This window comes from Miscanthus floridulus, chromosome 1 (assembly GCF_019320115.1).
Source record: "Miscanthus floridulus cultivar M001 chromosome 1, ASM1932011v1, whole genome shotgun sequence".
Classification (NCBI taxonomy): Eukaryota; Viridiplantae; Streptophyta; class Magnoliopsida; order Poales; family Poaceae; genus Miscanthus; species Miscanthus floridulus.
In genome coordinates this window covers 21,204,861-21,264,767 of record NC_089580.1, presented here as the reverse complement: position 1 = coordinate 21,264,767, position 59,907 = coordinate 21,204,861, and the positions used below count along the sequence as shown (strand labels likewise).

The window sequence follows — 59,907 nt, the reverse complement described above, 5'->3', positions numbered from 1 at the left end:
GATCGAGACTCAGGGCCTTTTTTGTTTAACGGTAAAGTTTAGCTACTAAACTTTAGTCACTTTAGCTAGAAATTCATTTATTTAGAGACAGGGAGTATAAGTTTATTAGTGCCTTTAGATGGTGATTGATGGGGCCAGAATACAAGGTAAATGACGTGGTGATTAATGAATAGTGTAGGAACACAAGTGGATGGTCCGTGAACCTGCATATGTACGTATAAGTCAACCTCTATTTTAACAAGTTTTTTTTAGAAAAAAATGTTTATAAAAATTTGTGTTCTAGCTAATAGGGTTTCTAGATTTTTTTTTTGCGTAGTATATGTTGTGTTTTAATGAGCTTCCCCTAGAACTCGGCCTAACCTAAGGGAACTCCACGAAACTTTATCCCCAAAAAAGATTTCTCCATGCTGCCCGGCCCCACTAGTTTATCGTGAAAAGAGACCATTCAAACTTTTGTTCCCACCAAGAACATGGAGAAGTTTCACATAGGTAATTCCCTTCCAGCGTGGTATAATTTATGTCACAACAATTTTAATTTGGAATATGTTTCAAGCATGATCTTTAATTAGCTCTAGCGTTAAAGAAACAAAATTGAATTCATGGAATGCCTAACAAGATTTTGCCAGGGAACCTAGGATAGTACACTTCCAAAAGTCGCCATTCCTCTTGGCAGAGGTAAGCTTAACTAGGATGCGAACGTGGGAGATAGAGGCGTTTTGCGTGGAACGAGTACTTGTTTATAGAACTCTATATCCCCTAAGACCGTGCAAAAAATTGAACGTGTCAATAAGTATTTGTGACTGCAGAGAGTACATAAATAAGGAAACCAAAAATAGAAAGTTGTGGAGAAGAAATGTCAAAAGTCCAGCGGCGCACACTGGCTAGTGGCTGGCTAGTCGCGCCAATCGACTGCCGATCGACTGGTGTGTCGCGCGTGATGCAATGGATGCGAAACGAAGTTGAAGTTGTGCACACATAACAGCTACCGTACGTTGTTGTTGAAATTCTAAGGCTTTGTTACACATTATATACACATATCCATCTACACATTACGGCTAATTATTTCGGTGCATATAATAATAAGCAAAATTAACTAAACATATATGAAGTGAAATAACTGTATAGTAGTGCAGCATCGTCGAGACGTCTTCAACCGAAGGATCGCGCGCTTGCGATTCGCAGACCGCAGCCAGCAGCCGGCTTGGTTGCTAGGGCTTTCCCGCCGGTGGGCAGTTTATGTGCGGGCTGTTGGAGTGGCACGACGCCCCATCCACCACGCCTACCCCTGCCAGAAACCGCCGCGCTAGCTTGGAGCGCAGCAGCATCCCTGCTGGCACCAGCTCTCGGTCGCTCGTCTGCCGCGGCCGCGAAGAAGCGACGACGGCAGGCACGGCCCGCCCTGGCGTCGTCGTCGCCGGCGCGGACGAGAGTGCCGCGGCGGCGGCGGCGGCGGCGGCGCCGGTCCTCCCGTCTCCCGCCACCTCCGTGCTGCAGGTGGGCGGCCCGGCGGTGCGGGCCACCTCGGCATCGAGCAGCAGCAGCTGGTGGTGCAGCGCGTCGTCGAGGTGATCGTCCGCCGGCGATGGCGATGGTGGTTTAGAGCACTCGGAGACCTGAAGTAGGAGGAGGCAGCAGACGGCGAGGAGCAGTGGGCGAAGCAGTCCGTGTACGGGGCGTGCCATCTTGCGTGCGCTGCTCTGCTCTGCTCTGTTCTGTGCGTGATAAAGCTAATTCACCTGGCAGCTCGAGCTGTTGAAGAGATCGAGATAGGTGAAGTGTAATAACATGCGTTTTTTATAGGGACACTGGGAGGCACGCGATTGCATGTGCATGCGAACTCGCGAAGTTCGTACTGCAATTTGCAACGCGAGGAGGCATTGCAAGGCAAGTGCGTCGTAACTTTGGCGCGCCGAAATGTGCTCGAATGGAAACTACGAACACATCACATGCACGTGGACGCTGCCTTCGCCGTCCGTATCGCTATCGCTAGCGCCGCCCACCAACAGGCAACAGGTCTCGCAGTCGCCATTATATTATAGAATCAGAAAGAAATGGTAGACTATAAGCCGACTGATGCTGTTTTATCGTGATAGAAATCACTGTATCATGGCTAAGCGAACAGGGCGCTTGCCGGCAATTTCACGTGCGCTTCTTTGTCGGCGGTTTATGTAAGTACCGCACGCGCGCGGGCGCACGGCGAATGCGACATCCTGCATGTCGTGGAGAGCGGAGAATTTCGTCCACAAGGCGTTAAATTCTTGCAGTGAGACTGAAACGTAAGTACGCCAAATTTGACAGATCAAGATGCGCGTTTCAAGTGTCTTTCTCGGCCGGTTGGGTGAAATCTTCGGTGCTTACCAACTCCACTGCAGAAAGATGCAGATTCGCTTGTGAATTTCAACGAAGCAAGGCATGCGCTGCATTGTTTGACTGCCGCCCTGAGACTATACTCCTACGCTGCATGCATGGGCAGCCGCACGTACGTGTCACTGGGCGGTGCCTTGGCAGAGAAGAAGACGAGGGAGGTGGTGGTGACCGAGACCGGAACACCAAGGCCTGGCCTTCCAGTTGCTAGCGCCTAGCCGCCTAGCACCGACCACTGAGTGAGCAGGGAAGTTGTAAAAAAACTGGTGAGTGTGGGGATGGCCGACCGTGCAGTTTCCTGTACAGACTTTCAGGCATCGTTTGTCCCCTGCTCGTGGCGACGTCGCCCGACAAAACGGCTCCGGGTCGTCCTTACAAAATCAGAAATGCCGTCCGTTTAGACAGCTTGTACTACTTGCAGGTAATTTCACGCTTGCTTCTCGCCGGCGGTGGTAATGTACGGACGCGCGAGCGCACCATACACCGCGTGGCAACGTTTTTCGTAATGCGAGCGCCGAGTGGTGGTGCTGGTGCATGGACGCGTGAACTGGAGCCTGAATTTCGTATGTGCGGATGGATTCCTTTCCTCTGCGGTGAGAGTGTTGAAACGCCAAAGTTTGACAAATGGAGGGATATAGGCCCCGTTTGGCAGGGCTTCTTCATCGGTTTCGGGAGCTGTTTGAAGCCGTTTTTCTACCAAACGGGGTAAAGTAAAATAGCTTTGCTTGTGAAGCCCCTAAAAATATGCTCTCACAGTGATTTGGGGTGGGATGGAGCCAAAAAAGTGGCTTCTCCCGGCTCCTCCTCCGAGCCCCTAAAAACATGCTCTCACAGGGAAGCCATTTTGCCAAACGGCTTACCAAAACCGCTTCAGCTCCACCGGTGAAACTGTTCGTGGAGCTGAAGAAAAAAAAATGGCTTCACTGATGAAGTGAAGCCCTGCCAAACGGGGCCATAGTACGCGTCCCAATATCTCGGTCTAGGGCGACCTGCATCTGCGCGTGGGCTGGCTGGCTATTATTCGAAGGCGCGCGCACAATGCCAGCGATCGGCACACGAGCGACTTGCTTCATTCGCTGGTCCGCACGTGTGGGACGCTTTCTTCAGGGTGCGCTTCGGTTTGTTTGACTTGTGCTTCTGTCAACACGGTTGACGACACGTGGTGCTAGCTCCACGTGAGTACAGACGGTATGAGTTGACTTTGCCGTCGTGGCATGCATGTGCATGCCAGCCTATGCCGCTCACGCAGTCAAGCCGCATATATGGACGGTGTGTTTAGTTTCTGCCTAAAGTGCGGCGAGCCACAAGAGTCTCAGTTCATCTGCAATGTGATTTTTCGCCACATCTGTGGCGGTCATTTTCTCCACCTCAACTGTGGCGCCACAGCACAGAGTGGCATCCTATGGCGTAGAAACAAGCAAGCTCTATTGTTGGAGGATGTAGTGTTGCATGTAAAACTTTTCACTGAATAATCAATATTAGTAACTATATATTTATCTCTTTTGCACATGCTCCCTCAGTTTTAAATTATAAGACTTGAGACTTGTGTGGCACAGCTTCTTCATCCAGCTTTATGAGCTGTATAGAGTTGTGTTTTATGTCAAACAGAGATCTTTTGCAAACAGCTTCACATATGACAGGTGAAGCTTCTGGAAATCTACTCTCATATAGGATTGAAGTGGGATGAAGCTAAAAATAACGCCCAAGCAAATAAGCAAGAAGAAGAAGAAATAGGAGAGGAGGGGAAAAGAGGGCATTATGGTTATTTTATTCGTTTTATCTACCATAAGAAGCTATTTTGCCAAACATATCACCAGAATAGCTTTAGCTTCACCAGTAGAGTTGTCGTAGAGTTTTTAAAAAATTAAGTTGTGTCAAACGAAACTTTGTTTTTCTAGATTTATAGTTCTTATTTTATATACAGACTTACAATTTGGAATGTAGTCGTTTATAGGGGTGAGTATAAGTGTGTTGTGAGTGTTGTACTGTTTAATAGTAAAAAAAGATATACAACTTTGAAAGTCAAATGGAGGGAGGGAGAGACGGAAACACGTATCTTCTATGTATAGATATACATAGACGAAGTATGAGTAATAATAAATAGATCTATATCTATATCTATATCTATACATAATAATAAAGAGGTAAAATTTCTCTCCACATATTTTTTGATCCGGACATCTCTTAACTAACTTTGTGGAAAACCGTCTATAGACCTTTTCTTTATATAACTAGGAATCCTTATCCAATTAGATCTCTCCGATTTCGAGTGAATAGAAATCTTAATCCAAATAGGAAAAATATGTCCCATGCCTATACGTTGCTGATGTGCTTCACTTAGTCCAAACAAATCCGAACATGCGCAGGCATCGCAGAGCAAGGACCTGAGAGATACAAGGACTCGATTGCACGCGGCAAAAAGATGGATTCCGTAACCATCCCCTCAATCATAGGAGCATGCGGATATGATGGAAGGAGTCAGATAGGAAAATGGGAAAAGAATTCCCTACCGCCTCCCAGTCATGAGGATGTGGATGTGGATTTATATTCATATCTATAATATATCTTTATCTTTTATACCCAAAAAATTCAATCTTATTTTTTCGTTCACCCCTCCCTACCTATCCGAAAATAGATTTTTTTTGTTTCCAAAATGTACTTATGTCCTTTTAGTCTGATATGTGACCTAGACTCATAACTCTCGACCATACGAGTTAGAATAATTTATGTCTAGCGATGATCGATTCTGATTTCATAACGTATTGGGTGACGTCCTTCATATCTCATATTACACCCTTTGTTCTCGTTTGTGATTTAGACTCATGATCCGTGTTCGTATGAGTTAGAACAACCGCGTCTAGCGGTGATACACAATCCAGACGACGATTCTAAAGAACGCAAGAGAGAAAGAGATAGAGCCTGATGGCATGCAATGATAAATTAGAATTACGTATTTTTATGGGTCTTTATTAAAAACTTACGGAACTTGATATTTAACTATAGCATACATAGATAGCATATAAAAATTAAAGTTTATGATATATTAACGTCTAAATATTTCTATGCTTTGCAAGAGGATAAAAACATCAATATATATGCATCATTTTCGTCATTGTTTCTCATCGATAGTTTTTTTCTCCCGTTGCAACCTACGAGCATATTTGCTAGTAAATAAAATTTGGCAAAGCAAACTGCGCACATCAGTAAAGTGTGGTAGAAATTGTCCACGACTCCATGCCGAACGATCACGAACAAACGCGTGAAATTGGCCAGGGGAGACAGAGTATATATAGTTGATCTTGACTCTTGAGACATGCAGGTGCCTGGGCTTGGCCAGTGGCCACCGATGTCCCCGCCCCGGCCATGCAATATGCTTCCACGTCCAGCCCGGCGAATCAGTTGCGCGACGGCGGGCAGCTGATGTGGACATCGCTTGAGTGGCACGACGACTTGGCCGCCGAGTCCGCCGCGCCCTCCACCACCGGCGGTGCGCCTGCCAGAACCCGCCGTGGCAGCTCGGAACGCAGCCGCACCGGCGGCGGCCTCATCTTCATCGTCATCAGTGCGCCACCCCAGTTGTTGGACCCAGAGCCAACCCGGTGGTCGACCACGTCGCGAGAGGGTGCCGTAGTTGCTGATGACGGCGCCGCGCTGCCGCCGTCTTCGGCGCGGGCGGCTCCCTTCCCCACGGCGCCCGCCTCCATCTCTAGACCGGCAGGTCGGGTGGTACCGGTCCCGTCCGCATTGTCGCGGTGGTACCTCTGGAAGTGCGTCTCGTCGTCGTCGCGCAGGAGGACTGGAACTGGACGCGGAATGGTCCGCGGCTCCAACGCATAAGGCGGCCTTGAACAGTCGGAGACCTGAAAGAGGAAGGAGACACAGACAGCGAGAGCGACGAGCAGCGGGAGCTTGGCGGCAGGGCGCGTCATCATCTTGTGCACGCGTGACGTGTTTAGTGCGGCGTGCGTGCTTGCCAACAACTCGCGAGTTTGTTCGAGCTTGAAATGCGTGGGGATTGCGATGGTGCGACGGCTATATGTATGCCTCTTTCAAGTTAAGAGCTGTAAAAAAAAACTCACGGTTCGTGAATGGAGTCTTCATCAGGAAGGAGCCGCCGTACGTGTCTGTTACCGTGAATCGAAACAGGTGCGGTGATGCTCGCGACGATGCCGTTGCCGGCGGCATGTGGGCTGGGCGTACGTGCGCTACCTGAGTGGCCGTTGACAGCAGTACACACACCGCCACCGAGACGGTCAAGTTCACGGCGGTGTGTATGTAGTTGTCGAGCCTTTTCCTGCACGGAAACTCCACGAAAATCAACGGCGCGTCGAGATCGATATGGTAAGAAATCTCTCTCGCATGGCCGTCATGACTAGCCTGAATTAACCACGAAATGTTTGCCTTTGTCTTTCCCGGAAACTAGCTTACCTGAATTAACTAGAGGTCTCCCAGCAGGGGCATCAGGCATTTGTTTGTGTTTGGCTGCTCTTGCTCGGCACACAAATAAGCAGTTCTGTCGCTAGTTGAGATCTTTACACGTGGGGTGGACCTTCAAACTGCTCCTTGTCAACCATGAATCATGGCCGCCAATGTCCAGAATCGTTTACTTAAGCGTGTGAACGTTGCTCATGCTGCATGTTTGACCTGGGAATCGTTGCTGTGGTTGCTTTTGGCCATTTTGCTGCATGTGTGAGCTGTGACGTCTTGACCCTCGACACAGCTTCAGCCCTACACAAGACGCGCAACGTCATATAGGCCAGTGTGCGAAGTCGGTTCGGATGGCAATCAACGTGGCTCGTGTCTTCTGAAAGGGTTTGCGTCAACTCTGGAAGGGGAAACAAACCACAAAGGCTCCGACTCGCTCATGGCGGTGGTTTCTTGATCTACCAATCAGCCGCTTGAAATGTTTTTGCAGCGGAATGATAACTAATGCAACACTTAAATACGATTTTTTTTTTGACTTGGTGAGCATATTTTGGGTAGTTAAGATGACTAAATAGTTTCCTGCCCGGCAAAACAGAAAGATGCTCAGTCAACATACAGATACATGTAGGCTGCAGAACTACGACCCTACACAAAAAGAATGGCCGTCAAGCCCGTCACCTGAATGATAACTGAGGCAACACTTAAATACTACATGAAGATAACTTGGGGAGCATAGATTGTTCTGGGAATAAGATGACTAATTAATGGCCCTGCGGAGAAATTAGACAACTCCAATCAATCTAATCTCCTCTTTTTTCCATTGAGAGCCGACTTTGCCTTCTTCTCCTGAGTTTTCGGCCTAAGCTTGCATGACTTGACAGTATGCCCTTCCTCCTGGCAGCGTTCACAGACTGACAATGATTCAGATTGGGACCCTTTTTCCTTTGTGCCCTTCCTTATCTTATCAAGCGCAGATGACATCTTTTGCATATTGGCCGTCCTTGGGGCAGACGGACTGCTGGTGCTCGCATGTTTTCTATCTCCGCGTCGCTCATACGAGCGCTTATACCAGCAGCACCATATGAGTTGCCATTCACTGCTTCAGCATCTCATGCAGAATCAGATCCATTGTCTGTAGGCGAGCAGTACCCTGGTTGGTTACTTCACCAGTCAACTAGTAGCTCAATCTTTGTCATTGCACTTTTCAAGTGGCGAGCTACAATGTCATGGATTTGCCTGTCATTCTTGGCTCTGCCAACAACCTCCAGAGCATTAACATGCAGCTGATTGTGTCGGAGTTCATCTGTGACAGAGGCATCGTTAGTGTCTGCACAAATATCTTGGTAAGCAAAATCCCTCGCTTCCCGAGTCCAGCGCTTCAATATGTGCGCCACAGGGATTCTTGAAACTCCGCTATGGATCAACACCTGTATGATACCGCTATGGATCAACACCTGTATGATAGCCAAAGTTCAAGAAGACGCTAGGCATTTTCTAGGCACTCACCCATAGCCTAGTGCATAGGCCAGAAAATACTGAATAAATTAGTTAAATATAAGCATAGAGTAGCTGAATACATTATATAAAAGATAGGACAATAGACATACCTTAGTGGCTTACTGGCTTAGGCTCAATAATCAATAGACAACTTGTTCCTAGTTCCTACAACAATGATTGACAGCTTGTAAATACTCAATAGACAGCAAGCAGTTCATCAAAAAATAGAAAATAGCAAGTTGATACTTGTCTGAATGATTTCAACCATCTCCCATCCATGAACAGACCATATCAACAGCTATTAATTACAAATTTTAAAGCATAAATAAGTGGACAGGATAGCAATACAAGTGCACAACACAATTCATAAATAAAAGTCTTGTTCAGAGACCACATAGTTCTCATAAAAGAAGAAAAACACAGTCACACAACAGCAGTTCATAAGTTTCAGACATACATGAATGCATCATAAAAGATAAACCATGACATGATAAAAGACCCCACTACCATATCATCTTTCTTCTTCAATAGGGTTTCACATAATCATCCTCATCTTCGTCAAATTGTTCTTCTTCGGAGTTAAATTCTTCTCCTTCATAAAGCTGTCTCACTCTTGCACTTCTACGCAGCTTAAGTTGTTCTTTTGCTCCTACTGCATCTCCAATAACAGACCAGGTATTCCTGTACCTTCCATCTCATCTTCCTCATCTCTATACACAACTAATGCACAATCATCTCCATTCTCATGCTTCAGTTGTATCATTAGACAAGAGAACATCACTGATCTTCTTTGACTTTATCTTTTCTTTCTTATTAATTAGTTTGGAGTTGAATTGAACATAGACCAATTTGTTCAGGCGGACTGTAGTAACTCTATTCTCTTCTTAGTGTGTACCTATAAATTTAATTGTAATGCTGCTGTAATTTTCAGGTAGACAAGTACTAACCCCTTCAAACCCGCTCCAATTTCTTTCACAACCAGAAGAGTTTGATGTCAAAGATAGGATCCTTGTTGCCATCTTCTGTAAAGCTGGTGTTACAGTTCCATACAGCCGCCACCATGATGCTGAAATAAATGAAAAACACCTCTATTAGTTAGTGGCCATTTATTGTTAGATGAAAACAGCAAACAACCATGTTGTAATTAAATTTATTTTAATAACAAGTACCTCTACCTGGGTTGTAATCAAAGTTTTCAAAAGTCCTTGCAATCTTCTTGTTAAACGGTCCTCTATTCTGAAACTTTTTCAGTTCAATGTTGGCAGCCTGATCTTGCTTATCCTCATCATGATAATAAAAAGGCAAATTTGGCCACAGGACATTCGAAAAACATGAAATTGGCTGCTGCACACCGCCAACTTCGATATTGGCCGAGTACCATTATGAAATTGGATTCATTTGCTAGAACACACCGCCCCCATTAAAATATAATTTCTGCTGGTTCCGAGAGAGAGAAGCTATGGAAAATGACGTGTTTGCCCTCATCTTCTTCCTCTCGCTCATATGGTGCCGATATGGCGCAGCGGAGCTCGCCCCTGGGTTGCCCGTGCTGGCGGGGAGCTCCGCCCCTGGGCTGGCCGCGCCTCCGGGGAGGGTGTGCCCCTACGATGGCTGCGCCGCCGGGGAGGGCCGCCCCTGGGCTGGCCGCGCCTCTGGGGAGCGTGCCCATAGGATGGCCGCGCAGCCGGGAGCTCCGCCCCTGGACTGGCCGCGCCTCCGGGGAGGGCGTGCCCCCTGGGATGGCTGCGCTGCCGGGGAGTGCCGCCCTTCGGGTGGCCACGCCGCCGGGGAGCACTGCCCCTGGGATGGCCGCGCCGCCGGGGAGCACTGCCCTTGGGCTGGCCGCACCGCCGGGAGCTCCGCCCCTGGGCTGGCCACTCCTCTAGGGAACGCGCTAAGTATGCCCTTCTGGCACCAGTGCACCGGCGGCGGCCGACCAGTCCCACTCCCACCACCAGTGAACCGGCGGCAGCCGCCTCTTCTCCGGCTCCGAAGCAGCTCCGCGAGATCTTTCGGCGCTTCGACATGGACGACGACGATAGCCTGACACAATTAGAGATGGTGGTGCTGGTGCAGTAGCTGGACCTGCGCCCCACGGGGGAGGAGGCCCTCGCGCCGCTGGCCGGCATGGATGCAGACGACAATGGCGGATTGGCGTAGGTCATCGGTGAAGCCGTACGTAGGTGCAGAAGAGCACGCAGACGACGTCGGCCTTAGCGGTGGAGACTGCGGGGTGGCGCGAAGGATGGGGAGACGCAGGGGTGTGGGTGAGGGCAGGCATGGCAAGGCTCGTCGGCCGGCCATTCACCATACTTCTTGAAATGGTGTCGCCAGACTTGAGGAAGGGGGCAGAAATAGAAGAAAACCTGCAGTTAGATGAGCCATGGGCAAAATTGTCTATTCTCCCTCCTTTCTCTCTCCCAAATTTGAGAAATGATTATTTTAATAAGTGCGGTGTGTTTTAGCAAACAACCACGATTTCATAATGGTACCTGACAAATATTGAAGTTGGCGGTGTGAAATAGCCAAATCCAATGAAGTTGGATATCTTGTAGCAAAATTTCCCTAATAAAAAGTCTCCACACAACTGATAAATTCTTCTGTTATTGTGGGCTCGTCAAAGATTAATGGGTTACTATAACTATAGTGTGGATTCAACAAATAAACTGTCAAATACAATGGAGAATCAAGTCTTCCTTTCATCTTCTTGTCAATAACAGCAATTACCTCCTTGAACCGGGACTCATTATTGCCGAAGGCCTCTTTGATCTCTCTCTTTGCTTTTAGTAGTTCTCCATAAACGAAACCCATGGATGGATTCACATCCCCATCAACCAAACGGAGAACCCATTCTTTAGCATAATTAGTGCACAGGTTCATTATGCTTCTCCTCTTCCTATCTGACCCAGCATCAGTCATAATAGAGCACTCATTCTTCCGCTTCTCGGCTTCACGTTCTTGCAGCAAACTCTTGGTTCTTGCATATTCTTCTTTCAGCAATCTTTCTCGCAGATCATACTGAGTTGGAAGTTCAAGTCCAGCCCCAAATTCTAGCATGCCACAGATCTAAAAATAGAATAGGCATGAAATACCCTGACATGGTAGATTAGCAGTTTCTGGAATTAACTTATGGAAATACTTTGCCTGGCTCCATTTAAGCTATAGAAATTTTCCCACTTAAAAAACAATGAGAGCCTCGATGGGTTTTATAGTCCCTGGCATTCCAAACCAGCCGTGTGTTTGCTTTAGGTCCATGTACTGTAAGCGATGGTTGTTCGTAAAAGAAAGGGATTATACCAACCAACTATCCAAATTCCAAATGCATAAAAGAGAAGGCAAAAATCATACGACACCACACGGCACGGGCAGGAAAACAAAAGGAGCATTTAGAGACTCTTTGGCAGGCCTCCGGGCTTGAGCTCCAGCTCCTGTAGAAGTTGTGTCAAACGTCTATTTTGAAAAGGGCTTCGTATGGAGAGCCGGTCAAAAGCCGGAGCTATTTTTTTATCTGCGCAGGAGAAGTCTTAAAAACGAGTTTCGCGTGGCTCCTTGCTGTGGGTTCACGTCTCTAGTGTGAAGGAGCCGTTTTGCCAAACATTTTACAGAACGACTTCAGCTCCTTAGGAGATGTTCCTTCAGAAAAAACAGAGCCGAAGCAATTTTCAGATCAGCCACGGCCCCGCCAAACAGGCCGAGACGCCAGGGTAGCTAATAGACAGTGGAGTCACAGATCTGGAGCTTCATCATCCGCGGCTCAACACAGGACGGCGCGTGAAGTGGTGGCCTGCCGTGCGGTGTGGCAGAGCGAGGGAGTTTGAGTGGGCGGGCGCGGCGAATGCGACGAGAGAGGGGGTGGTAGGCACGAGATAGATGGGAGGAATAGATAGGGCACCCGCTGCATGCTCGTCGTTGTCCGATGGGAGCGGCGGCGGCGGCGGCAGCGGCAACGGCGCAGTGGGAGGGGATCGGAAGGACCGAAGGAGAGAGGCGACGCAGTGGGGGTAGAGATGAACGAGCCGAGCTCCACTCCACTTCCAAGGACCGAGCATGTTGAGTTGAGCACTTGAGCCGGAGCCAGAGCTACACATGAAAAATTGAAAAGTGCGTGCGGTCCACTGACATGCACGCGGGCCCACACCAAAAAGCGCTCTGCTTGCGTGGAGCAACGCCCGATGGAACCATTGCTTCCTCTGCAGTCGGGAGGGGTACGCGTTTGGGCATTGCTGCGTAGTGCCTAGGCTAGTTGCTGAGCCTTTTCCTGCATGAATATTCGAGAGCGGGTGTGTGCAGTGTCAAACTGTCAAGTGTGCTTGAGCTGTGGTCACTCAAGTTGTAATTTGCTTCAGCAAGGTTGTAAAATTTCTGGCCCCGTTCGTGTGTCCTTAAATCCGGCTTGATCCGTTTTTTTTTTCTTCATCCGGAATAATATTTTTCTCTCACAAATTCCTGCAGATTCATCTAGATTCCTTCAGATTTCTCAGAATTCCTCCAAGCGAACGAGCCTCTATCTTAATTATCCAATAAAATGTAGCTCGATTTCTTGTGTAAAGAAAAGGTGGCGGTGCCGGTGCCGGTGTGTTCACGTCACTTTGTTTAACTATAAAACAATTGCCAACACTGCATTATTCAGGTTGCACGCAAACATATAAATCTTTTCATTATCAGATCAGGTCATCAGGAGTAGTATGTGATTTCTTCATCTTTTCTCATGCAATGTACCACCTCTATATGATTATTTGTAATGGATGGCCATTGGCTACACCGTACGTCCTAAAAGGCTCAACCAGAATAGAAACTTTGAACATTCATGGTTCCTCTCGGCTCTTCCAATTTGCTGGTATAGCATAGCAGTAACTGGAACCAAATAATCTAAGGACCATGCGCGAAAAAAAAAACGAATGAAATTCGTGCAACAAACCGACTGCCCGTGTTTGACAATTGACATGCATCCAAGTCCAGCTCGATCAGTGATTTTTTTTTATCATATCAGTGCTCCGGCTTCGGGGTACAGCCGTTGTGCACGTCGCTGGAGCCGCACGACGGCCCGGCAGCCGAGTCCGCGCCCTCCACCACCCTTGCTGCCAGAAACCGCCGCGCCAACCTGGAACGCAGCAGCACCTGCACCGCCGCCGCCGGCCTCCCGGCGTTCCTCGACCCGACGCCATCACCCTGCAGTTGCTTGCCGCGCGCGGATGTCGTCGTCGTTGCTTGCAATGCCGCGGCGGCGCCACCTTCCTCGGCATGGGTAGTAGTCTTGCTTCCGTCGTCCTCCACCGTCGTCTCCACTGCCACGCGTCCATTTACGGTTTCGGCGGCGTCGCGGTGGTGGTGCGGCTCGGCACGGTGGACGACAGCAGCAGGGGCCGTGGGATCAGCCCTCGGTCGCTGTCGTTCCTCCGTGGACAACGGCCTTGAGGAGTCGGCGGCCTGGAAGAGGAGGAGCACGACGAGGATCGACGGCACTATCGCGCGCACGGGGCGTGCCATCTTCGCGGGCAATTACAGCTGCTAGTTGGGTGGTTCTTTACGTCTGTGCGATTGTGAGTTTGGGTTGCGCTATCCGCTCTTGACAATGATCACAAATGCTGTGCGTGGGCCAGCATTTTATACTAGCACGAAGACCCGGGCTTTCATGCATGCGAAGTAGCGACGCAAGGAGCGCCGAGTAGAAGTGAAGCCCACGTTGTAATTCTACTGGAAGTTACGGAGTAAGACCCATTTAGTTTCCGTTCATACCTCCGCAAATCACCAAAACCCCATACTTGCTCATCGACCGACAGCTCACGTACGTCCTTCAGGATCGGAGTTCAGGGTCAGGGTCAGGATCAGACCAGCACGTAACGAGACACAGACACACTGGACAAGTGGACAGTCTCCAACTCCTGCTTGTCGGTACGGCGGTTAACGCATGGAGGCACCGCGTGCCGAATTGCCAATGCAATTGCCAAAACCGCGTCGCACAGAATGTGAGTTCATCAGGCACAGACAAAAAAACAAACAAACTGGAGATCCTTGAAAAAAGGGGCAGATGTACATCAGGTTCGGATCAGGATCGTCGTCTACAGCGGGCGCTTTCAGTTTGGCCGAGGAATGCACAGCACGCGCCGGGGTACTAATACTATACTATTGTCATAGTGGTCGGTTGGTAAAGCTGTCCAATCCCCGCATGAAAACTCCATGAAAAATGCGCTTGCGAGTAGGGATATGGTGGTAGTTTATCTAGCACGAGGAGCGAGCTAGCAAACGATGAAATCTTTGTCTTCAGATGAGAAGCCGTCCGTCCTGAACCACCAGCCGTGTTTGCCTGCTAAAGAACCGACATTAATTTCAGTCTTTTTTCAGACCAAAAGCGATAGTTCGGCCTGTCGTCTCTGATCCGTCACACGTGGGGGATCCTGCTTCAAACTGGCCAGCAATGGCTGCAAAAGTTCATGTGCCGCCCGCCCTAAATTAACCATCAAAGTTAGCCCCTCTGGAATCCGATTTTTTTTTCCGTTCCTACATTTTTCATGTGAAAAATGGATAGATTCTGGTGAAATTCCTATATAATTCATGTGATCCAAATGAGCCTTAAAAGGACCAGAACACATGGAGCTACTAGCACGGTAGCACCGGCATACGATTTACGTTTTACATATCGAGACACCGAGTGGATCAAAGAGTTCAAAGCATCACAATAATCCTTCGTGTATGAATGGAAGAGCTCATTTCATGAATCTAAGGTTTGGTTGGACTTTTCAACCTGCTTTTGTTTTTGTAAAAGTTAAAAGCCAACCAAAGACCCAAAAGCCACGGCTGATTTAGTCAAAAGCAGCTTTTGTCTTAAGGCCTGTTTGTTTCCGCGATGTCGTATCGCGCGTTCGCGTTTGAGCGAACGTGGCTCCGAGGCCGTGTTTTGGGAATCGCCGAGCCACATTCATTTTCTGCTGCGAAACGCGCGAGCGCCGTAGACCGTTCGGCGGGATTATCTCACGTTTTCCGCACATCTCGGTCGCCAACGCGCTTATGAGCGGAAACAAACAGGCCCTTAGTATAAAACTGAAAGCAGCTTTCTCCCCGCTTGCGGTTGCTTTTGGGTTTTGAAATTGAGGCTTTTACATGTGTGCCATTAAAAAAATTTGTAATTACACACAGGCCATTAAAAAAGTTGACCGCACACATATGCCACCGTTCTGAACTTCTTTGCTCTCCGAGCCATTCCATCTGCATTCCGTTCGTTTTTCATCGTTTGAGAGTACTGACAAGTGGGTCAGGTCAGTCAAAACGTCCATAATACCCCTCTCATCCCTATCATCTCTCTCTCAAACTCGACATCATCTATCTTCTCCGCGCGCGCCACCGGCGGAGCTCGCCCGCGCCCGCGCCCGCGGCGGCTGGCCGGGGCGGAACTCGCCCGCGGCGGCCGGGGCCGAGCTCGCCCGCGCGCACCCGCGGCGGCCGGAGCTCACCTCCTCGCGTCACCTCCACGCGCGCTGCGGCAGATCCACAGCGAGGACCGACTGCGACAGCTCCACGCGCGCCGCCTCCTGGCTCTCGCCACCGCCGTTGGGGACGAGGCCACCTCCCTGCACACTGGGGCCCTCGCCGTCTGAAAGGTCCTTGTTTGGTTTTGGTAATTGAGTGACAACTTAGGTGGACTAATTGTGTTTATGTGAGATACACAGGTGATTAGTCCACAGGTACATGTGTGTGAGCAACATATGCCATGGAGGTGAAAATGGCTTGGAGATGTTGCAAAGCTCACACATGTGATGACGAAGGAGCTTATTGTACATGAGACATGACATTGAGTCATTTGATCAGGGTGGAGAAGATCAAGACAAGACTTGACTTGATGGACCGGTTGCAAGCGTGAAGGGCAAGTCGAAGGCTTTGGAGTGATGGACCGCGTGGCGGTGAAGCTTGAGCAAGACTTGGCGCCGATGGACGATGGCAACGGTGAAGAGCAAGTAAAGTCAAGATCGATGAACCAATATGATCACGTGATGATATGAAGTGGATCATATCATTGTTGATCGTGTTGGTGCATGTGTTGCATCGACATTGGAGGAGATAGAATGGAATGCACAAGGCAAAGGTATAACCTAGGGCATTTCATTTCATCGGTCATAGGTGTGTAGAGAAGTTTATGACCGGGTTTAGGATAGATGAACGTACTATCAAGAGGGGCAAACTTGTTTGCATATCGGTCATCTAGTGTCACTCGAGTGATCTAACTTTGCATCGTCGCTAGGATCGAGTGGCGTGGCAAGTTGAGTGGCTAACATCCTTTGAGAAATGATTGTGAAAAGCTAACACACATACACATTATGGTGTAGACTTGGTGGTGTTGGCACATTTACAAAGGAGGTGGTGTTTGCAGGGTTGAGCTCGACGGGATTCGGCGCTTTCGGAAAAATGGAATGCCTATTTTCTATTGCGCCGGATGCAAATTATTGTGGTTGGCACATTAGAGCAAGGGTGAAGAAGTTAGAAGTGAAAACGAGTTGATCGCGTAGACGCTGGCGTCGGTCAACTGACCGGACGCTGGGTCTAGAAGCACCGGACGCTGGCAGGGTGCGTCCGGTCAAACTGACGGGTCTGCACAGTACCGAGGGTATTGCACCGAACGCTGGCCTGTGTCCGGTCAAGGTGGACCGGACGCGTCCGGTCGAAGAAATACGCCTCGGGGAGCTTACTGGAAACGACCGGACGCTGAGGATTCTACGTCCGGTCAGTTGAAGCTGCTGCGTCCGGTCAGGTCAAGTGACCGTTGGAATCGGGACACGTGGCCGTCTGTGGGCGACCGGACGCTGAGGTCCAGCGTCCGGTCAACACGACCAGAGCGTCCGGTCGGCCCGATTTTTACCCAGTGAAGGGGTAACGGCTAGTTTAGCCCTTGGGGCTATAAATAGAAGTGGCCTTCGGCCATGGCTGGGCAGGAGCACCTAAGGGGACTTAGTGTCCATGCTTGTGAGTGCTTGGGAGCCCTCCATCGCACATATACTTGATAGTGATCATTCGATTGTGTGAGTGAGCGATTCTAGTGCGATTACATCGTGAGGTTGCATCGAGTGGCACTAGGTGATCGAGTTGTAAGCCGGTGGTGCTTGTTACTTTTGGAGGTTGCCACCTCCTAGACGGCTTGGTGGTGGTCTCCGTCGAAGCCCGTAAGAAGCTTATGCGGTGCTCTGGAGAAGTGCTTGTGAGGGGCATTGTGCTCGCCCCGCGGGAGCCGCGAAGAGCAATTCTAGTAAAGCGTGTCATTGAGCTACCCTCACTCAAGGGGTAGGTTCTTGCGGCGTCCGACGTGCGGGCTTAGCGGGTGATGCTAATTAGCCGTCGAACCACCAAGTGAGCGGTCGACACAACGGGGACTAGCGTGTTGGCAAACACGTGAACCTCGGGAGAAAAATCATCGTGTCAACCTTGTTCTTCCCGTTGGTTTGCATCCCCATTACACAAGCTTGCAATTACTTTTATACATATTAAGCTTGTGTAGTTGCTCTTGTAATTTGATAGCTTGTGTAGCTTGCTAATTACCTTCTTGCTTGTGTAGCATAGAAGTAGCTCCCTTGCGTGGCTAATTTGGTTTTAGTAACCTTGTTAGTCACATTGCTTAGTTTATGTAGCTAAGTATTTGCGCTCTCTAATTAGGCATTGGTTGCCTTGTTATTGAGCATTGCTAGTGAGCTTTGTTAGCTTTGTGCTTTTGCTTACTAGCATGTGTAGGAGCTCTCTTGTTGCTTAAAATACTAGTGGCATAGGTTTGTGTAACCTTGCTCCTAGAATTGTTTAGGAGAGCTCTAACTAACCTGGCACCTTTGTTGCATAATTGTTATCTTTGCAAGGTGCTAGTGAACATATATAGTGAGGTATAGTCTTGGCTAGACCGATAGTTTTAATTCCGCATTTGTATCGATTAGCCGACGCGATTAAGTTTTAGAAAAGATTATTCACCCCCTCTAGTCGCCATCTCGACCCTTCACCGTCGCCGTCGGGGCTCGTGTCGGTATGTGCGGGGGAGCTCCGCCCTCGGCTGCTGCAGCTCCCCTTTGCTCACCCTGTCCATCCCTGCCATCTCCTTCTTCTTGGCCACGGCGGCGCGGGAGGCACGCCTGCACCTCGCCCGGGCGCGGAACGGAGGCGCAAGAGAAAGAGATAGAAAAGAAGATTTTGGGTAGCTAACAAACGGACCCCATCATAGGATAAAATGGTTATTTCACCTACACCGTTAAGTAGAAAAGCGTATGGAATGGCTTGAAGAGCAAAGAAGTTCAGAACGGTGACATATGTGTACGGTAAACTTTTTTTGATAACCTACTCGTAATTTTAAACTTTTTTAATGACACACGTGTAAAAGTCTCTTTGAAATTACCTATACGTAAGTACCGCTTCGTTTTGTTTCGATTGTTTCCCGTCCGCCACCTTTTCTTCCCCACGCCGGCCACGCGAGCTCTTCTCCCCCAAGCAACCCTCGCCCATCCCCGACGCCCGGCGACCCCCTGCCCTATCCCCGACGGCCGACGAGGACCCATGGCGACTGCGCGAGGTACCCCAAGCTCCAGGCCGTGGCCGCGCTCCAGGCGGCGGCGCGTCTGCTCCAGGCGGCGGCGGCACATCTGCTCTGCTCGGGATGGCCGTCGCGGGCCTCTGCTCCTGCTCTGGCTCGGCTAAACGCGGGAGCACTGCCGCGGGCGCGCAGCCGGAGGACGCGGGGGCGCGCAGGAGCTCGACCGCGGCGGCGCAGCCGGAAGCTGAGCGTTCTCCTTTGTCTCTCCCTCTCGTTCTCTGCCATGGACGCGTAGGTACAGCTGCTGGTGGTTCTCGCCCCTCTACAGGTGCGCGCAAGCTGGGGCAAGCCTCGGCGCCGCCGGCTACCCACCACGGCCGCCGAATCGAGCCGGCCTATCCCGTTCGTAGATTGAAGAAGGTCGAAAAAGGATCGGAAACTTTTGCAGGGTTCCAGATGCGAAATCCATGGCCCAAATGAACAGTATCGCACAGTACCTCTAGGCTATGGGTTGATTTGTGAAATCTCTAGGGTTCCGAGTGCAACTATGTTTTTCTTTTTCTAGTATCTTTTTCTTTTGTATGTATATGCATAAATAGGCTTAAAACTTCTAAAATGGGTAGAAAATCGTAGAAAAATCCTAAAACTTAGAAAATTTATTTTTTTCTAAGATAGTCATTTACATGCGAATTCGTGAACAAATAATTTTGTTACGAGCAATTTGGAAATAAACAGACCCCTGGTTTTCTGGGGCTTTACAGGGATTTCTTACACACCTTACAATTTCACAGCTACTCTAACCAAACGTTTTTCTGCTTTTCTCATAGCTGCTTTTCCATAACCCACAGTTCACACCAGTTTTTCCAAAAGCCACAGGCCAACCGAACAGGGCCTAAGGGCATGATCGACGCCGCTTCCTAATCCCAAAATTAAGGACTGCTGATAGATTTTACTCTCAGGTGTAGTTAGTGATTTGATGATGACTGCCCCCTTAAGATTTTTGAGTGCGTTAGGTTTGTGGCCAAATATGCTAAAGTAAAGCTAAAATTTATGCATACGTGATAATGTGAATGCATAACGTAAATAAATACTCCCTCCATTTTAAATTATAAGAGATATACATTATCGTCCTATTTTTCAGCAGTACTTTTCAGTGAAGAAAAAACGTTTTCTTCACACAATAAATCATCATCATCAACAGCAGCCAAATTTCAGTGAAACGAACAAGGCCTACGTCTAGATGTATCTAGAAAAAGCTAAAATATCTTATAATTTGGAATATGTGGAGTATTAAATTTGAACAACAAATAAAAAAACTGATCCAAAATTTAGCTTTAAACTTTCAAACACATGTAGATCCCTAAACTTACTAGTTATGTCATGTGAGGTCTAAATCACTAAAACTTGAGTTAATCCGCGTGCAAGGCACCCTAATTGGACGATGATATGATACCGAAATATGGGGCCGCTATGCCTAAGATGAGATCAGCATATGGACCCCATGTTTTGGTGTCATGTCACCATGCAGTTAGCGCGCCATATAGAGGGATTAACTCAAGTTTTAGTGATTTAAGCCTCAACTGACATGATTAGCAAATTTAAGAGAAATGAATGTGCATTTCGGGACTTTGTTGATCATAGATGGTACCATGAACCAAGTTCAAAGACCAGTAGTGCATTTTTGGGCAATATAATTTTGGTTTAAATTTTTTAGGCCAGTCTTAGTGGAAGATTTCATCCTACTGTTTTCAAGATGGGACAACATTGGTAAATGCCAATGAAATAGACTCTCTCGGTGCACAGTTTTATTTCACTGTTTCACAGGCTACTTGCAACATTCAATTGTTGTAAAATATTGTGATCAATTGTGTCATATGTGAACTATGTAGCTATTTTATATTTGTATCTCTTTTTTAAATAATATTTTATATTTGTATCTCTTAAATTTCACTATATGATGTTAGTATTTTTCTCTTTGGACAAAAAATATTAGTATATACGTCTACCTTCCGTCCTTATCCATCCATAGGGATATTTATATATTTGCCACCCTTACCATTGGCTCCTATGAACTTGCCAGCTTTAGAACGACAATTATAGATTTGCCACCCAAATCACGATAGTGCTACAGATTTGCCCGTTTTAACGTCGTGGCAGTACACCTCAGGTGCCACGGTGGATTGGCTTAGGAAAAAGACCTCCCTATCCTCCACTCTAGATGTTTCTCCCCGGGGTTAGCTACTAAAGCAAATTTGACCTGAGATTTTGTCGAGATCAGGCTGTTTCTGGAGAAGGTTTGCTTGTGCTTTCGATGCTGATTGTTCATTTTCCAGCCTTGATGTAGCTGCTTAACTAAGTGATGGCTTTCTGTTGAATTTGGTGCGGTAGATTCGTCCGATTGACAAGAAGGCCGAGTACCAAATCCAGAAACTCACCAATGCTGCTGACAATGCAACTGCTCGAGAGAAGACAGGAAATGCAGAGGCGAAGGGGAAGGACGAGCATTCCGATGAGGAAGACCTCCTGAAACTTAGGCCAAACCCAGATATGATGGACACAAAGCCTGGTCCTGATGGGCAGGTGATGCTTTTCACTTCCTTACTGATTCTATGCACTTGTTACATTGCTAAAAGGGATGCCAGATGCTTCCTTTTGTGCATGCTTGAACCTCCTACACAAACATTACTTTGTGAAAGGACTATATTAATTAATAACTTGTCTGCACCTACAATATTGGAACATAGCAGTTGGTTTAGCCCAAATTTCAATAAGTGCAATGCCATTCACATGAACAGATTTTCCCACCTTTCCGGCTACTACAGCATGTCCTTTGTAATATAATTGTCATTGGCAATAATAAATCAACATCCCTTCTCATCTCAAGAATTTTAGTTGGCATCCCTATAGTGCTGAATCTGATACTGACATTAATTCTTCCTGTCCCTTTAGGAATCCACTTTTAGCATCGTGTTTGAAATGTGCATTTCTCCCATTTAAAATAGTTTTTTGTTCTTTTTATATTTTGCATATTCTGTGTAAGTGCTAAATGCAAAAATTGTCATTAATACCTATCATTCAAACTCACCATTTGCTCTAGCAGTGAGGTTTGTTTCTCAGTTCACGTGGCATATCAGTCTATACCTTCTGCTGTTCTGATGTATAAGTATAACCACTTTGTTTCAGGATACTGATGGTGTTTACCGTCCGCCGAAATTTATGCCCACTAGTGTGGATGATGAAGAGAAGCGTCGTAAAAAAGATTCAAGGAGAGATAAAGCAATAGCCCGAGTGGCAATAGAAAATCCTTATATTAAAGAAATGATCGATGATGCTGCGGACAGACCTGAAGAGGTTTGCTTAACTTTTGCTCTGAATTTATTAGCAGGCTGTCTTGGATACAGAGTAACCTATGTGCTGTTTATTATCATGCTAAATAATATTTCTGGAATTTACAGTGGAAGGAAACAGTGGGCGATGAAAGCAGGGAATTTGGGAGGTATATGCGACAGAGAGAGGAGCAAGAGAAGCAGGAAGCGGAGTTGTTCACTCGAGCTCCTGTAACCAAACGTGATAAGCAGATCGAGAAGCGCATAAGGAGACAACTTCATGGGTATGTTCAGATGGTTGATCTTTTGCTGCTGCTTATTTCCTGTGTAAATACACAATTGACTTTGGTCAGCTACACGTATTATTCAGCGCTCGGTTTGCCCTGGGATTTTCAGCTTGTCTTAGCATCCAAATTACACCCCCAACTGATATCTGATTCTGGCAACAGGCTAGGAGGCTTAACAGATGGTTTCGACCTTGGGATGAACATGCTAATCGGCGGTGACAAGGAAGATGATGGCGGTTCAAGCAAGTCGCATGGCAAGAGCGGAAACCGAAAGAAGCACTTGAAGAGCAGCAAGAAGAGGAAGAGGCATTAGCCTTGACCCACACTGATGTAGCACTTCAACATACCGATCAAGCCTAGAAGATGGTTCTCCTTGACCTATACAAACGCGAGGACAGCGAACCATAATTCATTCTCCCATCGTATACCCAATTCCCAGTTAAAGAAATTGGGAGAGGGGACGAAAGCTTGGAAGGGGAAGACATGAGTAGATTACCTTCCGGGTGATGGCCTCGACCCTGCCCCTGACGAGATCCAATCCGTCCTTCATCTCCTTGAGAGCAGCGAGCAGCCCGGCGCGTCGTCGCTGCAAGCAACAAAATCTCAGGTCAAATTTGCTTTAGTAGCTAACCCCGGGGAGAAACGTCTAGAGTGGAGGACAGGGAGGTCTTTTTCCTAAGTCAATCCACCGTGGCACCTGAGGTGTACTGCCACGACGTTAAAACAGATAAATCTATAGCACCATCGTGATTTGGGTGGCAAATCTATAATTGCCGTTTTAAAGCTGGTAAGTCCATAGAAGCCAATCGTAAGGGTGGCAAATATATAAATATCCCCCATCCATACGCTCCCTTTCTCTCGCGTACGAGCGGTGAGCGGTTCCGTCCTCATCCATCAATCTGCTCCCTTTCTCTTGCGTACGAGCGGCGAGCGGCGGGCGGCGGAAAGCGGAAATCAGCATGAGGGACGGCGCTGCTGCTGGCGGGATTGCAGGACGGCGTGAGGGAGGCCGAAGCACTGCTAGGCGCGTGCGACTGGACGCCGAGCTGAGCAGCTCTGGCTGCCGGTGAGGTGTCCTCCGCCGCAGGACAAAGCGTGCCTACGGGGCGACGAGCGCGCGAGGAGTTCGTGCCTCCGGAGATGGATCGATTTTTCGCCGAGTCTACGGGACGGCAAGCGCGCGAGGAGTTCGTTGCCGCAACTAGCCACAACTGATCGGATGAAACGAGAGGAACCGTCTCAGTGCAGGTTTCGTCCGTTTTCCGAGACTTAGGAAACAATGCTGAATCGTTTTGTGCCCATAAACTCTAGGGGTGTTCGATCCAGGAACTAAAAGTTGGAAGAGGTATCGTATCGCATCAGATCTTTGATGCTAATTATAAAACTAATTACAGAAGTCGTGATTGATTCACAAGACGAATCTACTAAGTCTAATTAATTCATCATTAACATATGTTTACTGTAGCACAACATTATAAAATCATGAACTAATTAGACTTAATAGATTCGTCTCACAAATTAGTATTAATCTGTACAATTAGTTTTGTAATTAGTCTATGTTTAATACTCTAAATTAGTGTCAAACATTCGATATGACATAGACTAAACTTTAGGAGGGAAAGTCTCTGTATCCAGGACTAAAGTTTAGAATGTGTCACATCGGGTATCACATTGGGTGTTACATCGGGTGTTTGATCATAAAACTAATTACGGAAGTCATAACTAATTTGCGAGACGAATCTATTAAACCTAAGCAATCTATAATTATCATGTGTTTACTGTAGCACCACATTATCAAATCATAGATTAATTAGGCTTAATAGATTCGTCTCGTAAATTAGTTTCAATTTGTAAAATTAGTTTTGTAATTAATCTATATTTAATATTGTAAATTAATGTCTAAACGTCCTATACGATAGCGACTAAACTTTATGAATAAAAACCAAACACCCCTATACATGCAAAATAATAGTTTTTTTTTACATGTCACTCCATTTAATGTCCTTATAACCCCTCCAGCATCCCATTGAGACTGGAATTACACAGAATACAAAGATTTGCATATATGTCTACGACTTTGGCAGCAGGCAGCGGTACGCCACTCTGCCGGCATCTTGCAAGCTTCGACGGTCCGCCAGCTCGGGCAGGGGACGGAGTTTGAGAAACAAGCCTCTGTCTCAGCCACGCCCAGCGACCCGCGGCGCACAGTTGCTAACACCGTCACACGCGCCCGCGACTCGAACGCCAGCGGCCGACAGCCATCCTGCCTCCGCCGCGAGCTAGCAATACCACCAGCATCGCTTGGTGGAATCTCCCCACCGCACCTGCTGGGAAGCACGCGCGCACGCCCCGGCCCAGAAACGGGAGCTCCTGGCCGGGCTGCTTGCCTTCTCCTCCGTCTCCCGCGTCCGGGGGAGGAAGCGCCAGTTGTCCCGGGGACCCTGCCGAGCTTCCCGCGGAGCATCCGATCGGCCAGTGCAGAAGGCGTGACGAGGAGACGACGAGGGCCGTGAGCACCAGCGCCTTGCAGACAGAGAGCTCCATTTGTCCGCGCACTCTAGCCGAGCTAGAACTTCTGAACTCTTCCCCTGCCCGGGTCACACACTCACACTCTCAGGGAGTGTTCCGCTGGTTGAAAAGTCGTTGGTGCTGATTTATATGGCTAATTTTTTTAAAAGAAAAAAAATATTGTACCATGGCTTATAAGTCAGTAAATAAGCTGACTTATTAGGCCAGCCAAACACTCCCTGTCTCAGATGATTCTGAAGGAGCGAGCACTATGCTGCTATTTGTGAGACCCCACTAATGGGCCTTGGGCCGGTCTGATGGTGGGTTGGGCCGTGAACACTGTAGTGCTGGGCTGGCACTGTAGCATGGAGGGTTCTCGGTTACTGTAGCACGTGAAAGATTGTAGCTACGCGAGTTTACTCCCACATCGGAACCTGGAGGGGGCCAAACCAACTTAAAAACCCAGCTCCTGGAAGCTAATGAACTCCGGTTTGAATCTTTTGCGCGAAGCGAGGACAAAAGCGCAAGAGAGTTAATTAGCAGGCGTGGTCCATTCAACGTGTAGAGTGGATCTTAGCCATCTTCCCGGCTGGGACTAAAATCCACTCTACACGTTGAATGGACCACGCCTGCTAATTAACTCTCTTGCGCTTTCGTCCTCGCTTCGTGCAAAAGTTCGAACCGGAGTTCTTAGCTTCCCAAGACTGAGACCTTTAAGCTGGTTCGATTGCCTCATGTGGACTAATTTTCTCGAGCTACAGTGATCCGTGATGCCGTAGTGACTCACACCACCTTATCACTACGGTATCGGCCATTCGGCCCAGCCCACGACTGGCCCATTAGTGGGGTCTCACATACACCCACCCTTAAGGATTCGACGTCCTCGTCGAGGGTCGAACCAACCTACTCAAACGGGACAAATATCCAGGATCGACTCTCTTGACCCACGTACATATTCCCAGCTCCCCGACCCAAGTGCCATGCTCTTATAGAGCCATGCGCAACCTGTCCGAGCTCCCGAGCCATATGTCCGTGAAACTACAAGAGTTGGCTCTAAATACCATTTGTAACGCCCCAGTCCGGAAAATGGCTAAGATCTACTCTACACATTGAATGGACCATACCTGCTAATTAACTCTCTTGCGCTTTCGTCCTCGCTTCGTGCAAAAGGTTCAAACCGGAGTTCTTAGCTTCCCAAGACTGAGACCTTTAAGCTGGTTCGGTTGCCTCCCAGTGATCTGTGATGCTACAGTGACTCACACCACCTTATCACTACAGTATCGGCCATTCGGCCTAGCCCACGACCGGCCCATTAGTGGGGTCTCACACTATTTATGTTTATCGTCTCGCCGCCCAGGCCACACACACGCGTGCGACCGCAGCAGGAAGTGTGCAGGAAATGCGGAGTGCAATTTCCATTGGATTTGGAGTCGAAGTTCCTAGGGACTCTTTAGCACGGCTTATGCCGGCTTCGGCTTCATTTATTTTGTGTAAATCGAGGCACTATAGCGTAAAGCCGTTTTGTAAGCCGGGGTTAAAATGAACTAGAAGCCGAAAAAGCCAGTTTTTCTGGCTTCACCGGCTTTGGCTTCACCAGTGAAGTCGTAAGAGCGCTTTAGTCTCCAATAGAGCGAGCACACTCCTGTGCTGAGATACTCTGTCATGGCTTACGTTTACGTACGACAACAAATCAGCCGTAGGGAACTTCCAAGAAATCCTAACAACTCAAGTCAACAACACGTCTGGCTGTACTTCCACTCCATTTGGAAAAAGTCTACTCCACCCCCTCAACTATGGAAGATGGTCTACATAACCCCCTCAACTATGAAACTGTCTGTTTTACCCCCTGAACTTTCCAAAACCGTCTAATTTACCCCCTGGGCGGTTTTTCAGGGCGGGTTGCTACAGTAACAGCGTGTCTGCTGCAGTGACAGCAGGTTTGCTACAGTACCGGTGTTTTGAATTTTCTTTTTTTTTTGTTTATTTTCGTTGAATTTTTGAAAAATCATAGTAAATCATAGAAAAATCGTAAAATAAAAAATCTAATTTTATTGGACTCCACATGAGTAGATCTACACAGTGAATATATAATACGGTATGTTTTAGTACAAATTTTTTTTTGTAGCTTTAGATTAATTGGAAAATCCAATTTTGTCTGTAATTAATTAGAATTTATCCATAACTAAGTTATACATAGTCCAATGAGTACGAAATTTTTACTATAGTTCAAGCATACAATAATTAGCGTACCATAAAAATTTCACCACAATTGGACCATAGAAGCTGCAGCTATGAATTATTCCAATTAATTACAGACAAAATTAGATTTTCCAATTAATCTAAAGCTACAAAAAAAAATTTGTACTAAAACATAATGTATTATATATTCACTGTGTAGATCTACTCATGTGGAGTCCAATAAAATTAGATTTTTCATTTTATGATTTTTCTATGATTTACTATGATTTTTTCAAAAATTCAACGAAAATAAACAAAAAAAAGAAAATTCAAAACTGCTGACACTGTAGCAAACCCGATGTCACTGTAGCAGACCGCTGTTACTGTAGCAAAACCGCCCTGAAAAACCGTCCAGGGGGTAAATTAGACGGTTTTGGAAAGTTCAGGGGGTAAAACAGACGGTTTCATAGTTGAGGGGTTATGTAGACCACCTTCCATAGTTGAGGGGGGTGGAGTAGACTTTTTCCACTCCATTTCCAACTTCAGCTTATGAGCCAAAACCAGCTCAGCCTCAGAACGTGCTGTCCTTGTCAATTTTTGCTGCAATGTAAATTCATGCCTGTTCTTATTCAAACAGGATGACAGAAAATACCTGGAAGTAGCTAGCAATGGAACAATGGTACCTGTCAGTGTGTCACAGAATTATGCATTTGCAATCAACAAGTTGCAGAAGAGTAACATCTCGTGCTTTCAGATAGAGCAAACAGCGCAGATGTCAGAGGCATGTCTTTCAGCACACCTACAAGTACGGTCTCTTCGCAACTAAATTTTGAAAGAAACCTTAAGGAACCAACTAATACTACAGAATATAGTGATACTCAAGAGTCAAGTTATCACGGGCACTATAATCGTAGGTCCTTCCAAAATAAAATGTAATAATTTAGTCCTCTGATGATGGAAACTTAAGTATTAGCTGGATTCACATCTGATTCCACTGCAACATCATCTGATTCTCGAGGCCTCTACAAAATTGTAGCAGAATGTGTTAAGGCAATAAGCAAGTAAGACAGTTAATAGAGAAATGGACTGTTTCCTATTTCAACAAGGAAAACAAAAGGTGGACGAACTCAACTCGAAATAGTTCTCAACTTTGGAAGGGTTACACTCGATCAAGAGTTACTGATCCAGGGAGAGAGGGGGGTGGGGGGGGGGGGGGGGATGTATATTGTAGGCAGTGTTGAATTTTCTTTTATCAGGGTACTTGTACCTTTTCAGGGTACCATTCTATAAGCTCGTCAACCTTTGAATTGAATCAGCAGATATAGCTAATGGTAAACTTTAGAGGGGGTTAGATTTAATCTTTTAGAAGATATCCTTATCCCCATTAACTTCAAGAATGGAAGGAACTTGTAAATTTGCGGGCTTTGGCTCAGTTGGATGAAGATACTGTAGGATGGGCTTTGGAGGAATAAGGAATTTTTGCTACACCTTCCTTGGATAAACATGTAACTTTCCCAGCGGTTGGAGGTGAGAAAATGATAAGAGTATTCTAAACCACCTCTGAAAATTTAGATTTTCCTGTGGCAATTACATAAGGACTGGATCCAATCTGCTGACCAATTCTGAAGAAAACTGGCCCAGAACTGACAATTGCAAATACTGTAAAATATGATGGAAACTGCTTACCATATAATGTTTCTCTGCCAATTAGCCAAATTTTATTGGGGCTTGCTTAGAAATACTCTAAAGTGGGATTATTTTCCTTCCAATCTAAAGCAATTGCTCATTTAGCTTTTTATAATAAGGATCACAATACAAAGATATTGCTGTATTTTTTTATTGGGTGCATGTGCTAGGTGTTTTGTCTAACTCATTGCAATCTGTCTTCCCAGTAAGCAGTGGTATTCGGATTCTAGTGTTCATGTATGACATGAAGAATTGCAGAACAGGTGAAGGCAAGTTATCCACGTTGACAAATTGAGTCCTTGCCTTGCTGGGATTGGATGATTTTGTAATAGGAGGATATGTCTTAGTCAAAAACTGTTCTGGTGCAATAAGGATGTTGTTTGCTTTTGCTTCTGTTAAGCTTGAACTATATTGTACACTGTTTTAAGTTCTGGAACAAAGAGTTGTTTATCTGGACTAGTCTTGCTGGTGGATTAGAGTTAGTTTGGCTAGAGGTCGTGTCAGATGTTACGATCTAATGTTGTGGTACAAACTGGAAAACCCAGCCAGTTCTGCCAAAGCACAAACAAGCACAAGCAGATAGGAACTTATATTATGGAGGCAGAGTTATACATTCTATACAAAAAACAAGGGCAATGCCTTCGGTCTGAATAAGGGATCTACGAACATATAGTTCTGCTGCAAAATTTGGACCAGGCAATGCTTAGGGAACTATTCTAAGTCAAGCGCATTTTATGCTTCCCTTTTCTTGTAGCTCTACTCTCAGTACTATGGTCAAATACTCAAGAGGCCTCACTACCCATATGTTACCAAACGAGTATTCAATCTGAAATTCTTACAAGGTGTTTTGGTAGTAGACTTGGTGGTGGAGGTGGCAATTCGTCACTCTTGGTGTCAGATGCCAAATGGTTTCCCGGAGCTGGATGGCTATCAATCAAGAAAATAAGTTAGCCAGCATAATTGTACAAGCATAAGTACTATCTCAGATTAATGAAAATGCATGATATCAAAGAACAACAGAAAGAATGAACTATTTCATCGAAAATATGTGGATCATCAATGCCAATTTTGAGCAGGTGGTCAAATTGGTAGTTAATTATATCCCTTCCAATCCCTTTTTAACCAGCATCAAATCAGAGGAAGTGAAATCCAGCATGTCTTAATCTGACCTTGATCTTCACTGTGATGCTAAATGGGCAGCTGTATGAGCCTATCAACAACAACATAGCCTTTCAGTCCCAAACAAGTTGGGGTAGGCTAGAGTTGAAACCCACCAAGAGCCCCAAGTCACGGTTCAGGCACTTCAATAGCTGATTTCCAAGCACTCCTATTCAAACATAAATCTCTAGGTATATCCCAAGCTTTCAAATCTCTTTTTATTGCCTCCCCCATATCAATTTCGGTCTTCCTCTACCTCTCCTCATATTATTAGCTTGGCTTAGGACTCCACAATGCACTGGTGCCTCTGGAGGTCTCCTTTGGACATGGTCAAACCACCTCAACCGATGTTGGACGAGTTTTTCTTCAATTGGTGCTACCTCTGGCGATCACGTATATCATCGTTCCGAACTCGGTCCATTCTTATGTGACCGCAAATCCATCGCAACATACGCATTTCTGCAACACTCAGTTGTTGAACATGTCGAATCTTTGTAGGCCAACATTCTGCTCCATACAACATCGCCGTTCTATAGAACTTGCCTTTTAGCTTTTGTGATACCCTCTTGTCACAGAGAATGCCAGAAGCTTGTCGCCACTTGATCCACCCTGCTTTGATTCTATGGCTAACGTCCGCATCAATATCTCCATCCCTCTGTAGCATCGATCCCAGATACCGAAAGGTATCCTTCTTAGGCACTACTTGACCTTCCAAACTCACATCTCCCTCCTCTGTACAACTCCGCCAAAGTCGCATCTCATGTATTCAGTTTTAGTTCTGCCCAATCTAAAACCTTTAAACTCAAGGGTCTGCCGCCATAACTCTAGTTTTCTATTTACTCCCGCCTGGCTTTCGTCCACTAATATTACATCATCAACGAACAACATACACCAAGGGATATCCCCTTGTATGTTCCTGTTAACCTCATCCATTACCAAGGCAAAGAGATACGGGCTTAAGGCTGACCCTTGATGAAGTCCAATTTTAATCGGGAAGTAACCTGTGTTACCACCGTTTGTTCGAACATTAGTCACAACATTGTTGTACATGTCCTTGATGAGGGTCACGTACTTTGATGGGACTTTATGTTTGTCCAAAGATCACCACGTAACATTTCTTGATATCTTGTCATAAGTCTTCTCCAAGTCAATGAAAACCAAGTGGAGGTCATTCTTCTGCTCTCTAAACCGCTCCATAACCTGTCTTATTAAGAAGATTGCTTCTGTGGTTGACCTTCCGGGCATGAAACCAAATTGGTTTGTTGATATCTGCGTCGTTCCTCGCAAGCGCTGCTCGATGACTCTCTCCCATAACTTCATAGTGTGGCTCATCAACTTAATTCCCCGATAATTAGTACTACTTTGAATATCTCCCTTGTTCTTGTAGATTGGTACCAATATGCTTCTTCTCCACTTCTCAGGCATCTTGTTCGATTGAAAGATATTGTTGAACATCTTGGTTAGCCATAGTATAGCTATATCCCCGAGACATCTCAACACCTTGATTGGGATACCATCAGGGCCCATCGCTTTGCCCCCTTTTATCCTTTTCAAGGCTTCTCTGACCTCCGATTCTTGAATCATCCGCACAAAGCGCCTGTTAGTGTCATCAAATGAGTCGTCCAGCGGAACGGTGGTGTTCTCGTTCTCACCATTGAACAATTTATCAAAATACTCTTGCCATCTATGTCTGATCTCATCCTCCTTCACCAAGAGCTGCTCCCTCTCATCCTTTATGCACTTGACTTGGTTGAAGTCCCTTGTCTTCCTATCGCGAGCCCTAGCCATCCTATAAATGTCCTTCTCTCCTTCCTTCATACTCAAACGTCGGTAAAGGTACTCATAGGCCCGCCCCTTTGCCTCACTCACCGCTGTATGAGCCTATGGCCCATGGATAAATAAATAAATAAACGTCAAGTCCTTTTTCAACTAACATCGGATCCATGAAAAGAAAATGTCTCGATCCAGTATTCTAGATTAGTTCCACAGATGTAAAAACTTGTTACCAAGACAAATAAAACCAATGGTAGCAACAATCGGCACTCTACATGCTTTCATATATTCTGATTGAGGTTACACACTTACACATGTAACCTATGTCTGCCAGAATATTGCTGAAATTCAAGTATATTTATTAATGGATCCTTTCTAATTAATTTATAAGGTACTTACCTAGAACATATCAAAATGTTAGAACAACAAAGTTAATTACAACCTATAGGTTCGAAATGAAAAAAGAATCCATGAATATCTAGACGAATTCATAAATGTTTAGAGTTTCAACATGATGTATGTGGTGCTTGGTAGCATTCTTCTTGTGCTTCCTATTAAAGCAGAGAGCACCAGAGCACCACTGTCAACAATATCGTTTACTATTCCATCTAGCAGAAAACTGTATTTATGATCATGAAGTATACATGAAAGATTTGTCACTTTGAATCAACAAGGCAGTGCTCCTGCAAAAAGTTCTCCTAGCATATCTGCCTCTCAATTTCTCAAATAGGGCAATGCCCAACAACTTAAAAGGCTATCCACATACTTGATCACGTAGATCTGAAGGAAAAATATACATAGGTTTGTGGTGGTGGTGATTGATACGCAAGCAGCACATTATCTAGTTGTGAACAAATCAATACAAATTATGGTCAGCAATTGTTATGCACAAATCGAATGACTTACTTTGCTGTCCGTAAAAGATTCTCCAAATATGTGCCATCTTTGTTTTCGGGAAACTTATCTGTAGCCTGAGGGAGCAGCAGAAGCCATGGTTAGAATCTGACAAAATTAAGAAAAAGCACATATGAGTGCAGATACATGCACAAATATAGATGCATGCTTAATCATAATATGTTATATCCAAGCTTGCAATAGAACTAAACTGCTGGATGTAACAAAATAGTTTATGTCCAGCAGTATAAGCACAGAAAAGGGTTGCCAAAATACGTTAATGACATGAAGTCCAGCCAGAAAACTATCAAAGGACAATGCAAGCTTTAGGCCACTAACTTTTGAAGGAGAAGGATAATCACAGTTCTCCTCAGAGAAAAACTGGAAGAGCTCAAGGGTGCCTTCTAGCCCATATTCCTGCCAAAGGGCATGTCTGTCAGAAAAGCTGAGCACATTTAGTTCAAAGTCAAATGACTATAGACTCTGCAAGTAGGTACACAGTTACATACTCTGTTGAATCCTCCATTGACAGCAATGGTTGCTATAGGCGAACCATGTTTGTCATGAAAGAGTGGCCTGTAGTCCTCTTGTTTAGTAGAACTAGAAGGATGGCGGGCTGGTGAAACAATAGTGAGTGGGTCCTCAGACTGAGACAATGCTTTGATCTTAGCCTAGACATATTCAAGAAAGCAAAATGGTGCAACCTGTGAACCAATTGAAGCTCACACAAATTCAAAAGATGAATGAAAACGGAAACACTCTCAATTACAGGACATGCTACCGATCTATCTACTACGACTTCCAATACATGAATGAACTACAGAAAGGAAGAAGTCTACAGGCCTAAATCACACCAAATAGGATCTCAAAATCGAAATGGGATATAATATGCTACAGATAAATAAATAATAGACCTACTTTTGTAGTTCCCAATGGGTTATCCAGCCAGGTCGGGCGGGTGAGATGTGCAGCAAAATCCAATTGATTACATAGGGAAGTTCACAGGACTCGCAGGTACTGAATAAAGCATACTAACTTAACCTCACCACTTCCTCACTGAGCGTTTTAAGACGTTGTGCTGATCAGGGTAAATTCGGCAGCTGGAGTAGTACGACTAAGCCGCTAGCACAACGCAATATCAGTAGATAGCTTACCTTGGCCGCTTTGATTCGCATCGAAATGGCCGACAGCTTGTCGCGCTCCTCGGCGGTCTGAGACAAGCACAGGCACAATCAAATGTTAGGAGAATCGAGAATTTCCTCAGCGCACGGAGCGAGGAAGGTGGGGTCTGGGTTCGAGCGACAAGGGGAGGAATCTCATGGTGGCACGTACACGCTTGGAGACGGTATCGAAGACCTGGTCTGCGGCGGCCTGCAAGTCGAGGAGGGCGCGGCCGAGGTCGCCGTACCCGGCGGCGCGGGCCGCCCGGCGCCGTCCTCCGTCCTCCGAGACCCGCAGCATCCCCCTCTCTCTGTCGACTGTCTGTCCCCAACGAGGAAGGAGGAACTGTTTTGTCCCAGAAAATGGGCCGAAATCTGTTGCTGAAACTAACACAGCCCAGCTTACGCGTCGAAGCCTCGTGCAGTGCGACCTAGCACTAGCAGGCGGGCTAGGCCGGCCCATAGCGCGATGTTCCCCGGCCGACAGCACCGCCGGGCACGACCGCTGCTGTTGCACGGACGCGTCGCGTGGTAGCAGCCTCTCCGGAGTACTACTACGGCAGCCCGCTGCCTGCGCCGCGTCCGCGTCCGCGTCCGCATGGCACCGGAGGACCGAGAGCGGGGTTGTGTACTGGCAGTACTGGTGTGTGTGTCCCCAACTCCCCGAGTCCCCGGACCCCGGCGGCCGGCGCCGCGCACGGCGTGGCGTACGGATGAATTGATTCCAGGAGCTTTTTTTCCTTTCTCAAGCTTTGGAGTTTCGACGGCCCCAGACGTCCGGAGACGGAGCTGCAACTGCAAGGTTCCAGTTTCAATTTTGAAAGTATATATACTGTTCCAAAAAAAAAACTGAAAGTATACTGCCCAAAGAACGTGCGTACGAGCCAGCCACGTGTAATTAATCAGCCTGTTCGCTTGTTGGTTTCAGCCAGCCTAAATCAGTCAGTCAACAGTGTTTTTCTCTCACAATAAATCAGCACCCGCCAGTCCAAAAACCAACTAGCGAACAGGCCGAATATAAAAAAGAAATCATGTCCAGGGTACTACGTGCGGAGTTGTTGAGAACCATCATCAAATTCTAACGAATCCAATCATTACGCTCCGGATTTGCTCCCATAGTCGAAAATACCGGCCTCACGTCGACGCGGTACCGATCATTGTAATAACTCACAGCTACCTTTGTGTTATTGCGTACAGTACTGTAAATCGCTTATTTGTGAGTGTTGCGCCTTTGTACAGCTACGCCAACCGAGAATGGGACCCGTACCCGTTTGCTTTAACCTCGACAACAAACCAAGCAATGAAATCAGCGCTCCTAATTCGATGGACCACGGATTTAATGATAGCGTGCTTTGGTCGTATCGGGGTACCGATTTTTGTGTTTCTAGATGATCTAGATTCTAGAGCGCGTGCTGGAATCCAAACGGAAAGTCGAGGAAGTGGCACATTTCGTTGAAAACACCGGTTGCTAGAATAACCATGCAATGTAACGCAGACTTTTTCTAGATGTGGCGTCCGTTGCATTGAACCCCCAAATCGAGCGGAAGAACATTCCTAAAATTCAGCTTGAAAAACTAGACTTTCGATTACGTACACCAGGTCACCTCCGAAGTTCCAAACTTTCCAAACTATGTTCATCCAACAAAAAAAAAGAGACTTAGGAGTGCACACCAAGACAGAGTTTGGCCGGACGTCAAATCCACCACCACAGGTACGCAAAAAGTGAAAAAACAAAAAGAGAAAGGAGGAAACTGAAGCGAGTGACATTTGAACTCCCGTCCTTCGTCCGTCCCATGCCCTGCCCACCGAGGCCCAGTTTAGATGGCAAAAATTTTGGTAAAACGATACTGTAGCATTTTCGTTGTTATTTGGTAATTAGTGTTCAATCATAGTCTAATTAGGCTTAAAAGATTCGTCTCGTGGATTTCGTCTAAACTGTATAATTAGTTTTATTTTTTATTTATATTTAATGCTTCATGCATGCGTCTAAAGATTCGATGAGACGAAAAATCTTGAAAAATTTAACGTTTTAGAGGGAACTAGACAAGCCCCGAGCCACCGAGCACCAAATGGCATCGCCCCCACCGCTGACGAGTGACGACCACCACTTCGTGCCGCCGGACCAGATCCAGTTTCGCCCCGCAGCCGCAGGCTACACAACACAGCTGCTGCCTGCCGCTGCCGGTCTACAATCACCACTGGCGCAGTAGTAGACCCGTAGTGCCGCCCGTCCCCGTGGCCTGCCAACGCGCGTCGGCGCGTCGCGGCCGGAATCATCGCCAACCTGCCGGTCGGTACGTTACATTACTACTCACGCGCCTCGCAAACGAAACGACGGAAAAACACGCGCCCCGCAAAGTCGCCCTCTTCCTCCGCTCGCCGACACGGCGCAAATCCCCACAACCCCAAGCGGGCGGGCGGACGACTCCCACCAACCTCCTCGCGCGGCGACGTGCTCGGTTCGCTTCCAGCCACCTCGCTCGCCGCCCGCCTCGGAATCCCCGCCGTGAGATCTCGCCCCCCAGGGGATGGAGGTGAGTGCCGCTTCCTGCAACTCTCTCTGGCTTCTGCTGCTCCGTGGCGGCGGCTGTGCTTCAGCGTGGTCGGCTGCGGGCTTAGAGGCCTAGCCGTCGGTGCCATTTCCGCGGCGGATTTGCTTGGTTTGGGTCGGGAGTCGCCGCTAGGGGGATAGGCATTCTGCCGCGACTGCATTGCTCCCGTTTGGGCGGTGGTTGCATATTTTCTGGTGGATTTGGTGCGTCATGCGTGCGCGCCGTGCCGTTCCTCCGGAAGCCTGCCGCCGCTGCTAAGAAACTCTGGGTGCAAACTGAGTCCACACGCTGCACCCGCGGTTTCGTCTGTTTGTTGTTGGATTCTGGTAGTCTGGTGTGCTTGGTCGATGACATGTCGATTGGCTATTTGGCTGCACCTTTTCCATTTTCCTTTCAGGTCCGTCCATCTCCCCCAAATCCGAGACTAGAAATGCTTGACTTTTGACAGCCCCGTGTTGATAAGAGGCGATTAGATCACTAGATCCAATCTTCAAGTTCGTTGGGCGTGCTTCCTGTCACATTTCGTGGCAGGGTTAGCAATTGATGATTTCTGTAATGGCTGCGAATGCTAAACTGCAGGTTTCTGCATTTCCACAGGCTCCATTGAGATGCATTTGCACAGTCCTTGCTCTTTTGTTCAGTCCCTTCTATGTGCCTTTTTTGGGTTTTATGTTTCAGGTTAATGAATACTGCTGTTAATTCCTCTCGTACCTGTAATGTGGCGACGGGCTGACAGCTGCCAGCCTGGCACAAATTACCTGGATATCCAGCATAATAAGACTGGATCCATATCTGCAAATAAATATGCGGACCTTGACAGTGTAAATGAAAAAAATGACTTAATTTTGTATTTATGTGTCCCTGTGATTACAAAAATAGGTGAATAAAAAATTGATTGGAATATGGGTGTCAGGTTGGTCATAGTTTGTCATTTTATTTAAACCAAATCTTGGCAAGCATTCTTTTCGAATATTAGTTTCACGAACTCTCCTTATGTTTGTAACTACTGAACACGTACATAACTGTAAACACTTGATGTTGTTGACGCATGTCATCAGTGGTCTATGGTAACTAATGCGGTGCTTGTGTCGACATCACACTGCGCGCTTTCGTATTATGCATCTCTCATGTTACATATTTGGTGAAACATTTTTAGAGAAGATTATTGTGTTATAAAGTACATGTTCCTTTCCATCAGCTTTATGGTAGCTTGCTAAGAATCATATCCAATATGTTGTCCCATGTTTGTGTAAATCTTATGTTGAAATTTTTAGAATATAAACTGGCGAACCCTCTAGGGATAAATTGACACCAACAGATTAGCTAGAGGTTATCTTTTGCCTTTTACCTCTAGAGTTTTCTTCTAAAAAAACACCACAATTATTCCTTCTCTCTTCTCTCCATGGTGTTCTACCTTCTATGCCACTGCCACCCTGGACTTACAAACTTTGGTGCGTAATGTTACTGCTATGGGTGCGCGAGGGGTGGCTTGGAGGCCAACCCATCTGTCCTTCACATCAGGAGATAGGATTAGGAAAGAGGTTAGGTTAGTCAGTTGGTTTGTCAGGATCAATATCAAGCTGTTATAGGTAGCGGCTCTCTCTCTCTCTCTCGACACGGTGGTCATTGGGAATAAAGCAATGAAGAAGAATTAATCCCAAGTGGCCAAATCTCCTAACAGTCTAGTCCCCCCCCAAGCTGACTCTGCTTAGCTATATTCTTGGTAGTGTTTACCCTGATGAGCTACGGTTCATAACAGTTACATTAGACACCTTTCAGTAAATTAATCTCTTCTGTCTGACAGCTGCCTTCACTTTGTACTTATGTCAGTTAGAACTTCGGATTTTTTTTTTCACTTTGGGCCTGAAATGTGTTGATTTTAATGTCACCTAGTGCAGTGATGTGTAATCACTACACTCATGTTAGCTTATTACCTGCTATGTACCTACTCCCTCTGTCCTAGAATATAAGGTACCCAAGCATTCAACATTTGTCCCAAATTATAAGGGATTCTAAGTGAACTAATCCTCAAACTCACTTTAAAAGGCAACATTTACATGCATACCTACTATTAATGCCTATCACCAGCCCAGATGTGGTGATCATGGAGGGTTACATGTGTCATTTGTTTTACCACATAAATATGTCCTAGAATTCTTAAAATACTTTGTATTTCAGGATAGAGGGAGTAGGTCCTAATTAAACCAGAGATTTAATCTCATTTGCTCATCTTTTCTTTCAGGTGAAAACGGTAAAAGTTAGCAACCTTTCATTAAACGCTTTGAAAAGAGAGATCACAGAGTTCTTTAGTTTCTCAGGGGATATAGAATATGTTGAAATGCAAAGGTAATTTGTCAGCACCTACACTTGTGGTTGTATATGCATTAGAAAACTGGAGTAATGTTTCTTAAATAGTTGCTTCTGTTTTCATCAGTGACTCTGAATGGTCACAGCTTGCTTATGTCACATTTAAAGACTCACAGGGAGCAGACACTGCTGTTCTTCTTTCGGTACGTTCAAGTTCCTGCAACTCATTTCTTAGCTTACCCATTTAGTTCTTTCTGTTGCACTAAGTTAAACTTTTTGTTTGATGCTATTTCATCTCATATCTTTTATTTTTTGTCCAATATACGGCTTTCAATAATTTGATTGCTTGTCAACAGGGGGCAACAATTGTTGATCGTGCTGTCATTATAACTCCTGCTGAGAACTATCAGCTGCCTCCTGAAGCACACAAACAATTATCGGTGAGAATATTTTACATGTTATGACATGCTCACCATTTCAAGTTACATCAATTCTGAAGAAATTACTTGACATATGGTCATCTATTGTAATAAGATTACCTTTATATCCTAAACTGAAGATCTAGTCTATTAGTAAATTCTTTGTACAAACTAGTTATTCTTGCAGAGGATTGAGTTTAAGGCAGATGTTCACATTATCAAGAAATAATTCAGCACTACAGAGAATGAGAAGAAATTGTTTCTTTAGCAGTTCTAAACAAGCTAAAACTATGCGTAATGGCAAAAACACCGCTGAATCAGGTAGTTAATTTGGATCTCCACGATTCCCAAAATAAATGTGCGTGTGATGTCTCTCAAGTCTATTATACACAAGTTTACGTACAGTCTGTTTAATGACCACCTTGCTCATAATTCATTTTCAGATACAGAAGTACTTTCCTTGAATATGTGTTGATATACTTCTTTGCATTTGTTTGCATCTTAAGGGAGCAAACACCTCTACTGAATCAGCAGTCAGGAAGGCAGAAGATGTTGTCAGCAGCATGTTGGCCAAAGGCTTTGTCCTCAGCAAAGATGCTCTCAACTTGGCAAGATCATTTGACGAGCGTCACAACATCCTATCCAATGCTACCGCCACTGTTGCATCTCTAGACCGCCAGTATGGCCTGAGTGAAAAGATCAATCTGGGAAGGGCCATTGTTGGCAGCAAGGTCAAGGAGGTGGATGAACGCTACCAGGTCTCAGAACTCACAAAGTCTGCCTTGGCTGCTGCTGAGCAGAAAGCCAGCGTTGCGGGCTCTGCTATATTGAGTAACCAATATGTCTCAGCTGGTGCCTCGTGGCTAACAAGTGCATTCGGTATGGTAACAAAAGCAGCAGGTGACATGACCTCCATGGCCAAAGACAAGGTTGAGAGAGCTGAGGAGGAGAGAAAAGCCATCATGTGGGAGGAGAGGAATGGGCTGGTCAGCGAGTATGCAAAGATCCATCTTGACGAGCCCTCTTCGTGGGAGCCCGCAGTTCTGCCTTTGGAATCAGTGGATGAGCAGAAACTCCAGGCTGTCTGATCCACACAAGCCGAATGTCAATCGTTGTCACACGTAATTCTTTTGCAGCTCGTCCTATATATAGATTATTCTTTTCCGTTGATGCACTGGATCAAAACAAATGTGCTTATCAGCCATAGTGTCGTGTAAATTTCTGAAAGTTGCTCTTGTGTTATTACCAGGTTTTCTTTCTTTCTTTTTTGGAGAGAGAGAGTGGTGCTACCAGCATTGCTACACTAGACCACTCTGTGAAATTGTGAATGGAGTGCTACTGTACTTGTCTCTACTACTACTACAGAAACAGAATACAACTTCCTTCGTTAGATACAGACTGATCTAATGCTGACTTGAACCATTTGTGCAAAAGACTACTAAGATGTTGCCTGTTCAGTGTTTCTTAACTGCAATACCATGAATTCGTCGAAAGAAAACATGTCTTTGTTTCCGTTTAATTCTGAAATAGCTTGAGAATTATCATGTGTAGGGAAAAAAACATAACTCTATTGCATTACTAAAGATCTTGTGAGGATTAATCTATGCAGCAGACATTATAGGTTTTTATCCCACTTGCAGAATGACATATGCACAACAATCTTCTGGGAAATATCTATATTTGCAGCAGACTGTTGGCTCTGAGAAATGTCATGTACTAGGGAAAGAAAACTCCTAGGCGCAGTGCAGCCTGATGCTCCCATTCATCTGACATCTCCCCTCGTGCTTGACGACCACTTCTTTAGCCCTTGCAGCTGGTTCTTCAATGATCGTACCCTTACCCTAATTGATTGATTTGTCTTGATGTTGCCAATGCTAGCGGGTAGTAAGGAGCCTCTGCTATTGGGTACAGAACATTGGCTGGCAATGGCTTTCTGCAAATTGCAAGTTGGATGTGGATTGGCTCGAGGAAAAAACAAGTCGCAACTTGCACAGTGCTGATAAAGCTTCCTACGCGTACATACATTGACAGCCGATAAAACCTGTAGCCAACAAGATCCTCACACGTGTCACGAGCAGCCAAGATCATAATCCGCATAACCAAATGTAGCAGCCATGACCAATTTGGTCATTTTTAGGTGTGATGAACATGAACTCATAATAACCTGGTAACATTTGGACCAAACATGACGGGTTAATTAAACTACAATATACTACTAATAATGGTCTAAAGGCCGTGATGGTCGTGCCTGCCCTCCTACGGCGCGCCCACATTCGTTCAAGACTGCGCGCAGGACTCAAACCGTCAAAAATTCCTCACGTCGGTGCATTACTTTGGTGGCTTCTTGATGGCTCGCAGCGTGGCCATCAGCACGCTGTCTCTTTCGGTCTCATCCATTTATCTCATTTTCTTACTCAAGCGATCTCTGTCTTCGTAAATATCTACTAGCTTTGCTGATCATAAACTGAAAATTGTACGTCACGTGAAATTAAAAGATGCAAGTGTTCGTCACTGGCGGCGCTTCCAACCTCCAAGTGTCTTGGGTAAAATATCGAATCAAGCTTTAGACCGTTAAAATAACCTCAAACTACCGCACTCCAATATATAATCTTATCACCAACACATACACATTTGCCAAGACCTAATCACAGCCTCCACCAACAATAATAGTCATGCTTACTTGGAACAAGGGAGTCGTAAAACGCTAGACGTGTGGTTGGTGTCGTAGTTTACCACGCATAGCATTCGGCAAACTATAATTGTCATAAAAAGTGTGGCGAGTAAAATCAAAGCCATACTCGTGGTAAAAGTTTGGCAAGAAAACTAAGAGCATCTCCAACCGTACCCAATAAATTCTTTCCCAAACCACGAAGTTTTCCAAACTGCTAAAAAGTATTGGGAGGATCAAAGAAGGATTTCTTCGACAGTTTCCAAAAAAACCACTCCTAAACTTTCTATGTGATTGTTTATTTCAGGTACAATATGTTAGTTCAGTGGCATTTTGGTAAATTCCAGCATCTTTTTCCTGAGGAACAAGCACATACAAAAGAAAAGTGATTTATTGGTGTTATTTTTAAGTTAACTAATCCAAACTTCGGTTGTTTATTACTTTTTATTTACATGTTCAGTTTGAATAACTGAAAATCGTATAATAATTTGTCTTAAAATATAGTTCCATAAAAATAAACTTTTGGTATATGTTGTTTGAATACTTATAACAAAAAAAATGTTAGTCAAAGTTGTGTTTTGTAAACCATGTGAATGTCTCAAATGTCATTTTTTTGGGAAAATGGTGTTCTCGACCCTTACACAGATGTGCAATTGTGATTTTGCTCTCATTTTTCTAACTTTGTGATTTTGCCCTTAACTGTTCACAAATCAACGCGATTTTGTGCATTCTTGAAGCTCCACAATTGCTCCTTTGTTGCAATCACCATTTTGCACTTCTACTTGGGGTTGCACTCCGTCACTTTTTTTGGTTTCTGGCAATGACAATTTAATTAAGTTAAGAAATAAATTACAGTAGCATATATGGGCTGCACACTATAAAGTTTCTAACATACCTTTGCTCCTTTTTTTGTTGGCTTGCGCTTCCCCTTGTTGAATTTATCAAGCCAATTTTTTTTCTCCTTGAATTTTTGGATTTGACCTCCTTTTTCTTCAAATGTGCAGCACGAAGCAAGTCATCTCCTTGCTGGACATTTGGTTCAACATTTTCTTGGTCATTGCATGGGTTGCTCGTAGTAGAAGTAGATAAATTGAGTTTATCCTCTAGCTGTGTACCAAGGCAATCAAGTGCATTTTCTATCATCAAACAACATTCTGAAGAGTGGGCTGCTTTATGTGTCAAATTGAGAAATTTATGAGACATCCTCTTGTAGCGAAGTTGAGATTCTAGCATTGGATTTGCTACCACATTCCTTCCTTCCTTATCTCGTACACTCCCGTCGCGTGCTGCTTTAGTCCATCTCTTTAACAAATAATGTGTTGGCAATATCTTGATATTCATCAAATCAAGAACTTTTAGACCATGTGCACACAATATTCCAGTCCTATTGAACATTCCACAACTACATGAAGCTGTTTGGTTCAAATGATCACCTATCACTATGCGCTCTTGCTCAAATTGTAAATCACCATGGAATCTCCCAATAGCAATAGCATATTTATCAGCATCTAATAATCTGCTACATGCAGCCATGGATCTTTCATATTCACTTTGGAAAGCTTCAAAAATAACTGGAGTGTACACTTCGCTTGCTTGCAGCAACATAGGTGTGTGCATTTGTCTTCTTGGTATTTTTTTCCTTGCCTCAAATTCAGATTCCAATTCCTTGGCTCTTTTGTCTTCCACTGTCCTCTCAAAATGCTTCAAAAAACGAACAATATCAAAATCTGATTTCAAATGATTTTTCAATGTATTGTTGAAGCTCTCACTTAGTTGTGTACTTCGCACTCCCAAACTAAAGACATCTCTCATATAGCATTCAACCCATTTTTCTTTAACCTTGTATATACTGTCTAACCAAGTTTGCTTATGCACTTTAGATCTCATAATGTCAAATGCTTCTTGAAATTCTGCCTCGTCCTCATAGCCATACATACAAGCACTAAAATCAGATAGAATGTGAGTTTCTTCATCTTCGCCTTCACCTTAGCCTTCACCTTCACCTTCGCCTTCTTCTCCTTCTCCTTCTCCTTCCATTGTACCTCCATCTTTGTCCTTCACTGAAGATAAATGCTTGACACAATTCTGCATTATGTGAAAGGTACACAGCCCATGATATGATTCTATAAATACTTTGTAAATAGCCTTTCCCATTGCTGCATCTTGATCCGTATAGATAGTTCTAGGTTGCTTTCCATTATGTGCAGCTAAGAAAGTTTGAAAAAGCCATATAAATGAGTCCTATGTTTCATCAAATAGAAGTGCAGCACCAAAAACAGTGGTTTCTCTAAACTGATTTAGCCCGAGAAAAACACCAAAAGGCCTATACTCTTTGTTGGTGCCAAAAGTAGTGTCAAATGTAACCACATCACCAAAGTGTGCATAGTCAAGAATCATCTTTGCATTAGCCCAAAATATGTTGGTTATATGCTCCTCACAATCTGTGGGGGATATACCCCCGGGTACCACAAGATGGTACATGGGCCGCACCATCCGAGGTGGCCCGGCCCGTAAGATCGAGGAGTGCACAGCAAGATTACAAGTTGTACTAGATATTGTAATAGTACCAAATAGGATATTTTACTTGTAACCCTCCTCCTCCAGACTATATAAGGAGAGACAGGGGTCCCCCTCAGGGAGGACAATCGATCTACACCTCAATTAATACAGAATAATGAGACACATGACGTAGGTATTACGCCAACACGGTGGCCAAACCTGTATAAATCTTGTGTCTTGTGCCTCTGTAATCATCTGGTTCCTGATTACACGCACCGTCTACCGACAATCTACCATCATGGGCATACCCCAAGATGGACTGCTAATCATATTTCGTCGACAGTGGCGTGCTAGGTAGGGGGTGTGCGTGCTGATCCCTGGTGAACCAGATGGAAATTTCTTTACCGACATCATCTGTGGCGACCTGGCTTCCGGCGGCGGCAGTTTCTTCAACAACGTAGATGCATTCTTGCTACGAGTTCAGGGTCGAGCGCTGCTGTATCGGCATCAGGGGTCATTGATACTCTATGCCAAATGAGAAGATGGAAGTATCTACGTGGTCGTGCAAGCTATCGTCACGACGGCTTCAGAAAGCTAAGTCATATTCTTTGTTTTCAATGAAATATCCTTTGGTTCTTTATCTTCGAGTCGACTTGTAAATATTATTGAAAATAATCTCGTAGCACGTCACGACCTTTTGCGTCGTCTCGTGGCAGCGCTCATTGCTTGTCGCCACAGCCATCATCATCAGCTTGCTACGGCCCTCGGTTTCCAGCGGCAGCGCGTAAGGAACGCGGGATCAAGCGGTGGCTCGATACTCGCGGCCAGATCGACTCGGTGACAGGATGCAAAGGAACCATCTCGATGCCCTTCCAAGATTCAGCTGTAACACGACATGCCAGGTCCATCTACAGTAACATGCAAGGCTGAATTTGCATGTACGGGCGTATGCACACATACCGTGTATGCATGTACGAAGGATGCAAGCCCACACACGCGCAGCTGCTTGATGACAAGCTAAGTCATGTTTCTTTTTTCTGATTAAGCATTCTATTGCATGTATGCTTCTTCATCTGCCTTCATGATTTTCCACAGCTTCCACGCCGACACGACGTCTTGGTGCATCTCATCCTAAACTCGCGACAGCATATACATGATATCGACGCCGCTACGATTCCACGCACAGTTGTCAAGCTAGCCACCCGAGCCACCAAACGAACCGCTAAGTGAGCTACCTGAATCTCCTAAGGCCGATCACTAACATAAGGACGACGTCGTCCGGACTACTTACTCCGACCACCAAACTGATCGACCATGGACCACGTCAACCACGTCTCGAGCGGCTCCGCCGAGCTCCGACCACCTCGACCACCAGACCACGTCGCAATGATGATCGCCACGAAGAACGGCGCTATGACAACCGCGACCACCGTCACAACAGGCCGAAAAGTACGAGGATCGGACAACTTCATCAACGACACAGCTTCGTTGCGACAACGACTCGCCGTGTACCCGTCCGACCTCTTCTTGTTGAGTTTGACCACGACTCGCAGGAGCGCATACATACATCGGATTCATGAGCAGGAGCACATATACAGGAAGATTCTTTTTTATTTTTTATTTACCCATGCGGTGCTATCATCATGCATTATTAGTTACTCAGATTGAATCTAATCGGAATATCTTTTTCCTTTTATTCTCTGAAACGCATGAGTCAAGCACGCCCAAGATCAACAAAGTTCTCCAACTATCTACGTGGCTAGGACACCGCCGACATCGCCTTTGTCTCCGACCTCTAGCGCTAAACTCCGATTCCGATAGGCATGTGAGCCGTTTAGCGAGCCGTCAAGCGAGTCACGCCGAGCCGTCTGGTCAGCCGTGTTGAGGCATCAAGCGAGCCACGACAAGCTGTCTAGCGAGCCACGACGAGCTGTCGGCAAGCCGCGCCGAACCGTCTGGTCAGCCACATCGAGCCGCTGAGCGAGCCACGGCGAGCCGCGTTGAGTCGCTGAGCAAGCTACATCGAGCCAAGCGAGCCGCGTTGAGCCACAAGCAAGCCATCTGAACCATGTCCATCTACTCAGCCATGACCACGACACGTCTCCAACAACAAGCTAAGTATTATTTTTCACATCCATTAAATATTCCTTCGATCGCCATACATCTTCAATTTTATCTCCATGATTCTCCGCCGACCACCCTGAGGGTGCGCTCCGCATCGAGGTTTTCTCCGCCGACCACCGTGACGGTGTGCTCCGCGTCGAGGTTTATAACGGCTGGCCGATCAATTTTCCTTCCTGCTTGAGAATCCCAGAGTCAGCGCTGTCCCCGGCTCCACCCCACGCATGCACGAGAGTCCGCCCTCTATGCTATGGGTAGTCGGCAGTAGCCCCTCGGCGAGGTCAGCACTCTACGCGTGCGCGTGTCACCACCGGCAGAGCTCCGGGCCCCACGCTACGAGTCGTTTGACCAGACCGGGGCTGGCGCATTCTACAGGATGGGTTAACTCATCGCGCTACACCTCTACGCAACAGATTAAGCCAAAAACTGAGTTTTTTGCTAAGTTCAACATTACACTAAGTATAATACATCTACAAAAGAACACTGAGTGTTCACGTCTGGCAGCTGAGCTGTTTAAACTATTTTATCTCCGAAGCATGTATTTTATTTCGTACATCATCATGTACTACCGTTCTCCATGTTTATTTTTCAGGAACAAGATTGACGCTCGCGTCACTGCTGACCTGTTGCTGGGCTGCTCGGAGCTCTCCGACCAGCTGAGCTAGGGACAGGTCGGAGTTCATCTTCTTCGTGCAAGCGTCGCCAGCTGATGGAGGAATATAATTCTGACACTCATTTCGTGCTCGGGGAGGGGTCTAGATGACTTCCGACCACTACGAACAAGCATTCCCGACCACGCTCGGGGACTCGTCATTCTCACCCCACGCTGTGCTTGGGGACTACCCGACCACTCTCCGACCACAGCCCGGGGACTATTCTCCTCGGCAACATGTGACTTAGACTCACATATAGTTGAAAGGCATTTATTTTCTTTGACCTTGCTACAAGGCTCATACTTCGCCTTCCAGCAAGCTCGGGGAACCTTTCAGCATCATACTTTATTACACCTCACACTCCGACCGTGAGTCAAACCAAGGCCGTACAAATCTTTTAGGATGGCGTGTCGACTAAACCGGTACAACTAAACAGAACGCCAATACGTTCTAACTTAGTTACACCAACATGATATTCGAGCTTAAACACGTTTTCTACAAAAACAAACAAGCTTATGTTGATATATAGTTACGTTATTACAAGCTTGCCTGAAAAGGTCCAAGTTTATAATAACACAACTACATCTTCTTCTACAGCTATAGCCTACACTATTGACTGGTCGGGGCACGCGGCGCCTGCTGCTCGCTAGGCCTGACATCGTGCTCAGGTCTCGGGGACTCTGGCATTGATTGAGCTGAAGAAGATGGCCTCGCCGATGCCTGGCTGGTCGAGACCGTAGGCTTCGCCGGTTGGCTTGAAGATGATGGCGCTCCCAGCTGACTTGTTGATGGCGTTCCTTGTACGGATGCTGTCGCACCTCCACATAGGTTAATATCGCCAATTATTTTCGCCGACAAGTCCAGCTGGGTCATCCGTAGCTCCTCGGCCTTGTCTGGATCTACCTCATTCGGGTATCCAGCCTTCAGGCGCTTGAGGCATATGGTTTTTTGCCACACTTTTTGTGCTCGGGGACTGTTCCGACCACTCTCATGCTCGGGACTGTCTCGACTGCCTTTGTGCTCGAGGACTGCCTTGATCACTCTCTGACCACAGCTCAGGAACTTCGTCGCTCGCTCCTCAACCTGTGCTCGGGGACTACCTCGACCACTCTCCGACCACAGCTCGGGGACTTTGCGTCTCGACTACATGCGATTGGCGACTTGTATATAGTTGGGATATTTTTTCTCCTTTAGACCTTGCTACAAGGCTCATACCTCACCTTCCAGCAAGCTCAGGGACTACATCGGTACGATGCACCTGCCGGTGCATCTCCTATCACCTGTACGACGATTTTATTCTCAACTTAACTGGGAATTCTTTTTAGACCCTGGCACCACGTGCCTACGTCACCTACTACTAGGCTCGGGGACTAAGTGGGCATACTTCACCTTGCGGTAAATGTGCTTGTTTTTCGACCCCTACGTCTCTGATGATCAAAGACGCTACGCTTCAAGATACCCTTACGTTTCTTCACAGAAACCCAAGTGGGCAAACTTCCCAGGACAGAAATCTTTTTTCTTTTCTTCTTAAGAGCACCATATATTCTTCAGACAACCTACTTCTCCGGCGACAACGGTGGTCGGAGATGTTAAGAACTCAAGCCTCATTGTTCGGAGAAGGTTAAAATGGCGTGTCGCATCAGAATACATGGCGCTCGGGGACTAGCTGTGGGGGATATACCTCGGGTACCACAAGATGGTACATGGGCCGCACCATCCGAGGTGGCTCGGCCCGTAAGATCGAGGCGTGCACAGCAAGATTACAAGTTGTACTAGATATTGTAATAGTACCAAATAGGATACTTTACTTGTAACCCTCCTTCTCCAGACTATATAAGGAGAGACAGGGGTCCCCCTCAGGGAGGACAATCGATCTACACCTCAATCAATACAGAATAATGAGACACAGGACGTAGGTATTACGTCAACACGGCGGCCGAACCTGTATAAACCTTGTGTCTTGTGCCTCTGTAACCATCTGGTTCCTGATTACACGCAACGTCTACCGATAATCTACCATCATGGGCATACCCCTAGATGGACTGCCGACCATATTTCGTCGACACAATCTAACTGCAAAGCATATTGAAATGATGGATTTTGAGCAATTTTGTCATAAAAATACTTCAATATACTTCCAACCTGTCCATAAGCCAAATCCCTCTGCCGTTTGCTTTGCAGGTAATTTTTGCGATCATGACAAGTGTAGTTAAGGTTAAGTGGTCCACCAACTTGACGACTAGCCAACTCATGTGCAGCTTTTGGTCTAATTCCAGAATCATCCGTAGTCTCTATTTCAAAAGCTTGCAATTCTTAAATTTTTCTCTGCGATGCCATCAAGTGTCGAGTTTCTGGCAAGTGAAGAAGGTGATTGTGTTCAAGCATAACCTCAGTGACTTCATATTTTCCTGCACCTTGATCCAACATAAGGCTCATTCGAGCTTTGCAATCAGTTCTTGTTTCAGCTCTAAAGCACTTTCTCACATGATTTGTTTGCCCTTTCCTTCGGAGGCCCTCGTTGGAATAAACAAATCTGCATGAGGTCACCTTACCATCAAAGGTGCTTACATTTGTGTATCTTTTCCTCACATCAAAGCCTGTGTGACCCCCATATGCCACCCAAAATTGCCAAGCCTCATCTGCACTTTTAAACCTTAAACCAACTTTAGGAGCCCCCTTATTTAATTCTGCCATGGCCTTGGACAGCACTCACAATTGCACAAATTTGTTCTCCAACCCACACATCAACTGGTTCTGTAACCCAAATAATTGACAAACCAGAATATATAAAATTCTTGTAGAAACTTCAAATAATATAATATAATAGACACAACAGTACATATGAAACAAGCTAGAGCACCTAATAATCCTTTACATGAAATTCAACAAAATAATCGTTTGTGGTTCATGGATTCTCAAATTCAATGGCATTCAAACACGTGGCTACATTCCATTTTGCATTTTGGTAGATACACGAGATAGATTGATAAGCATTCATGGATACTAGGGCACTAAAACAAAAGGAAATCTACTGTAATCGCGGACATCTCCATTGTAGGGGGTATGAACCTCGTACCTGGATATAGCACGGAGCGAGAGAACTCCCACAGTTGGGGCGGGTCTCCTCCCGGCCGGCGCAACCTCCACCTCCCCGGAGAGGCGCGGAGGACGGCGTGGCCGGGCACCAGACGATGGGCGGCGGCGCAGCGCGGCCAGGCAAACTGAAGAACAGTGTAGCGGCGAGGAGGAGAGCGCAACACAGCAGCAGCGAGGAAGGGCGCGCGCGGCAGCGAGGATTTTGCCGCGACGAAGAGCCGGCGGCGCGGAGCGCGTTGGCGGGAGTCGCGGCTCAATGCGGCGCCGTTCCCGCCTCCATGGGTTTCCGTCCTCGTTTTGTTGGCGTGGGCTGAAAAGGTAGTGCTGGATGGATTGGGAACCCCTATAGCCGTCAGATGGCAGCTGGAGGGTGGAGATTGAGATAACGTTACGTCGTAAAGTTGCTTCGTCAAGTTACTGAATCCGGCTCCAACTCTAAGTTCCTCAAATTTAGGAGGACTATGTATATACATATATTCACTTAGCTAATGAAGCTAAGGAATTTTGAAATGTTAATATCATTTATACAAAAAATAAATGAAATAACTAATTTAAATGTCACAAGCCACTCTCAGTGCTAGATTTCATGGCACTATTTTCAAGAGTTACTAGTAAAAATTGAAATAAAACCTGACCAATAGTGAATAGTTTCATTTTACATATTTAATTATTGTATGGTGTTATAAAATAAAACATTTCTAGTAAAGTTTCATTCAGTTTTCAATGCGCGTGGATAAAACAAAGCGACCCTAGTGGAGTTTCACTATTTTGAATGTGTTGGTAATGCACACTAGTAGATTTCATCTAGATGAAACTTATCTTCTCTCTCTCCTCATAATTCTCGTGCCATGTAATCATTTTTCTGACGTGTCATCTCATTAAATACAAATGAAACTTCCACTGAAGCTAGCCTCAACACAACCAGCCACATGAAACTTGAGCCGAGTCGCACATTAGTATTAATGAAACATTAGTAGATAAATTAAGGCAATTGGCCAGCCATAAAATAAATATTGAGGAAGGCACATTAGCCATTCTCTATGCAAAGTTTCATTATATGATTTCTAAGACTACCACATCATCTGGAGGTTGGGACTATTTGAATGAAATAGAATCTCTTAGTGCATACTCCGTAGTTTCGTCTCACGGTTTTGCTACCGATAGCATTTAATTATGATGCACAAGATTTATTAGATGAAATAAAACTCTCTGACCCTTAATGCCAGATTCACACATTTCATAGTTTTGGAAACCGTGTACAACCAGTTCCATCCAGATAAAACCCATCTCTTCTCTTTGTTCCCAAATTTCTTATTCCATCATTGTTGCTTATGTGGCATGTCATTTAATAAATTTGAAGTATCTATAAAACCTCCACTGAGAATGACCTTATAATCCTTTAATCAATGCAAGGTAAAAGAAAAAAATTCATAAATTCTATCATTAATTCATGCATGAATGAAGTATAAGGTTTGTATAGTACTTTGTTTAAACCGGGCTAGGTAATAACATTACATTGATTAATGTTAATTCTCTTAAGTTTTATAAACAATATAACACAACTATTTTTAATCATAAGCGTTGGAGTTCTCTAACAAATAACATTTGTAATTTTTGTACTACTAGTAGTCACTCTGTCTCTGAAAGAATCAATTTCTAACCTAAAAATTTGTCTCTAAAAGAATCAATTTCTGAAGGTGAACGGTTCACGGATCCACATTAATCTCTCTTATAGCCTCGATCGCATTTAACATAACCTCTCTCTCCTGCGTTGCTATTGGATACTCCAAACAATACTACCGTGGTAAGCATTTGAGCTGGATAGCGGATGTGGCATTAGTTTTGCTTGAAATGATCAAATCTTGGACTCTTGGTGCTCAATCGTGCAGACTTCCGTAGTTCCGCCTGTTATATAAACAAAACAGCCCTTGCTTCCACTAAACACACATCGTCAAGCACTCAAAAATGGCAACGGCAAGAGAGAGAAGGCTGCCACAGCTAAACCTCACGCTCGACATGCCCTCGTGCTCCTCTCGATACCCTGCCTTGGCACCAATCGCTGCGCCGAAGCCGTCCACGTCCGTGGCACGGCACGGTGACTTCCGCCCGTCTGATTTCGAGAGAGGCTCGCTATCCTAGGCCGTGGCAATGGCGGCACCGTATACAAGGTCTCTCAACTGCGGCACGTCGGCGCTCTACGCGCTAAAGATCATTCACGGCCTCCGGTGACGTCTCGTTCCTCCTCGAGCTGATGGACGGCGGCTCGCTAGACTCTCTCGTCGTCGGTCACGGAGGCCTCCCGGAGGGAGCGGTGGCGGAGGTGGCGGCGCAGGCGTTGTCCGCTCTCGCCTACCTCCGCTCAGGCCGCGTCGTTCATCGTGACGTCAAGCCGGCGAACCTCCTAGTCAGCAGAGCTAGGCAGGTCAAGCTCGCGGACTTCGGCATCGCCAGTGTCGTCTCCCGAGCCGGCGAACACTGCGCCGCCTACAAGGGCACGCCGGCATACATGAGCCCCGAGCGCTTCGACACGGAGCGGCTGCAGGACGGCCACGCGCACCAGTACAGAACAAGCTGTACATCCGGTTGGAAAATCTCTTCAGTCCTGGTTTTTCAACCAGGAGCACGAATCCAGGACTAAAGGATCTCTTCTTTAGTCCTGGCACATTTAGTCTCGGTTGGTAATACCAACCGGTGTTAAAGAGGCCTCTCGGCAAATCGGGACTAAAGTTTTTTTTGTTTCTATTTTTAATTGACGATTCATTTTGGTTTTTGAATAGGTTTTCGAATACGCATTCTACACTGCTAATAATATACGTATTCTACACGCTTATAATGTTCGAACATTTTGTATAAACTAAAGTATGAAACTAACGTATATATTACATGCATATACATATATTATATGTTATTTTATGTACATATAATATGTATATATATATTACAAATAAAGCATGCATTGTATATTCTATCATATCTTTGGGATAACAAATTCACTCTATCTGGTTTGGCTTCCATGTTTCGTTCATGTTATTGTAGAACTCGTCGGCGGGGTTTGACCTGGTCATTAAGAAATCCTGCTACGGTCTCTTGAATTACTTTCAGTTGGTCATATCGTATGACTTTTTCTTTCAACCATAGAGTCTTCAATAAAAGTTAAAGAAAAAGTATTGTGTGTTGGTCACGTGATTACTTATATATGAGCAATAAAAGAAATTATGAATATATGAATATATTTATATAACGTACTTTAAGGATCTCTTCAGGAGTTCTTTTTGAGTACGTCATGATGAACTCGCAAACATAGTATCCGCAGTAGTTGGTCCCCTGTTCTTGCATCAGAACTCACTTTTATGAGAAAAAAGATCCGATGAATTGAAAACATGCATCGTGTTAATTGAATTATATATATAAATATAGCTAGTACTTACTTTGTGTGCGATTACATCCAGTGACGTTTTGCAATGTTTCATGTGGTGTTTCTCAATGAAACTTTTTCAAACACTGCTCCCAATAAAATAAAAAATTAATTTGACCTTTAATAATTGTTGCAGTTAAGAGATCGAGGTATATATAGTTGCTAGAGAGACCAAATTACCCTGGGATAATATCTATCATATATTGGTACTCTGTTTGCTCTTTTCTTAACAAGTCTAAGACGCTCAACCGACTATTGGTCATATCGATGACCATCAATATCCAGTGATTGTTGCATATGTTTTTATACATAAATATGATCGACATTAACTAGAGTCAACATATATATATGGGAGATAGCTTAGCTAGTAAGCAAATAATTGAACAAATATTCATATGATCGACATTAATTATTTAACACTCACTTGAAGTTGTAGGAGAAGAGTATGTGCTTGTTTTGTTGGTTCACTAAGAATCTCATGAGATTTTTCGCGAGTTCAGCTTTTCATTCAGGCGGGGGATTAGGGTGTTTAAATACGACATTTGGATCAACGAAACCAACATCATTATCCTTTCTCTTTCTGAGTTCTGTCATCTCATATCTGCATATATAAAAATATAGTGTAAGGATATATAATTTATATATATACATATAGCTTTATATATATACACTTTAATAGTAGAAAATAATCGCACTTACAGACAATAGCAGATAATGAGACTTTTGTCAAGAGAGTCCAGGTGGCATAGTTGGTGTAATTCTAAAAACTCGACATATATAACGTCATCGCCATGGAAGTAATGTTGGTTTCTAACTCTGACAGAAACAAAGGTCGTCTCTCCCCATTCACACGTCGTCATGTACCACTTGTTTAGCAGGTACATTTGCGTACCCAGTTCATCTAAGACCTCAGGGTTATATAGACTCTTTCCATGTTTAAATTTCTTCCAAGGATCTACTTTTAGAGCAGATGGTCCTTCAGCGAGCACTTGGGCAAGGTCCAAACCAGTATCCTCGTAAAACCGAACCAGGTCCTCAAAAGCGATGTCCAGTAAGTCTAAGTTTGAACCATATTCATTACGAATGACAAGAGGGAGGCTGATTGTTGCGATTGTTGTCCGAGTTGTGCAACATCTTTCCCTGCTCTAGTCTTTTTCTATGCTGTCTCAAATGACTTGGTGAGAGAGCGGTCATAGTCCGATTTTGGCAGGGTCTTTCGAGATTCCCGCTTTTTCTGGTTCACCTTCTTTCTTAGAAGATCTAGAGGTAGGTAGAAGTACGGTTTCTCTGGGTTCTCCCTCGCTTCTCGTTGCTTTCTTACTTTTTTGAAGAAACTGTTCATATATTTTTGTACTACAGCATTTAATTCCTTTTCACTTTTCTCGTAAGATAGTTTTTGGGGAATAACTGGATTAGAGGAGGCTTTCTTCTTTACCGGCTGGTGGGCCAACGGCTTCGTTTACGGGGCGGACCTCTTAGGAGCTGGCTACTTCTTGGTCATCAAGGGAGGCGGGGCAACCGTTGGATACCTCCTTGGAGGCGTTGGAGACCTCCTTGGAGGTGGCGGCGGTGGCGGCGTTACATAATCATTGCCCGAAGCACTATGATGATCTGGAGATTGAATAATTGGACTTAGGTTAATGGAGGCCCTGCTGTGTGATTACAAAAAAATAATTAGGTATAAAAAATTATTATTATTAATCATGCATGTCAATAGAAAATTAGTGAAAAAATTGTTTCGTTCACTTTTGTCCGCATCTATTGTCTGGCAGTTGAGGAAGCGGCGGTGGACTAGAGACCCCTGGAATAACGATGTAGCACTTGCGCCATAGTATAAATGTCTTCTCTGCTTCTCCTAGAGTCTTCTCCCCATCACCTCCTAGAATGTCAAGAGCCAGATCACTAAAATCTTTGTTAACTCTATCCACTAAGACGTTAACATATCCAGGTGGTATTATTGCCCTATGGATTCTTAGTGTCTTGGTAGGATCTAGAGGAGAAAAAACACCAAGAGCCACCATGATTGTGGCATTCTCTTTTGGAATATGTAGCTCATATGATGTAAATGGTGCAGTGATGTCATCCATGAGGAAACGTAGCATTGTGTTATCTTGATTTGGCAACTCCGTGGAAGCGCAACTGCTTTTCAACTGATCAGGGGGCTAATATTAATGTTAATTCCTGGATCTGATGCTTGCCTTTGGGCGCTCATTGCTATTTGCATTTGCTTTATGATTTCCTCCTGCATTCTAGCTTGCATGTCTTTTTCGTGCTCCTGTGCTTGAAGCAACGCCTTCCGTGACTCACGAACATATTCCTCCAACCTGCTGATCCGCGCTACTTCCTCATCCTTTCTTCTCTGCTGGCTTCTGTAGGTATCTCTATCGTTAGGGAAACCATGCTCCCAAGAAATGTTCTATCATAAACCTCTCGTTTGGCCACTGTGTTCAGCAGTCCCGATGTCATACGTCAGTTCATTCTTCTCTCTATTGGGCCTGAACGCACCAATAGCTTTAGCTTGTAGAGCATAAGAAAATCTTTGTGTTGCTCTTTCGAATTTTGGGCCATTGAAAGGTCCTTGTTGGTTTTGGTAATTGAGTGACAACCTAGGTGGACTAATTGTGTTTATGTGAGATACATAGGTGATTAGTCCATAGGTACATGTGTGTGAGCAACATATGCCATGAAGGTGAAAATGGCTTGGAGATGTTGCAAAGCTCACACATGTGATGATGAAGGAGCTTAAATGCACATGAGACATGACATTGAGTCATGTGATCAAGGTGGAGAAGATCAAGACAAGACTTGGCTTGATGGACCGGTTGCAAGCGTGAAGGGCAAGTCGAAGGCTTTGGAGTGATGGACCGCGTGGCGGTGAAGCTTGAGCAAGACTTGGCGCCGATGGACGATGGCAACGGTGAAGAGCAAGTAGAGTCAAGATCGATGAACCAATATGATCATGTGATGATATGAAGTGGATCATATCATTGTTGATCGTGTTGGTGCATGTGTTGCATCGACATTGAAGGAGATGGAATGGAATGCGCAAGGCAAAGGTATAACCTAGGGCATTTCATTTCACCGGTCATAGGTGTGTAGAGAAGTTTATGACCGGGTTTAGGATAGATGGCCGTACTATCAAGAGGGGCAAACTTGTTTGCATATCGGTCATCTAGTGCTACTCGAGTGATCTAACTTTGCATTGTCGCTAGGATCAAGTGGCGTGGCAAGTTGAGTGGCTAACATCCTTTGGGAAATGATTGTGAAAAGCTAACACACATGCACATGATGATGTACACTTGGTGGTGTTAGCACATTTACAAAGGAGGTGGTGTTTGCAGCGTTGAGATGGGTTTGGGTCCCTCTCTCCCTCCCGCCGAGCTTGCTCGGCGAGATTCGGCGCTTTCGAGAAAATGGAATGCCTATTTTCTATTATGCCGGATGCAAATTCTTGTGGTTGGCACATTGGACCAAGGGTGAAGAAGATAGAGGAGAAAGGAATTCGGTCTCACTGTTTAACAGTGACCGGACGCTGAGTCCGAAACGACCGGACGCTGAAGTGGTGCGTCCGGTCAGACTGTCGGTCGGCACAGTGCTTAGGGTTAAGCACCGGACGCTGGGTTGTGTCCGGTCGAGTTGACCAGACGCGTCCGGTCATGCTCGGGAGCTTACTGGAAACGACCGGACGCTGAGGGTCCAGCGTCCGGTCAGTTGAAGTGCTGCGTCCAGTCGGCAGACGACCGTTGGGATCGGAAGATGACCGTTGAACACAGGGGACACGTGGCGAGTATCGCGTGACCAGACGCTGAGGTCCAGCGTCCGGTTGATCGGACCAAAGCGTCCGGTCGGCCCGAGTTTTGCCCAGTGAAGGGGTAACGGCTCTATTTGCCCATGAGGTTATAAATAGAGGCCATGGCCGGCCTTGGGCCGGCAGCTGAGCACACTAGAGCCTTGGTGGCTTGTGTAGTAGTGCTTGGGAGCCCTCCATCTCACACATACATGATAGTGTTCATCCGATAGTGAGAGAGCGATTCTAGTGCGATTGCATCGTGAGGTTGCATCGAGTGGCACTAGGTGATCGTGTTGCAAGCCGGTGGTGCTTGTTACTCTTGGAGGTTGCCACCTCCTAGACGGCTTGGTGGTGGTCTCCATCAAAGCCCGTAAGAAGATTGTGCGGAGCTCCGGAGAAGAGCTTGTAAGGGGTACTTGTGCTCGCCCCGCGGGAGCTGCGAAGAGCAACTCTAGTAAAGCGTGTCATTGAGCTACCCTCACTCAAGGGGTAGGTTCTTGCGGCGCCCGACGTGCGGGCTTAGCGGGTGATGCTAATTAGCCGCCGAACCACCAAGTGAGCGGTCGACACAACGGGGACTAGCGTGTTGGCAAACACGTGAACCTCGGGAGAAAAATCATCGTGTCAACCTTATTCTTCCCGTTGGTTTGCATCCCCATTACACAAGCTTGCAATTACTTTTATACATATTAAGCTTGTGTAGTTGCTCTTGTAATTAGATAGCTTGTGTAGCTTGCTAATTACCTTCTTGCTTGTGTAGCATAGAAGTAGCTCCCTTGCATGGCTAATTTGGTTTTAGTAACCTTGTTAGTCACATTGCTTAGTTTGTGTAGCTAAGTATTTGCGCTCTCTAATTAGGCATTGGTTGCCTTGTTATTGAGCATTGCTAGTGAGCTTAGTTAGCTTTGTGCTTTTGCTTACTAGCATGTGTAGGAGCTCCCTTGTCGCTTAAAGTACTAGTGGCATAGGTTTGTGTAACCTTGCTCCTAGAATTGTTTAGGAGAGCTCTAACTAGCCCGGCACCTTTGTTGCATAATTGTTATCTTTGCAAGGTGCTAGTGAACATTTATAGTGGGGTATAGTCTTGGCTAGACCGATAGTTTTAATTCCGCATTTGTATCGGTTAGCCGACGCGATTAAGTTTTAGAAAAGACTATTTACCCCCCTCTAGTCGCCATCTCGACCCTTCAGCCATGAACCAGCTTTTCGATCTTTAGGTCCAATCTTCTCCCATGAGCGAAAAACCAATTCTTCACGCGTTTGGGCCAATTGAGTGATTCTGGTGTGATACCCTTGGCAAGAATGTTCGCTTCTATTTTTTCCCTCTTGGGAATGGTAGTCGCGTAGCCACCTGATCCTATGCCATAGTGGTATACCTTCTGTTGAGCATTCTCTTAGTTCCTTCTCACCCGTTCCTCACTCTCTTCCAATGTCTTGTACTGTACAAAATCATTTCAGTAGGGCCTTAACTTCGCGAGCGGGCCCCTAGTATTGAAATTGTGCGTTAGGTTTTTCTTGACGTATTTCATGTATAGGGATTTCTTTCAAGTCTGGAGTTATGTGGCCATCTTCTTCATAGCCCACTTTCGAACTAGCTCCTTCAATTCATCATCGTTGATATCATCATAATCATCCGCTTGCAACGTGAAATGTTGAAGGATATCATCTCAAATTAAATTCTTATCAAGATCAGAGACAAAACTAACATGAGGCTCGTTGATCTTTTGCTTCCATTCATGGACACTAATCAGAAATCTGTCCCTTACAAGGTACCCACAGTATTGCACGAATTTCCTTGCATGTGGACCAAGTGGTTCGCTTGTCTCGATATTGAATTCCGATATTATGTAGCGCCCCTCCAATGGCTTTTTCGGGCCTTGAATATTTTTGCTTTTCGCCGTTGTGGTCATTGATCCAGAGGGCTACGTATAAAAAAGAATAAATAAATATCATGTGTACACATAACAGATGATAGATATTCAAATATATATATAAATATATATACCTCGCCAGTATTTTCTTGCACAATATTTTCTTGCTTATTTTCAAGAGCCAGGTATTGACTTCCGTCATCTACATCCTGCTGGTCACCATCGGCAAATTGAGTGTCGGTGTTGATAATATCCATCATTTCTTCATCCATGTTGTCTCTCGGGTCAGCCATCTAGCTTTTACACCACTAGATATATCTATAAAAAATAAAAACCATATATCTATAAAATAGATCGAGTCATGTGCTTAAAATTAATTAAATAACTACACTCAAAATTCAAGTCTCCAAAGCATAACTTTGATTTCTTATTTTCTAGAAATATTTATTGGCAAGTGATATATATAACAAATTTATATATATAACAATATAAATTTAAAACTCTCTAATATGTATAACAAATTTATCTATATTACAATATAAATTTATAACTCTCTAATATAGATGTATAACAAATTTATATATATATAAAAATACAAATTTATAACTTTCTAATATATATATATAACAATACAAATTTATAACTCTCTAATATAGATGTATAACAAATATATATATAAAAATATAAATTTATAACTTTCTAATATATATATATATATATATATATAACAATACAAATTTATAACTCTCTAATATATATATATATAAC

General features: G+C 45.4%; 3 protein-coding genes and 2 pseudogenes across 3 annotated transcripts; 3 read left to right on the top strand and 2 right to left on the bottom strand.

Moving 5' to 3' along the window:
• The first annotated feature begins 18,901 nt into the window (after nucleotides 1-18,901).
• LOC136453106 (uncharacterized) lies at nucleotides 18,902-22,994 on the top strand. Its single transcript, XM_066453682.1, has 6 exons — nucleotides 18,902-19,106; nucleotides 21,041-21,072; nucleotides 21,167-21,358; nucleotides 21,962-22,129; nucleotides 22,234-22,388; nucleotides 22,554-22,994. The coding sequence occupies exons 1-6, from the start codon at nucleotides 18,902-18,904 to the stop codon at nucleotides 22,702-22,704; spliced, it is 903 nt and encodes a 300-aa protein (XP_066309779.1). The 3' UTR covers nucleotides 22,705-22,994.
• A 4,812-nt stretch (nucleotides 22,995-27,806) lies between these two features.
• Nucleotides 27,807-34,226, bottom strand: LOC136475490 (uncharacterized). The gene is made up of 7 exons (XM_066472968.1): nucleotides 33,921-34,226; nucleotides 33,743-33,799; nucleotides 33,098-33,259; nucleotides 32,928-33,005; nucleotides 32,601-32,665; nucleotides 29,603-29,690; nucleotides 27,807-28,099 (listed from the first exon to the last, which is right to left on the bottom strand). The coding sequence occupies exons 1-7, from the start codon at nucleotides 34,209-34,211 to the stop codon at nucleotides 28,040-28,042; spliced, it is 801 nt and encodes a 266-aa protein (XP_066329065.1). The 5' UTR covers nucleotides 34,212-34,226; the 3' UTR covers nucleotides 27,807-28,039.
• Nucleotides 34,227-35,895: 1,669 nt separating this feature from the next.
• LOC136453448 (binding partner of ACD11 1-like) lies at nucleotides 35,896-40,418 on the top strand. Its single transcript, XM_066454045.1, has 5 exons — nucleotides 35,896-36,282; nucleotides 38,543-38,646; nucleotides 38,735-38,810; nucleotides 38,964-39,047; nucleotides 39,533-40,418. The coding sequence occupies exons 1-5, from the start codon at nucleotides 36,277-36,279 to the stop codon at nucleotides 40,112-40,114; spliced, it is 852 nt and encodes a 283-aa protein (XP_066310142.1). The 5' UTR covers nucleotides 35,896-36,276; the 3' UTR covers nucleotides 40,115-40,418.
• Nucleotides 40,419-42,404: 1,986 nt separating this feature from the next.
• LOC136453095 (protein FAR1-RELATED SEQUENCE 5-like) lies at nucleotides 42,405-49,831 on the bottom strand (annotated as a pseudogene).
• A 2,197-nt stretch (nucleotides 49,832-52,028) lies between these two features.
• LOC136475480 (mitogen-activated protein kinase kinase 9-like) overlaps nucleotides 52,029-59,907 on the top strand; it is a 13,919-nt pseudogene continuing 6,040 nt past the window's right edge.

What these genes read in the sequence shown, in the direction of transcription:
- LOC136453106 (XM_066453682.1), top strand. Translation starts at nt 18,902, where the DNA reads ATGGCCGTCGCGGGCCTCTGCTCCTGCTCTGGCTCGGCTAAACGCGGG. An exon ending in TCAGGCTGTTTCTGGAGAAG is followed by an intron (nt 21,073 to 21,166) that starts GTTTGCTTGTGC and finishes TTGGTGCGGTAG; the next exon opens with ATTCGTCCGATTGACAAGAA. An exon ending in ATAAGGAGACAACTTCATGG is followed by an intron (nt 22,389 to 22,553) that starts GTATGTTCAGAT and finishes TTCTGGCAACAG; the next exon opens with GCTAGGAGGCTTAACAGATG.
- LOC136475490 (XM_066472968.1), bottom strand. Translation starts at nt 34,211, where the DNA reads ATGGGCCGGCCTAGCCCGCCTGCTAGTGCTAGGTCGCACTGCACGAGG. An exon ending in ATTATCCTTCTCCTTCAAAA is followed by an intron (nt 32,666 to 32,927) that starts GTTAGTGGCCTA and finishes CTGCTCCCTCAG; the next exon opens with GCTACAGATAAGTTTCCCGA. An exon ending in AATCTTTTACGGACAGCAAA is followed by an intron (nt 29,691 to 32,600) that starts GTAAGTCATTCG and finishes CTTGATTGATAG; the next exon opens with CCATCCAGCTCCGGGAAACC.
- LOC136453448 (XM_066454045.1), top strand. An exon ending in GAATATGTTGAAATGCAAAG is followed by an intron (nt 38,647 to 38,734) that starts GTAATTTGTCAG and finishes TGTTTTCATCAG; the next exon opens with TGACTCTGAATGGTCACAGC. An exon ending in AAGCACACAAACAATTATCG is followed by an intron (nt 39,048 to 39,532) that starts GTGAGAATATTT and finishes TTGCATCTTAAG; the next exon opens with GGAGCAAACACCTCTACTGA.